Source organism: Macrotis lagotis, chromosome 3 (assembly GCF_037893015.1).
Source record: "Macrotis lagotis isolate mMagLag1 chromosome 3, bilby.v1.9.chrom.fasta, whole genome shotgun sequence".
NCBI lineage: Eukaryota > Metazoa > Chordata > Mammalia > Peramelemorphia > Peramelidae > Macrotis > Macrotis lagotis.
Window position 1 is genome coordinate 112,848,921 of NC_133660.1, and position 68,465 is coordinate 112,917,385.

A 68,465-nucleotide genomic window follows, 5' to 3' on the forward strand; every position below is an offset into this window, starting at 1 on the left:
CCCATTGATAAGGTCAGCAATTTGCTATGCTAAACATATGTAGCCATAGAAAACATTCCTATATTAGTCATATTGTGAAAGAAAGTACAAATAAAAAAAAGCTTTAAAAGTATGCTTTGACAGCATTCAGATGCCACCACTACTTTCCCTGGAGGCAGACAGTATTTTCTCATCACGAATCCTTTGGAATTGTCTTGGATCATTGTATTGTTGAAGTTAGCTAAAATATTCACAATTGATCATCGTATAATATTTTTCTTCTGGTTCTGCTCCCTTTACTTTGTAAGTTTATGTAAATCTTTTCAAGTTTTTTTCTGAAAGTATCCTGCTAGTGATTTCTTATAGCATAATAGTAAGCAAAGCAAATGTTAGTTCTTTTTTTAAAATATAATTACCGGTTAATGATATCAATTTCTGATGTAGACCTACTTAACAGTAGCTTGGACTTTGAAGGTGCAGTGAATCAAGTACTGGTCTTGAAATAAAAAAAAAACCTGTGTGACCCTGGGCTAGTCACTTAAATTCACTCAATCTCAGTATCTTTATAGAATGAGAATAATAATAGCACCTATCATTTTTCAGACTTTATCACCAGTCCTCAACTATGTTTTCCCACTCTCCTTTCTTCCATTATTGAGTTTTTCATGGAATTTCCATTTTAAGGAAAGAGCAAGACCAGCTATCCAGATGAACTATCCATGCCAGTAATCCTTCATTCTGCAGATTTTAGCCACTATACCTCAGCAACTTTTTCTCTTTACCTCATTCTACCATTGATAAATTCATCTCTAGAACTTCTATTTTGAGGAAGGAACCAGTCTAGCTATTCTTCCATTTCTGGACTTTTACCACATTGCCTTATATAAGTACTTCTCTCCACTCCTCTCTGCTTTGCAGGTCCCTTCTATATATTTTGTTTCTTTATAGAATATAAACTCTTTGAAGGTAGAAATTGTTTTTATTATTTTTTTGGCCTGAATTATAGAAAAGACTTAATGATTGGTGTGGTTGTAAGAATCAAATGATACATTGCATGGTAAAGTGTTTTATAAGCTTTAAAATGTTGCATAAATGTTAGTTATTATAATTATATAAATTCAGATGAAGAAAATAAAGCATTTGGAGAAGTCCAGGGTATTAGAGCTAGTAAAAACATCAGACTCAAGACCTGAACCAATAATCTTGCTTACTCTCAACCCAATGATCATTTCACTATAATACAAGAATGACTAATAAACTTCCAAGTGAATATAGTGTAAGAATCATAATATTATTAAGTCATTTGCATATTTCTAGAAGTTGTAGTTGGAAAAGCTCAGAAATTTACAATAAAAGTTGGGTGTGCACTAACAGATGATTTGGTTTACTGTTAACTTAGTATTTAACATTAGCCTACATTATTTTGGATATTCTTTGAACCTCTACTAACATGGTAGCAGCTTCCCTTTTATACGTCTTTCAAACTTAGAATGCAGTGCAAATTTACAATTTATTTCTTTGTATTATTCAAATGGTAAAAGAAAAATAGCCTTAAAGTTTAATGAAATGAGAGCCAGGTCATAAAGCCCGCCATCCTCATGGAACAAAATTTGTGTTGTTGTTGTTGTTGTTGTTGTTTTGAGGAGACTTTGGTAACTCTATAGTCCCTTCAATTTGGTCAATTCATTTGCTGATGGAGTTCCCATATGCCTTCTTATTCTTTTGCCATTCTTGTCCTTGTTTTCAGCCTATACAACATGATCAGGTTGTACTCTTCACAGTGAACTGGAGAATCAATGTGATTATCTCCATAGTTGAGTTAAAAGCTGTTTTCCAAAAAAACAAAAGAGTATGTGGTCTATTTCATATCAACTAATTTTCTGCATAGAACAAATCACTTGATAATTCTTTCTTAAGCTGAATTTCACATTCCTGTGCCTACCAGACAGAGCATACACTTCACAATGATGAAACTTAGAGCAAAGTATTTTTTACAAGGTCACAGACTTTGAAAATCTACAGCAGAAGCATTTTTGTATTGACAATGATCAGATCCTTCCATTGTGCTGAATCAGGACCTCTGGCTGTAAAACTACAGGACTATGCTCCTAAGTCAACAGGCATCATTGTTTGCCTATTGAGTTTCTTTGTTTACATGGTTTTGCTTATTTAACTCTTTTTGACCTATATAAAAGGAATTAGGAAAGGAAATATAAATATTTCCCCAGTATGAAAAGAGTGCTTTTCTTTACTGGCTGATTAAAACAAAGAGATAAATTTTAAGTTTATATGGCACTCTAAAACTAAAGAATTTTAAAAGATTCATGAAGGTTCAAAGATTGCATACCAAGAATATCTAAAGTGGACTGTTGTCAAATTCTAAGTTAACTCTGTTAAACAAACCATCTTAAAAGGAGAAGAGAATTCTGAGTGATATTGAATGAACCAACCAGATGTCTTTGAGTATAGATGAAACTCTTTAATTCAATCCAGTTCCATCAGAATAGGAGAGAGAGAAACAGTGAGAGAGTCAGAGAGATGGAGCCAGAGACTAAGACAGAAAGTAAGATAATGATTCTGAAGATCACCTGGCAGGAGAAGATACCAAACACTGGGGTCCTTTTTTTAGTTAAACTGCCTGGCATTCCAACATTACTTACAGAGAGTGCAACCATGATGAGCTAGACATGTTAGAATGCCAGCTGTATACTTGCACTAACAGATGATTTATTAATCACTTATTACATATATATATATATATATATATATATATATATATATATATATATATGAATTGTTAGAGACAGAAAAACAGAACCAAAGCCACTCCTTGCCCTCAGGGACCATGTTTAATTTTTTTGATTTTTTTGATATTATCAAGGTCCAATATCCAAACTGATACATAGTAGACACCTACTAAGTATTTATTGAATGAACAAATGAATGCAAGCATGAATGAAAATAATTCACATTCTATTTTATCCAGTGCTTCAAGAATCTTTGATCTTTTTTTAGTGAGCATTCCATTCACTGACACAGAATTCTCTTCATTATGGCAAATAGATTTAATTAGTTGCTATAGTTAAACAATTAATCAATCACTATTATGGCCAAACTGGTTATGATCCTATGCACAGTTTCCTGGGTTAGTCAGAACAACAAACAATTAGTTCCTCATGGTTCTTGGATGCAAAGACTTTTCAATGTTGGTAGGACCTGCTGTATTTTCTGCTGCCATAACTTTGGAGATGCCAAGGTCATTCCCATGCCATGGTGAGACTTTGAAGTAAGATTTTAGTGAAGGTAGGTTAGGAATATCTATAGGCAGAAGATGCAGTGTAGCATAATGGTTATAGAGAAGTGACCAGAAAGTCAGATAGAAGTGAGTTGAAGTCCCATCTGGCACCCCCTGGATAAGTCCTTCCATCTCTCAGTGGTATAAGCAGGTCTCTAAGAACTTATGTTTCAGAGAAGGTGATAACCATGTTGTAGAAGATTTTCTTCTCTGGGCAGTTTTCTATTGAAATTCAAGAGACCTGAAAAATGCAGTCAAAAAATGAAACTCAAGAAACAACAAATATGAAAAATTCAGAAAAGTATGAGAAGACATATGAATTGAAACAGGGCAAAACAACACAAAAAGTAAAACCAAAAGAACAATATATACAATGTGCCCAGGCTCACAGAGCTAATAAGAGTCTAAGGCATGATTTTGAACTCAGGAAGATTAGCCTTCTTAGCTCTTGGGCCAGCACTCTATCCACAATGCCACCTAACTTCCCGATATATCCACCACAATAGCATTAAGAAAAACAAGAAGAAAAGTCAGTCAAACCCATATTAGTTGCAAAAGTTAATCTTTGTCCTGAGAACAAATGATGAAACACACTTACCATTCCAGATTTGAGAAATAGAATGTTGACACCAATAAACCTGAAGAATAATTTTAAATGAAATGAAGCAATTATTAGTGTATTTCAAGTTAAAATCAAATATTGGGGACAAAGAAAGATCTTTGTGTGTACTGATTTTTCACTTTTGCTCTCTACATTTAATAGTTTGCAAAACTGTCAACTATGTCAACAATTTGACTGTGTCAAGTTGCTTTTAATGGAATTAAAGATAAATAGTAAAACTTCATTTAAAAGGCAGTCAGCTGATCTCTTAACAATACAGATAATCAATGTGGATAGAACATTTAACTAGCTACTAGAGTTTTTATTATAAAATTCTAAGTTATTATAAATATTAAGCAACTTTTTGTCCAGACCCACACTTTTTTCAGTATAAGAACTTGTAGTGGACAATATTCTGTCTCTAGTGCTGATTGGTAGTAGCCAAACATTATTATCTTAGAGAATTGTCTTGGATACTCTAAATGACCTAAATGACCAGCGCATATCCAAGTAGGATATGTACCCATGCCTTTCTATCTCCAAAGTCTGCTCTATAAACAAAGCACAAAGACACAAAGCTATAGTGTGCCATTTTGAATTTCATGATTATCTAAGCTATGATCTCCTATATTTATACATAGTATATAAAAGATAGAGGTGGGAAAAAATTACACAAATGAGACAAATCTTTTTATCAAAATTATTGATAGTCATTGTCAGAGCAAGGATCCAATTCTAGTTTCTGGTTTCTCAAACACTTTGTTAAATGCTTCTCATTTCCTTCGGTAGCTAATGTTGCTATGGCTACTTTCAATTTTGAAATTCTCATATTTTGGCTATTTAAATTCTCAGTTTTGATCTCGTACTATGATTGCATTAGTGTCCATTTTTATAACTTAAAATTTTTTTTCAATTCATTCGCTATCTGGGATATGAACTGGTCAACACACAAAATACTAAGCTGAAACATCTGCCAACATTCACAAATAAATGACAAAGTTTCCCGAAATCCCTGTAATCAATACTATCAGATGCCAAGTTTGCAGTCAACTTCAATGCATTTTATTCATCCTGGTCTGAAGTCACAGAGAAAAGAAAATTATTTTCTAATCTCCTTTGGATATTTCTCCTGCAACTGTTTAATAGCAGGACCATAAATTGAGATGAAGGGGGATTGTCTGTTTTGAGACACTGATACAATCTGGGGCGGGGGTTAATGAGTTTCTGCTTTTCCCAATATCTCTCTGAGCACAAGGTGTTCCTGTAGTAAGAGAGAGGGTAGAAGTGGGTCACAGGTTAAATTGGGTGACCAATATTTCCCATAAAGAACTTCTGAGTTGTGTGTCAAGGCATGCCAAAATAACAATACAGATGATCCTGAAAATGAATTGTGTCCTCACTTCTCTCTTCCCTCTTGGTGCTGTCCACACTGAGTACTGGGCATCTAACCAGCAATGTGGTTTCTATTTGGGGTGATGAGATTGTGTCCTATTTAGAGGAAAACCCTTACCATGGTTGCTTTGTTATTCAGAGACCTGTGGAAAACTAGGTCTTAAGGACCAATCTAGGCAAATAGCCTATGCTTCAATGTATGAATTACAATAATTCTTTCTCTACATAGGGATGATACAAATGCTCAAGCCATTCAAGATATATTAGAAAAATAGTACTTTAGAATGTAATTATTAAATTTTAGAATGAGAAGGGGTTGGACAGTTGATCAATAAGATTCCAGGAATACAGGAAACTAATTCAGTCACTTGGTTTTTATATGTGACAAATCCACAGATCAGCAAGGTAGGAAAAACTTGCTGGTGGTAACTAAATGTAAGACAATAGGATTATAATTTCAGACCTGGAAGAGACTTCAGAGGGCTATAGGCCAACTTTTTCCTTCATTTTACAGATGAAGAAATGGAAACCCAGAAAACTTAAGTAGCTAGCCCACAGTTTTAGAGGCAAAATCAGACATTCCAACTATACTTAATGTATTTTACTGCCTAGTGCTTAAGAATGAGGGGATAGAAGTAAAAGGGAAAACAAATTAATAAGGCTAAAGGTCACTTCATTTTAAACCTTAAGGAATAATTGATGCTATTAAGTATAACTTTTTTTTCAAATTTTCTTATGTAGAAAATTATATAATTCTTTTAAGTGACTCAAAGATACTTCCTAAAACAAGGTGTTCTCTCTCTCTCTCTCTCTGCTCTCTGTTTCTATGTCTGTCTCTTTTCCCTTCCCTCCTCTTTGTCTTTTGCCTCTCTCCTTCCCCCTTTTCTCTCTATCTCTGTCTTTTTCCTGTGTTACCATCTTGATTCTTGTCCTTCATTATCGAAGAAGACCAAAATGACATCACTATGTTTGAGACAAATTATAGTGTGTCCAACTGTGACTGATCAGACCAATATGAGCGGAATGCTCTATCACAGGTCAGACACAGATAGTCCATGTGAACACCTGGGGTAGGTATACTCAGCTTTCATATATCACGTTTTCCTTGAACTGCTTCAATTCTGCCTTCTTCATGGAGCGCAGCCTCCTCACTGATGAGGGCATGCCATGCTGGGAGGTCCTGGGCCAGTGTCTCCCATGTGACAGTCAATGAGACCTTCAGAGTATCCCAGTATTGCTTCTTCTGACCCCCTTATGAGTGCTTGCCCTGTGTGGAGTCTCCACAAAATAGTTTTTTTGGCAAGTGTATGTCTGGTATTCTAACAATGTGTCCAGCCCATCATAGTTGCATTCTCTATAGTAATTTTGGAGTGCTGGGCAGTTTAACTCAAGAAAGGACCCCAATGTCTGGTATCTTCTCCTGCCAGGTGATCTTCAGAATCACTCTCTTACTTTCTGTCTCAGTCTCTTTCTCCATCTCTCTGGCATTGTTGTTCTCTCTCCTCCTACTTTGTCCATACTGGTCATCTCAGATAAACTCTTCCTCATTGCTTTCTCATATAGTATAATTCTTTCCTATGTTTTAACATAAATTTTTCAGAGAACATCTACCCAATTACAATGCCATAATTACTTTTTTTTTGAATGTTATTTTATTTTATTTTTCCAATTACATGCAAAGCTAGTTTTCAACATTCATCTTTTTGTAAGTTCTTGAGTTTTTGTAAGCTATAATTACTTTTTGACAGGCATCATAGAGAGCAAATTGACCTTAGAGTCAAAATACTTGAATTTTATTTCTGCCTCTGACACGTACTGGCTGTATGACCCTGGACTAGTCACTTAATTTCAGCACTCTTAACAACCCTCTGAAGAAATAAGTTAGAGAGCAAGTACTAATATATATTTGAGAGAGGGAATTTTCTTACCAGGAATACCACTAAACAATAAATAAAAAGAATATGCCAAAACTATTCTTGGAATATTGACCTTTTTTTTAAAAAAAGATATTATGCTGTACATATATATATATATATACATATATATATATATATGATTGCAATTAATACACTTTTCCCCAGTCCCTAAATACTCAGTGACTTCATACTGCTGACCGAATAAAGTTCAAACACCATAGCCCAGTTTGGGAGGTCCTTTAAATCAGGGCTCCAAACAAGTTTTCCAGTTGTATCTTCTATTCTCCTTCATTTCCTCCGCACTGCAGTTACTTTTTCTTGAACATTTCATGACCTTTCTCACTTTTTCTATCATTCACTATTTCTGGAATTCCCTTCCTTTGCTTCTTCTGTTGAAATTTTAATCATTCTTCAAAACCCATCTTGAGTGCCACTTCCTCCAAGAGGTCTTCCTGGTCGAATTCGGGAAGAAATGAGGGGAAAAGATAATAGACTGCAAGTATGGAATATTGCACATATAGTCAGATTCAGTAGGCAGAGGTTGTGTGTTTGTGGTGGAAAGCATGCTGAATATGGAGTCAGAGGATCTGAGTTCAAATCCTAGCTCTGCTGTTTACTTGCAAATGTGACTTTGGGAAAATCACTCTGAGTTTCAGTGTCCTTATCTGTAATTTTATTTTTTAAATTTTTTAAATTTTTAAATTTTATTTTTTTTAGTTTTTGCAAGGCAATGGGGTTAAGTGGCTTGCCCAAGGCCACACAGCTAGGTAATTATTATGTGTCTGAGGCCAGATTTGAATTCAGGTACTCCTGACTCCAGGGCCGGTGCTCTATGCCACCTAGCCGCCCCCTTATCTGTAATTTTAAAGGAAATAAAAGATTATGTGAGCCAGGAGAGAGAGTATATTCCAGACAAAGAGAAAAGCCCTGAAGGATGGTTTGTAGCAGATAGAAGGGTCCTTTCTAAAGAATTCATCTAGAGAAGTAATGCTTATGGAGAACAATCAATTCCACCAACTGACACACAAGGAGTAGGAGGAGATCCAGCCCTGTTGAAGCATCATGGTACCCTGAGGGAGAGGCAGAAGGTATAAGATCAAATGAATCGAATTACTGCTAGTACTACTACATCCCCTCAGTACCTGATGGAAATAGTCTATATCCCTAAGCCCTCAAATCTTGGGAATAACAGTGTCCCTTTAACTACAAACCCCATTTCTTTCCCAGGTCTGCAACCGTCACTGAAGGAAACAATATCTGGGGAGAAGAGATCTGCCTTCTTTGCCACCACTGATGACAATGGGCAGCTTAATCCAAGAAACCTGAGAGTGGCAGCACCACCCAAGACTACCAGTCCTGTTTCCATCCTCGATCCTAAAGATATCCTAAAAAGCAACTTCTTCTACAGGTACTGAAGGCATAACTAGTAAAGACTTACAAAAAGGAAAATTTTTTTGGTATTGTCCCATGGTTTCATAGCAAAAGAACATATGATTTATCAGTAGAAATGACTTAAAGCAATACCATTATTTGTTTTGTATTTATACCTTAAGAATAGTACTTTTTCAACCAATTTGCATTTGAAACACTCCCTCCTTCCTTTTCTTTCTCCTTCTCCCTCCCTCCCCATCTCCCTCCCTCTTCTGCTCTCTTTCTCACCTCTTTTTCTCTGCATATATGCCCATTTATATACATATATGTGAATATGTTATCATTCTCATTAGAAGGTAAGCTCCTTGAGAATGACTACCTTACTTTCATATTTGTATCCTCGTCATTCAGCACATAGTTTTATGCAATGTAGATGCTAAATGAATTATTTTTGTTTGGTTATTAATAAGAGACCATGGACAAAAATTACACCAATGAGAAAGCATAGATTTGAATACCATTTAACTAGGACTTTTAGGACACTTATATGAAATCAATGCATAAAGGAGAGAACCTCAAGGTCAAGGATGATTTTTTTCTTTCTTTTCTTTTGTTTTGGGTTTTGTACACTTAGCTGCTTCTTTGATAACTCCCTCCACCCTTGCTGATAGCTACCTCTATTATTTAAGTATTAACTGAGTCTTGGAGAATTGTTTGAGGCTTGGGGGGGCAGTATTCAGTGACATGCTTAGGATCATAAACTACCATCAAAAGTAAGATTTGAATCTGTGGGGTGTTATGGTGATTAGAGTTCTTGACTTAGAATCAGCAGGATCTGAGTTTAAATCCTACTCATCTACTTGATCTGGAGGAGAGAGTGAGGCCGATGACTTTGCATGATCCTACCTCACTTACATCCAATTTACTCACAAAGCAAGACATCCTTCTGATGTCATGGAGTCCCTTTGAGAATGAAGGATAAACAACAAAAATCTGTGACCTTGGCCAAGTCAATTCACTTTTGTTTATCTTAGTTCCCTCATCTGTGCAATGGGGACAATCAGATAAGGCAATATATGTTTAAGGCAATCTGGGTTCACTCTCCAACCCATATTCAACCTGGAAGATTCAGTCCCCAGGGTATGGATGGTTACTTCTTCCCTCAGTGCTAAGGGGATGGGAGTTTCTTTCTAAGGCTATTGCTCATCAGTTTGTTTCTCCTTTGATTATCAGTTGATATCAATTATTTTACCCTACTTAATTAGCTTCTAGAAATGGACATTTATTGAGGCAAAGACAAATGGTACAAAACATCCTCTAAATCAAGGGACACATTTTTCAGAAGAAAATATAAAGTTCAGGCAGAAGTGGGCTCAGGCTTAGAGACTAGTGTAGAAAAAAGGAAAATCAAAGCTCTTGGTGAAGGCATTACTTTCTCTTCCTCTACCCCCATGGGGTTCTCCATGAAGTTCACCTAGAGAATGGTTTACTTATAGAATATAACTCCTAATAAATTCTGGAAATGCTTTTATTCAGCGTGCCTAGTTTGTCCCTGGCTCTTAATACACATGCCAGCAACTCTATATTGGGGATTTTGCTAAGATGGCAATGGGAAGTCCAGAATCTTCTGATCTTTTGAAATTCATAAAATCATCTTCTGGTCAAGGAGGTGGGGATTGAATCTTCCTCAGCTGAAGGAGCATCCACAAGGATGAAGCCTTGAATATTTTGAATTATTGAAGAACATTCAATGGAAAACATAGTTTGGTCAAAGGATATGAGGACCATTATTTCTGAAGAAAGGGGAAGCAGGGTACCTGATCTGGTTTCATAAAAAAGAACATTTCACTGGATTTTGGTTTTCATATTTGTTCAAAAGATGCATCCTGGTTATATTATATTCCTCTGTTCATTACTCAGTTTATAGGAATGTCCATCTACCTGTCTATAATTCACCCAGTTCCCAATACATTGAATACTTTAGGTGGTGACCTTAGGTACAGAGGAAGAAAAGGAGGAGGAGGAGGAGGAGGAGGAGAAAGAAGTGGTGATAGTAGTAGTAGCAGCAGCAACAGTTGAGGCAGTAATAGAGGAAGAGCATCTGGGTCAGAACTGAGACAGTTCAACAACAAACACAATTATGTGGATTGAAGAGAACAAATATTTTCTTAAGTATTAGATGTCACTACTGTGGTAAACGTTTTACACAACCCTGGGACATATGTGCTCTTATTATCTCCATTTTACAGATGGAAAAACTGAAACAGAGGTTAAATGACTTGCCCAGTATCACTTAGCTAGGAAGTATCTGAGGTCAAATTTGAACTCAGGTCTTCTTGACTTCAGGCCCAGTGCTTTGTCTACTTCACCACCCAGTTCTCTGAAACATGGACAATAAGCACACAAGGCTAAAAGATGTGAATAGACTAGAATCTTCACTAATGGAAAAGAAATCTTTATCCATGAGATCATGAATCTTCTGGAGTCCTAAAGTCATTATAATAACAAAATTTAAGTAATACTTATAACCATAATCCCTTGTGATCCTCAAAACAACTGCAAGAGGTAGGTAATCCAAATATTATAATATTTACAGATGAGTAAACTGAGACCCAGAGATATAAAGAAATTTAACAAAGTTTGTGTATCTAATAAAAGTGGCCAAGTCTAGATCTTTTGGCTCCAAGGATAGTGCCATTTTCCTATACTATGACTCCTCTTCTTTAATCACCACTGATGGTCTGTTTTAGTCAGCAAAGCTAATATCAAAAGTGGAGATTTGGGAAAGACTTGCAGGATTCTTGAAATGCAGCTCACTCTGCTGGATAATTTAGGCCTCAAGGTAGGGTTTACACTACCCAAATTTATGACTTAATTGACTTGTAGAGACCTGGTTGCTCTAGTTTTAATCCTCCAGATGAAAAGGCATGGGCATTTTCTCCACTTTTTCCATTTACAAAATCAGCTTCTGGGTAATGTTCGGCTCACTCTGTTCCAGGAATGACTGTTCTTCCCATTCTACCTTCCCCTCCTCCCCCACACCCCTTCCCCATGCCCCACCGCCACTTCAATGTTGGCCATAGAAGTGAATGTCTCCATTGCAGCAACTTATCGGAAGCAAACAAGTTTTGGAAAGTTAAGCAATGGCTTCTGAGGCACTAAGCTGCCAGGAGGAGAGGATACACAGTGCCTCTTGACCCTGCAAACACAGCAAAGTTAATCTTTTACTCAAACTTCTGAGGGGGACTTAAATGGGAAGAAGAAAGCTGTGTAAGCCATCCTTCCAACAGAAGTTCTTTGCCATTCATTTCAACCCCTGAGAAGATGCTCTCAGGGAGGATCTTCTGCCTGGTCCTGTGTGTACTGGGCACTGCCTGGGTATGGTTCTCTTTATTGGTTTTCTCCTATATTTCTATTCTCTCTTAGCTTAGCCAACAAAGACCACCATCAGGGGTCTGCAATGCTTGTAAGTTTAACCCATAAACTATTTATTCGCTTCATAAAATTTCCTGCTTCTGGTGTTTCATAGCTGGGTTCACTTGGACCTGCCTGAACACAGTTCCCTAGAAAAGCCTGGCATGTTCGTGGACAAAGGACTGGAGGGAGGACTGGAATGATTCATAAGGGATGAATGGGACTGGAAGGGGAATAGAAGGAAGGCATTGACTTTCTAGTTTGGTTCAAAGCAAGCCAGTCTTGCAAGAATGTTAGAAAGGTCGAGAAATCTCTGTCATGAGTAATACCATAACACTTGGAGTCATAATTTATATTCTCAGGCTTTAATGTTTAACTTCCTATTTTTTGTTACTTTGACAAGAAATATTGTTTTTATAATACTTTTTTAAACAAATTTTTCGTTACCTGTTTTTAAGGGAAATAAGTAATCTTTACAAATATATGTATCGCAGATAGAATATATAGACTGAGAATAACCTAGAATCTAAAGAGACCTAGATTTAAGACCTGATACACATATACCATGAAGTAGGCTTATTTAATTTATCTGAATCTTAATTTCTTCATTTGTAAAAAAAAGGGAAAAGATTGGATCTGTGATATCTCTTTTGAGAATCATCTTCCTTTATCAAATTAGATCTCTATCTTTTTGATAATTTACAGCCTTACAGACTTGCCTAGAGCACAGAAAGGTAATGCTTAGGATCATAAAGGATTTAAATCAATTCTTCCTGGCTCTCTATCCACCACAGAATACTATTTCTCATCCATAAAAATGAAGATAATAATGCTAACACTACTGGTTTATAGTGAGGGTTTGTAGTGAGGTTAGAGTTTTTCAAAACTAAAAGTGCCAGGTAAATGTGAATTATTGTTTTGTTAGAAGCATAGGGAGTTCGTAAGATAATGGTATTCCAGAAGTAATGATAATTTCATGAACTGACTATGCCTCCTGAAAATTGTTAATGTTTTCCTCTAGGAAATTGTCTAAATGCAGAAAAGTTTTATGTAGCAACGTTTCCAAAATCTCTCTCTCTTTCTTCTTTTTTTTAAAGTACTATGTGTTTATTGATGAGACACTCACCTCTCATTTATCCAAAGTCTGGTTTCTAATGTCTCTTTGTGTTAGGCAAATTCTCTGCTTTTGTTTAGGAGGTTGGAAATATCAACTCTGGAGAAAGAACATTAAGATCAGAGACAATTGAGTCAGTTAGGTTTACTGTTCAGTATCCGGATCTAGCAAAAGATAGAATATTGGATAAAAATGATATTATTTGCTAAAATGAGGCTTTGATCAGTGGAGAAATGGGAGAAGTGGGAGACTATGGGAACTGAATATTGAATATGCTGTCAGTTATCAGCTAGTTTTCTCTCTCTCTCTCTCTCTCTCTCTCTCTCTCTCTCTCTCTCTCTCTCTCTCTCTCTCTCTCTTTTCCAACCTTCTTTCAAGGGGGATTCTATGAAATGATGAAATCTTGTGAATGGGAAATGAATGCCAAGTTTATTTTAAGGCACTTAAATTTTTTTTAAAAAAAGTTATAAATATAATGAAGCTTTGGGTGATATATAGATTTCAGTTATTCTTGCTTTCTGGATCCCTCACTTAGAAAACAATATTTGACTTTGTCATCCTTGAATTACTTCAATTTGATGAGAATTTTAATTGTTTCTCTGTAACTATTGTATGCAACACACACACACAAAATTCATAATGGCTTGCAGCTCTTAACAAACTCTAGGGAGTTTCCATCTGATAGGTAGGAATCAGTCTTTCTCCTGGTCATATTAAAACATCTCAAGCAAAGTCCTCAAAAATTGAGTCTTAAAATAGAAATGGTGAAGCCACACTCTTAGCTGTTACCTTTCAAAATGGAAAATCATCATGTGAGAATTTTTCCTATCATGTTTTGAATCTGGGATTATAGATGTTATTTGTGAATCTGAATTTATAATTGAGCTATTCAAAATGGAATTCCATGAACTGGCTAGCTTTTTATTCAACTTTCATCATTCCAAAACAGAAAAGTTCAAATGAACATAAATATCAAAAGAAGATTTTGGAATATGAATGTCATGAAAATTACATCTGTGTCTCTGGCAATGATGAATTAGTAGACTTGTGACTATGAATAAGTCATTGACTTCTCTGAGTCTCAGTTTCCCCATCTGCAAAATCAAGATAATAATATGTTTAATACTTATCTCACAAAGTTGTAATTAAGCTTAAATGAGATAATGTATGCAAAGTGATTTTTAAACATCATAGAGCTTTATAAATGCCTTTGTCCATGTGGTTTGTTATTACAGGAGACTTTCTGGAGGAAGTGGGATTTGAAGGATAGAAAGAATTTGTATGAATCAAGAGGGAGTGGCAAGAACAAAATATTTTGAAATAAGAATAAGCATGGTATTGAAGAAAAGTGAAGAGGTTGATTTGTCTGAAGTGAAGGATGTGCATCCTGAAGTCTAGGACCTAGTGGTACTATAGATTAATGAGGTTGCTGGTACTTGGACCATATTTTTGAACTGGATGGTGTCTTTGGCAGAGGGTTTAGAAGGGCTTGACACACTCAACAGACTATCACTAGGATACTTCTGTAATCCAACTCCCAACCAAGCTAAAAACAAGTTTACCCTTCTGCCTTCCAAAGTCTATTTCTCTCTATGTGTTTCAAGTCAATCCACAAGAAAGTATAGAATCATTCATTCATTCAAGTTGTCTCAAAGTAGGAATGGAGACTATCTTTCTTCTCTAAAGCTCTGGCACAGAAACCTCATACAATTAATGAAGTATGGCAATTCCATTTTCCCGACCAATTGAAAACCAAGTTCTGCAAGTAACATGCAACAAAGGTCATACCTAATTATTAATATACATGGAAAAGTCCAAATGATTTTGTCAATAGCCCAAGCATTCTACTGCTCTTTAAAATAACAATATTAGCCTTTATTTTGTTTTTATTAATGAAATAAAATTAATTAATTGAAATAACAATAATTAGGTTTTGAAGTTTGCTAAAAACTTTGCAAATATTATCTTATTTAATTCTCCCCAAAATCTTGGTAGGCCACTTTAGAGATTAGGAAAGTAAGGCAGGCAGAGATTTAATTACTTGCTTGGAATCAAACAGCTGGTAAACATCTGGAGAAGGATTTGAAATCTCATCTTCTCAATTCCAGATCTATTGCTTTATGCAATACATCAACCAACTCCCTGACTTCAAATAAAGGGCCATTTACAGATTATATTTACTGGTGTAAATGTTTTCTCATTTAAAAATCCACTCTAATGCTACTTTTTATTTGTCTTTTGATTCTCTACAGGCAACTAAAGATGATGGAGGCTTTATAGCTCAAGGAGGAGGTGTTCGGGGCCCCAGGGTTGTGGAACATGAAACCTCCTGCAGAGAATCTAACTGGCCCTTCTGTTCTGATGAAGACTGGGTAAGGCAGCCTTTTTTTTTTCCTTTTTTACTTTTTGCAAGGCAATGGGGTTAAAGTGGCTTGCCCAAGGCCACACAGTTAGGTAATTATTAAGTTTCTGAGGCCAAATTTGAACTCAGGTACTCCTGACTCCAGGGCCGGTGCTCTATTCACTGCGCCACCTAGCCACCCCAAGGCAGCCTTTCTTAAATGATTGATGGCTAAAGGAGATGGCAACTCCCTCTGCAACTTAGCTTCTGATTTCCTAAAATTACTATGGCCAAAAAATTCCTCATCCTGTGGCCATTCCAGTGATGATCCTCCCCAATCTTAGGCTAGCCCTTGAATGGCAAAACCAGTTTATCTGCAGACTACACCTGGCACCAGCTTATTAGAATCCTACTGTGCTTGTACCCTGTTGGCCTGGGCTTTAAAGAGGCCACAGTCACCCCTGAACCATAATGAGGCTACAGAGGACTTTCATGGAAGGGGCAAGACAAGTAAATGCAGTCTAATACTTACACCTACACCTTACTAAGTCAAGGTTTTGAAATGCAGATGCATTAGACAACTATTTTGCTGCAATTAGCTAATTAGTGGCTCCTGGTCAAAAATGACCAAATAAGGGGCAGCTAGGTGGCAGAGGATAGAGCACTAGCCCTGGAGTCAGGAGGACCTGAGTTCAAATCCAGCCTCAGACAATAATTGCCTAGCTGTGTGACCCTGGGCAAATCACTTAAACCCACTGCCTTAAATAAATAATTTTTTAAAAAAATAGCCAAATAAAAAGGAGACAAGTCAGACAACCTCTCACTATAATAGCATCTAACTACCTTCCAGCAGAACATAATTAATAAGGGCTCACTAGCCAAAGGCATTTTGGCTTCAACTAAACTTTTCTAATGAAAAAATATTTCTAATGCAAAACTCATTTTCCTTGGGCTATGTGGATTTAAGATTGAGAGATTTTGGTCTGAACAAAACCTCAATGTTCTGCAGGGTAGCTAGGTGGTTCAGTGTTTAGAGCACTGGCCTTGGAGTCAGGAGACCTGAGTTCAAATCCAGCCTCAGACACTTAATAATTGCTTAGCTGTGTGATCTTGGGCAAGCCACTTAACCCCATTGCCTTAAATAAATAAAAAAAGTGAAAAAAATTCTTAACCTGGAGTCTGTGAACTTGTTTTAAAAATGTTTTAATAACCTTTTCAACATAATTGATTTATTTTTTCATCTTATGTGTTTTACTTTATGCATTTAAAAACATTATTTTGAGAAGAGGTCCATGACACAAAAGGACATTAAAGACCCATTAAATAGATAATATATAGGGCGATAATACTTTTGATCTCAAAGTTGTGGGGACTTTGAACTTTGTAGTTGTATATATCCTCTTTTTAGTGTTTCCAAGAGCACAAATCAAACCTCTGAACCACTTCTAAACCAAGAAAATACCAGATGGGTGGGGGAAGAGAAACAATGGGTGGTATGGCTCCTGAAGGGATAATATTTAACAATAGACAACATGAGGATTTTCTTTTCATTTTTCATTGATTGTAGTTTGGGAAATTTTCATCTTTGTCATTCTCAACACACTGCTTTCTTTAACATCAAATAATTCTGTTCCCCTTGCCTCCTTTTAGACATTTAAGTGCCCTTCTGGCTGCAGGATGAAGGGGCTGATTGATGAGACCAATGAAGACTTCAACAAAAGAATCAGCAAGATCAGAAACTTATTGTTTGATTATCAAAAGAACAACAAAGATTCTAGCTCAGTGACTAGGGAAATCATAGAGTTTCTGAGAGCAAACTCAAACAATGACTACAGTGAGTATTTGATACTTAGATTTGGCAGCAACAAATCCTTTCTATAAGGAAGCATTAACTTGGAATTCCACTTCCTTTTTATTTTTTTTAAATGGGCATTGGCAGATAATATCTCATATACCCACTTCCCTAATATTATTTCTGTCATGTAAAAGGGGACTTGCTGCTGCTACCTTTGTGATTTGCTTGTGGCTATCATTGTTAGTCACATGTTGGAGTAACAATCATAATTTAGATATGTAATTTTCCCATTGGATTATTCTAAAAAATTTTTGTCTCTCTTTCTCTCTCTCTCTCTCTCTCTCTCTCTCTCTCTGTCTATCATTATTTCTTCTATCAAACTTGTTATTTCATTGATGGTAGGAACTACCAATAAGAAAACTCCTTCTAAGGATTGATTGGTCAGCCTCCAATCACTACCTTAGAGTCTTTGAGAATTACTGGAGGACACCAAGAACTTAATTTATATACTCAGGATCACACAAATAATATACATAAGAGGAAGGAGCACACATTTATTAAACATCTATTATATGCTAGACACCTAAGCTGAATACTTTACAAAAATTATCTCATTTAATCTTCAAAATAATCTTGGGAACACAATTATTATCCTTTTACAGCTGAGGAAACTAAGACAGACAAAGGTTAAATAATTTGCTCAGAGTCACAGAGTAAGAACGTTTCTCAGACTAGATTTGAACTCAGGTCTTCTTGATTATAGGTCAGTGCTCTATCCACAGTACCACTTAGGTAGAATTTAAATCTGGGATATTCTAATTCTGAGGACATACCCCATCTACCATGTTGCCTTTTTGTAATTACCATTTAAAATACATATGGAAATTGTGATTATTTTTTCTGGCAAAACTAGTAGTTTTATCCTGCTGGGAATACACTTATACATAATGTAACCAGGTCACTCAATTGTGGCTTTGAGTTGCATTGCCCAGGAATGTTTTAATATGTGGTCTTTGAAAATTATTGTGCCCTGTGCCCAACATAGTGGAAGTTCCTCTCCAAATTTAGCAAGGCTTCTCTTCAGATAACAAACAATCTATCATTTGGCTTATACTTTCTAGTTAGGTAAACAGAACCTGGCAGATCTATAACTCTTCCAAACAGCCCGGGGCTACCTTTATAACATGATCAGAAACAAGAGGAGAATTCCAGTGGAAGTTAAACCATGTTACATTTCAAAAGTGATTAATTGGCATAGTACTTCAAGTTAAGTACAAATGGCAGATTTCAATTAAATATCTATGGGCTCCTCCCCCCCAACATAAAAACATATCTTTTTGACTCTGGTTGTTCTAAGCAAATCACTCAGCAAAGGCCATATTACTCATATCTCCTATTTCAGATAATGGTAATGCATTTAGTCAAGTGTCAGAAGATTTGAGGAAAAGAATTGAAATCTTGAAGCACAAAGTGACTGAACAAGTAAAAACAATTACTTCTCTGCAGAAAAACATCCGTAATCAGCTAGTGGAGATGAAGCGACTCGAGGTAGGTGACACATGAGCCTGGTTTTCCCTGTTTCCAAATATCAAATAAAGAAGAATGAGGAACAATCACATTCTGGACTCTTGCTCCCTATGACCCTCACTTCCTATGAATTTAGGTAGAACCTCAGTCTCTCATATGAATAGCTAATTTCATTGAGTCATGGGGTCATAAGATTTTGATTTGGAAGGGAAACTGGAAACCTTCTAATCCCTCCTCTCCCATGTTATAAAAAAGAATATAGACCCAGAGAAGTAAAATGACTTCCTTTAGGTCACATGGGTAGTAAATGACAGATAATCAGGATTTTTATCTTTTGACTCTAAATCCCATACTTACTACCAAACCACAAGATCACAAGATTTTGAGCTCAAAGGACCCTAGAAATTATCTAATCTAACCTCCTCACTTTAAAAAAGAGGTTGCTGAGGCTAAAGTAGATAAATGACTTGGCCAATGACAGAGGTAAAATTTGAACCCAGGAGCTTCCACCTCCATGTGCTGAGTGGTTGTTTTGTTTTTGTTTTTGTTTTTAATCTCATATTGTCAGAAAACTCTAGCTATTCTATTAAGGATTCTTTACTAGATAGAAATGTTGAGTTCTTGTTTTTATGCCATGCTATCTGGAAATCTTCCTAGATCTTTCATTAGATGGAAAATGGAGAATATTGGCTGGCATGTCCATAAATCAAGAAAATGAATAGTCACACGAAAACTAGTAAACCATCAAGGCCTTGACCAACATTGCTCATGACTCTCACCTTCCTTCTTTATTCTTCTCTTTCTCCTTCTCTCTAGGTGGACATTGACATCAAGATTCGATCCTGCAAAGGGTCATGCAGTAAGTCTTTAGAACGTGGACTCAACACAAAAAGCTATGAAGAAGACCAAAAGAAACTTGAGGAGGTGGCAGCCATTAACTTATACCCCAGCAGAGAGGTTCAATACTTGCCCAACTTAAAAATACAGACTGCGAAAGATCTAATTCCTGCAAAATTCAAAACCCAGCTTCAGGAATCTTCTCCAGAGTGGAAAGTATTAACTGAAATGAAACAGATAGAAATTACATTGGAAAAACCAGATAGAGATAGAAATTCTCCAGAAGGTTCCTCACCTTATGGACCAGGTTCCCAGCCTGGAAGCACCAGACCTGGAAACTATAGACCAGAAAGTCCTGGAAGTGGAAATTCTGGAACCCAGAATACTGGATCTTGGCACAGAGAGAACCCTGGATCTGGGAGCTCCAGGCCTGATAGCTCAGGACCCGGGAGCTTTGGACCTGGGAGTTACAGGCCCGATAGCTCAGGACCTGGGAGCTTTGGACCTGGGAGCTACAGGCCTGATAGCTCAGGGCCTGGGAGCTCTAGGCCTGTAAACCCAGACTGGGGTCATACAGATTGGAGCAAATATGAAGAGTCAGTAGATGGAAGCTCAAGTAGAGGTGATTTCCAGACTAGCAAACTTGTTTCTGGAGCAGATAAAGAGTTTGTAGTGAGTGGAGAAAAGGTCAGATCTGGTACTGTCACCACTCGCCATTCATGTTCTAAAACTATCACCAAGACTGTTGTGGGTCCTGATGGCAGAAAGGAAACAACCAAAGAAGTGGTCAAATCAGAAGATGGTTCTGATTGTGGCGATATACCAGGTTTTGATTTTGAGAACCATGGAAGCTCAATGACTTTCACCGGCATAGATAGCCTAGATGAATTCAAACGTCGACATTCTGAGTTCTTCAACACTGGAGAAACTGAGACAAAATTTCATAGTACAAGTCAACGAGGGGATTCAAGCTATGCCTCAGAGTCATCCCAAGGACCTGGCAGTAAAGTCTCAGGATCACATTTGGATGATGATGATCCTGATGACTTAAGCTCATTTCACTTTGAGGAACCTGACTTTTCCCCTCATGGTGAAGGGAGCTCTAGCTCGAGACACAAAACAGTAGTAACAAGTAGCAAGACTTTTAAAGGAAACAAGAGTTTGAAAATGTTGGATGAAGCTGATGGGGAGACCCAAAGAGAGGAAAGAACATTCTTCCAAGCCCGTAGTAGAAAAGGAGGTCATGGTAGAACTCGCAGTGCCAGAGGTACCCACAAATTCTTCTGAAACTTGATTTTGAGCTAGCCCTTTCAAATACTTACAATGCTAGCCCCATCAGATAGGTCTATCATTCAGAATACACAGTGGTGAGTGCCCCTTACCATGTCTCCCCCTCCCTTTTCACTGATTAGTCTGTTGCATATGTCTCAGTTGACATTTAGAACAGGTAATAGGGGAAGAAAAGCTACAAAACTGTCATATTAAATGATTTTTAAAATCATCATTGCTGGTTGCATACTACTTAACCATGATATTCAAATAAAGTTCTGGTTTTTCTCTGAGGAAAATCCCTTGTGAAATGTCCTTTTTTTTTTTTTTTGCATAGATTCTTACCTAATGTATATCCTGGGAGGCAGGGATCTGTTTTAATTCTATCTGGGCCCAGGCCTGACTTTAGAAACTTGACTGAACATAACTTCTGCCAACCAGCTCAAATTTTCTTTTTAGACTGTGATGATGTCCTGCAAATACACCCTTCAGGTGCCCCAAGTGGTCTTTTCAGTATCAAGCCAGCAGAATCCAGTAAGTTTGTTTCTGTTTACTGTGACCAAGAGACCAGTTTGGGAGGATGGCTTTTGATCCAGCAGAGAAGTAATGGATCACTGAATTTTAACCGGACATGGCAAGACTACAAGAGAGGTTTCGGCAAAGTCAATGGCAAAGGGGAAGGAGAATTCTGGCTAGGTAATGACTACCTCCACTTGCTCACTCAGAGGGAGTCAGTCCTCCGGGTAGAACTGGAAGACTGGGAAGGGAATGAAGTATATGCTGAGTATAACATCCAGGTTGGCTCCGAGGCAGAAGGGTATGTCCTAAGGATATCCTCCTATGAGGGAACAGCTGGAGATGCACTGATTGAAGGGTCTGTGGAGGAAGGGACCGAGTACACATCTCATGCCAACATGCAATTTAGCACCTTTGATCGGGACAGTGACCAGTGGGAGGAGAACTGTGCTGAAATGTATGGAGGTGGCTGGTGGTACAACAACTGTCAGGGAGCCAATCTAAATGGAATCTACTACCCTGGGGGGAATTATGACCCAAGGGACAACAGTCCTTATGAGATTGAAAATGGAGTGGTCTGGATCCCCTTCCGAGGGTCTGACTATTCCCTCAGGTCTGTTCGCATGAAAATCAGACCTCTAGAGACTCAGTGACCAGAGTAGGAAGAGAGAAGAAAATAGGCTATTTTGTTGGTCTGTTGGTTGGTGTTATGGACATGAAAAACTAGGAAGCAGAAGGAAGGAGGAGTTAAGGGGAAATGGGTCTTTATGAGTCCCAACAAATCCCAGGTGCTATCTGATTTCCCTTTGTACTGTAGCTAAATGCAACTGAGGTATATTTGTATTTCCAAAAATAAAGTTCTATGATATTTTTCATCTCTAAAATAATTTTCAGAGTTTTTTTTTAAATTCTATCTTAAGCATGTTTAAGCAAAGTGACAAACCAATTTCTTCCCCTATTCCTCAATCCTAGGTGGCTAGGGCATAGTGTCAGTTATCTCCTGTAGGAAGAGATAGAGGGAATGATAATGATGATGATGATGATGATGATGATGATGATACTTAGCTTTTACAGAGTATTTTAAGATTTACAAAGTTCTATCTTTACAACAAACCCAGGAGGTAGATGATATTATTATTCACATTTTATAGATGAAGAAACTGAGGCTGAGTGACTTACCCAAGATCACAAAATTAGTAAGTATCTGAGGCAACATTGACTCAAGTCTTCCTGAGTTATCTCAGGTTAGATCTATGGTCAAAGAGGTCTATTATTTGATCAACCTCTTTCTCCCTCCTAAATATGGGACTAGAAGTGAGCAAAGCAGATAGCTATTAGAGAAAAAAGAGAACAGGATTGAATATATATTAGGAGACATTTTTAATATTAGGGATAGGGAGTGGATTATTTTAGTGATAGGCAGATAAATGGCACAGTAAACAGTGTTGGATGTGGAGTTTGGAAGACTTGAGTTTGAATCTACTTGCAGACACACACTAGGTGTGTGGTCCTCAAAAAGTCACCCAACTCCTAAAGTTGTCATGAGGATTCAGTGATAAAACATAAGTAAACTTTTGCAACCCTTGAAGAACTATATATATATATGCTTGCTATTATATGGGAAGGGCAGCTTGGATGGACACTTCATAAGCTGTCTGATCTTGGGCAAGTCACTTAATTCTGTTGTGTTCATTTCCTCATCTGTAAAATGAGCTGGAGAAAAAAATGGCAAATCATTCCAGTATCTTTGTCAAGAAAACCTCATATGGGTCACAAAGAGTTGGACATGACTAAAACTGATATTATTTAGGGAACTTTCTCTACCAATACAGATCAGTACATAAACTAGTAACCTTAGGAAGCTTCCTAGAATACTGCAAGAATAAGAAAATTGACTTATGGTTAACAAGTCCAGGATGTTTCCAAGGCAGAACTTCATCTCAAATCTTTCTTTCTCTAAGGCAAGCTCCATATCCATGTTGCCATGTAACATATTTTAAAATATGATATTAAGATATTAAAAATAAATGGACCCATTTATGCCAGAACATCTTGGTTTCCAGGGTATACAAGTATTTATTCAGTGAAAAGTCAAATTACATATGTTTTGAAGGGATGGGGAATCAAGAATGAGTTCATCTGACATAATTTAAAGAGGTGCTCTTGGTTACAAATGGCTATAGTTTTTATCAATAACTATTTCCCAAATTCTAATGTGTAGTGTATGAGGACTCTAATGCAGCACAAATCATAATCCCAAGTCAACATGGACACCCCAAAATAACCTCATTAACTGCTAAGAAAACAGAAAAGGAGAAAGGTCCAACTTTGGATTCCTTCCAGCCTCAACATTCTTCCCTGTATCTCTCCCAACAAACACTTTTTCATCACTATGTAGAAAACTCCAAATAAAGGCGTGTGTATGTGTGTGTGTGTGTGTGTGTGTGTGTGTGTGTGTGTGTATTTTCTGGAGACAGTTCAGAGGTGACCCTGACTGGATAAGGATAACACCTGAGAACAGTGGGGAAGGCTTCGACAGTTAGAAGATTGTATTGGGGGAAAAGAAAGCCCTGGGGAGAAATCAGGTGAGGGAGATAGCAGGCTGAGGAAGTATACTTCTCCCTGCTTTTCCCCAGGACAGTGGCACCCTTGCAGAATGTCCTGATTTGCCCTATTCTGGCTACATCTCTTTCCCTTTCCTAACAAAGCAACATTTATGGTCTTGTCTTCTACTCCCTGTGTGCTCCCTTTTTCATATGATGCTAACAATGGGTCATTATGAAAGAGGAAAGGTTTCACTGCATAATGATACACAGAGGATGCAATTCTCAAACTCAGAAATGGAGATAGAGGAAAGGAACATTTAAAAATCTTGTGTAAGGCTTCAAATACCATGCCCTAGCATTGTTAATTAGGAGTTTCTTTAACTAAATTGGAAATATTAACATCCAAGTAAATACACCACAGTTTGGGTTGGGAGATCACTGAAGTGAAGAAATATAGGGTAATTTCACTTTTATTTCTGACAAGCAATAAGCACTTACTCTATGCTAGGGTCTGTGTTAGACACCGGAAATTCAAAGATAGAGATGACCCGGGCCCTATTGAAGAAGACTGACTCTTACAGGGATAGTAGAAAGGAGAAGAGTCAATGACAGACAACTATGACATAAAAGCCACTCACATAAAATGAAATAGAGGAGTTCAGGCAAAGTGCTCCTACATATTTGGGGAATTCACTTTGGATTAGGGGTGGGGAGCACAGTTCATGGTGAGTGTGGTATCAGAGAAGAGGAAGCAAGAACTCATCACTTTTTTTTTTTTTTGCAAGGCAATAGGGCTAAGTGGCTTGCCCAAGGCCCCACAGCTAGGTGATTATTAAGTGTCTGACACCAGATTTGAACTCAGGTACTCCTGACTCCAGGGCCGGTGCTCTATCCACTGCACCACCTAGCCATCCCCTAACTTATCACTTTTTAAGCAAACCCATTCCTGAACTATTATTGGAGGATGGGATTGTAAACAGTCTGTAATCAATGCAAGTGCCTTACACAGCTTTTTCCACAATGCATTCCTAGATCTAATAATTCTCTTAGTCATAAAATTCTGGTTCTTTTCTAACATGGAAAAATATTCAAAAAGATTTTAAAATCATGTATATATATATATTTATATGATATAATATTTGTTATTGTTCAGTTGTTTCTTGCCTGGCTCTTTCTTTTTGTGACTCCATTTTAAGGTAGTCTTGGCAAAGATACTAGAGTGGTTTGCCATTTCCTTCTCTAATTCATTTTCACATGAGAAAACTGAGGCTAACTGTGTCAAGTGATATGCCCAGGGGTCACACAGCTAGAAAGTGTGTGAGACTGGATTTGAATTCATGAAAATGAATCTTTCTGATTCCAAGCCCAGTGCTCTATCCATTGTGCCATCTAAATGGAAAGGTTTTATTGCTCTTTTTATGTCAAATTTTTGCTGATAGTTTTGACTTTCATCACTTTCGTTATGAGGCAAGTAGTAATGGATAAATGGATATACCTGAAGTCAGAAAGACCTGAGTTTATATCCAGTCACAGACATTTTCTATCTGTGCAATGCTGGACAAGCCACTTAACCTACATCTGCCTCAGTTTCTGCATCTGTAAAATGTGGATAATATTACCTATCTCTTAGGGTTACTGTGAGAATTAAACGAGCTAATTTTTGTAAAGAGCTTAGCAAATGTTAAAGCAAGTTGTTATTGTGATCATTCTTAATTATAGCAGCTCCTCTAAATTCTAAGAAGTGGCTTAGTCATATCTAAAAGCAAGGAATAAAAAAGATGACCAATAACAAACAACAACAATAACCAGTCCTTCAGAAGTAACATAAAAAAAAGCCCCATGACTTATTATCTGTAGTATTCCATAACCTTACTCACTATCCTCTGCATAGAAAGGAGAGAGAGATATCTCTTCTTTGGGATCAAGTTTTGTCCATAGAATTTCATAGAATTTAGTTTGAATGTTTTATTGGCATTATTTCTATTTATATTGTTGTAGTCATTTTTGTCTATTATTTTCCAGGACTGCCTTTGCATTAGCCAATATAAGTGTTCCCATGCTTCTCTATGTTTTTCATATTCAGCATTTCTTATAGCACAATAATTTCATTCAGTCATGTAGCCATTTACAAATTGATTGGCATCTACTTTGTTTCCAATTCTTTGGTACTACAAAAAATGATGCTGTAAATATTTTGATTTATGTTATGTTTCTTTTTGTCATTCTTCTTTGGAATATTTAATTAGAAGTGGAATCTCTTGGTCAAATGGTATGGACATGTTAATAATTTTTTTTGAATTCATGGAAAGTGTTCTTTTTTTTGGTTGGGAGGAAGGAGGTATATGGTCTTTTTTGACAAGGCAACATTTCTCCCAGCATAAATGATGATTTCCTTTTTCTAGCAATTAACAGCGATTTTTATATAACACTAGTCATTTAGGAAAATAAAAATTTGTAACAAAATAAATAAATTTTTGTTCTAGGGAGTTTTTTTGAGAAATGAAAAAGAAAATGAACAGATGCTTTAGATATATAGGAATATCACCTCATTAAGGCAAGTAATTACTTAAAGGAATTCAGCATTTATATTTCTAAACTTTTAAATCAATAAAATGGAGAAAGAGTAGATCAATTAATTGGGCATGCAACTAAAACAGCTAGAAAAGAACAAATTAAAAATCCCCAATTAAACACCAAATTGGAAATTCTGAAATTGAAAGGTGAGATTAATAAAACTGAAAGTAAGAAAACTATTGAGCTCATAAATAAAACTATTTGCTGGTGTTTTTTTTTTGGGGGGGGGAGTCAATTAGATAAGCCATTGGTTAATTTCCTTTTAAAAAAGGAAAGAAAACCACATTACTAGTATCAAAAATGGAAAGGGTGGAAGTGGAAATTAGAGCAATTATTAGGAAATATTTTGCCCAATCATATATCAATAAATCTTACAACCTTAGTGAAATTGGTGAATACTCACAAAAATAGAGATTGCCCAGTAGAAATATAAAACTTAAGTAACCCCATCTTAGAAAAAGAAACTGAACAAGCCATCAATGAACTCTCTAAGAAAAAAATCCCTAGAACCAGATGGCTTCACAAATGAATTCTAACAAATATCTAAAGAACAATTAATTATATAAAAAATTATATCAATTATATAAACACATAATTATAATAACTGTTAAAAATAGATAAAGAAGTCCTACCAAGTTTCTTTTCTGTCACAAATATGATATTGATACCTCAGCAATAACTAAGGCAGAGAAAGAAAGCTATAGACCAATTTCCCTAATGAATGTAGAAGCAAAAAATTTTAAATATTAGCAAAGATATTATAGCAATATATATAACAAAGATCATACATTATGATCAATGGAATTTATAACAGGAATGCAGGACTAGTTCAATATTAAGAAGGCTATCAACTTAAAACATCAATAACAAGACCAGTTGAAATTATGTGATCTCCATAGATGCAGAAAGAACTTTTGACAAAATCAAGCACCCATTCCTATTTAAAACACTGGAAAGCATAGAAATAAGTGGCACTTTCCTTAAAATAAAAAATTAATATCTATCCAAAATCATCAACAAGCATTATCTGAATTGGGGATAAGGTAAGTCTTCCCAATAAGATCAGGAATGAAACAAACATTTTATTACTATATTTTAATATTGTGATAGAAATGTTAACTGGGCAGCTAGGTGGTGTGGTGGATAGAGCACTGACCTTGGAGCCTGGAGCATAGGAGATCAAATCCAGCCTCAGACACTTGACTAGTATTAGCTGCTTGACCTTGGGCAAGTCATTTAACCCTGATTGCCTCAAATCTAGGGCCATCTCCAGTTGTCCTGATCCATATCTGGCCACTGGACCCATCTGACTCTGGAGGAGAAAATAAGGCTTCATATGTTTGTCACAGCATCACCTTCCTTGTGTCAGGGCCTTCTTTGTGAAAGAAGGACAAATATCATAAATGCTATCTATAGCAATAAGAGAAGAAAAAGAAATGGAAAGAATTAGAAAAGACAAGGGGGGAAAAACTCTCACTCTTTTCAGATGATATGATGATATTCTTTAAGAATCCTAGAAAATCATCTAAAAAAACTACCTGAAATAATTAACAACTTAAACAAAGTTGCAGGATATAAAATAAACTCACGTAAATAATCAGCATATATATATATGTATACATACATATATATATATACATACTATATATATATATATATATATATATACATACTATATATATATATATCCAACAAAGCCCAGCAGTAAGAAATGGAAAGAGAAATTCCACTTAAAATAACTATAGATAATATAAAATACTTAGGAGTCTACCTGCCAAGACAAATACAAATAAAAACACTTTTCATTTAAATAGTTACATTTATAGAATTAAAAAATATCAATTTCTTCTGGGTAGGCTGAGCCAATATAACAAAAATGACAATTTTAACTAAATTAATTTACTTATTCAATGCCATATCAAACAAACTACCAAAAATGATTTTTGGAGCTATTAAAAATAACAAAATTTATCTGGAAGGACAAAAGGTCAAGAATTATCAAAGGAATTTATTTTTAAAAAAGAAAAGAAAGGTAGTCTAGCCATATTAAATCTCACTCTATTATAAAGTAGTAATCACCGAAACTATCTGGTACTGTCTAAGAAATAGAGAGATGGATCATGGAATATATTAGCTACAGAAAACACAGTAACCTAGTGTTTGATATACCCAGCTTCTAAAATAGGAACTCACTATTTGACAAAAACTGCTGAGAAAACTGGAAAATAGTGAATCTTATGCTAGATAAGGTCAAAATGGGTACATGATTTAGACATAAAGGGTGATACCAATAATAAAGAAGCAAGTAATAATTTACTTGTCAGATCTATGGAGAAGGGACAAAGAAAAGATATTACATTATGAGATGAATTAAGATATTTAACATGGGCAACTTTGATTATATTAAATTAAAAAGGTTTTGCATAAACAAAACCAATGCAACTAAGATCAGAAGAAAAGTAGAAAGCTGGGAACCATAAAGGTTTTATTTCTCAAATATATAGAAAGCTGAGTCAAATTTATGAGAAAACAAGTCATTTCCCAATTGAAAATAATTGTCAAAAGATACAGTCAGTTTCAAGATGAAGAAATCAAGGTTATCTATAATCATATGAAAAAATGATTTAAATTGCTCTTTTGAGAAATGCAAATTAAAATTCTGAGATACTAGCTCACACTTATCAGATTAGCTAATATGACAAAAAATGAAAATAATTCGAGAGGATGTGGGAAAATGCATTGTTGGTGGAATGTGGACTGATCCAACTATTTTGAAGAGAAATTTAGAACTATGCCAGAGGTTATAAAGCTGAACTATAAAACTTTGACCCAGCAATATCAATGCTATTTCTGTATTGCAAAGAGATTTTTAAGAAAGAAAAGGACTTCTATGAAATATATTTATAGCTCTCTTGGTTTGGCAAAGAATTGGAAATTGAGGGGATGCCTATCAAGTGGGGAATGACTGAACAAGTTGTGGTATATGATTATTATGCAATACTATTGTGCTATAAGAATTGATGAAGATGCTTTCAGAAAAATCTGAGACTTACATGAAATGAAGCTAATTAAAGGGAGCAGACCTAGAAGTATATTGTATTCATTGTGTGACAATCAACAATTGATTCTCTTGATATCTCTTGATAGCTATTGATATATTGATAACTATTGACAACCTTTCTCAGCAATTCAGTGATCCAAGACAATTCCAAAGGACTCATGATGGAAAATGCTTTGTGGAGAGAATGAACTGATGGAGTCTGAATGCAGATTGAAGCATATTATTTTCACTTTTTTCTCAGTTCTTTCATTTTTTTCTTCTGTCTGTTTATTCTTTCACAGTATGATTAATATGGAAATAATAATGTTTCTCCTTCATCCTAGAAAACCAGAACATCAGGGAGGTGATACCATGACAAGCACACAAATTGGTTTTGGGTAAGGGGGTGCTGTGCTAAGTCACCAGCCTCACTTTCTTCTCCAGAACCATCTAGGTCCAGTGACCAGATGTGAATCAGGATGACTAGAGATGGCCCTAGATGCCAGGCAACAGGGTTAAATGACTTGACTAAGGTTACACAGCTAGTAAGTGTCAGAGACTGGATTTGAACTCCTTTCCTTCTGATTCCAAGGCCAATGCTCTATCCATTGCACCATCTAGCTACCCCACAGAGTGAAGAATATTTTTTCACTTTATTTTTCTTGAAATTTCTCTTTTTTTGTGAAGAGGAGAGTTTATGTTTACTTTTACAACATGACTAGACATTTTAAAGCTACATCAACTAACTTGCTTTCTCAATGAGGGGCAGTGGAATGGGAGGAAGGGAAAGAATTTGGAACTCAAGATTTTGAAGATGAATGTTGAAACTTGTTTTTGCATGTAACTGGGGGGGTTATAAAATAAAATATAAAAGAGAATCATGGTTTACATGATTGCACATATATAACCTATATTAAATTGCTTACTGTCTTAGGGATAAGGGAGGGAAGGAAGGGAGAAAATTTGGAAATCAAAATTTTTAAAAATTGTCTTTACATATAATTGGAAAAGTTGAAAAGTAATTTAAAAAAAGGAATTCAATCAAGTAAGCAACACAGAAAAAAATGAATGATACTAACATTCATATAAACTTGCTATATACCAGGCATTGTGCTAATGCTTTACAAATATTATCTCATTTGATCCTCATGACAACTGTGGAAGTTATTATTATTATTTATTATTATCATCCCTATTTTACATATAAGGAAGAAGAGACAGACAGTGGGAAAATGACTTCCCTAGGTGCAGGGGTCCAGCCTTGAGTCTTCTTGCTGCAACTGTGTCAAACAGCTTAGAGACCCTGGTTCCCAACACCTAGGATCACACCACCAGTAAGGGTCAGAGAACAGATTTAAATTTAGATCTTCCAGGATTCAGTGCTCTGCTCCTTGCACCAACTAGATAAACAACATTGGCATCTGGGTGGATAACCCATTGAGGCAGTCAATAAGCATATCCTTCTTAGCACTCCACACTCCACTCCTTTGTTGCAACATTATCCATACCATACCTACTAACCATGGGTGAGAAACAAGGCTCTTGCCTGGGAGGGCTATTCTTTTTTTCTCTGCACTCTCACTTGGTTACCTCATCAGCATCCATAGAAATAATTATCATTTCTATGCAGATAACTGCTAAACCTTTCTCTCTGTCTCTGTGATTCTCCAAATCTCTTTCTTTTCTCTCTCTCTCTCTCTCTCTCTCTCTCTCTCTCTCTCTCTCTCTCCATATACACACATGTACACATTTTAATCTCTTGTGTTCCTGTTCCAAATAGAGGTCACATAGGTGTCTCAAATTCAACATATTCAAAATAAAACTTATTAGTGTTTTCCCTAAATCCTTTCTTCTTTTGAATGTCCTTCCTGCGAAGAATGCCACAATTGATAAACTCTACTGACTTCATATTGCCTCAAAGATCAAATCCCTACTCCTCCATTTTGCATTCCAAATCCTTGCGACAAGATTTTGGCTAATCTCTCTTGGTTTATCTCTCTTCCATACCTTATACCCCTATATACTTTCTATATTGCAGCTGAAATGGTTTTCTTGTCTTATTCCCACCCTGACCTTATTTAGAAGAGTTATGCATTCATTAAATTTTAAAAATTAAATTCCCACTAAGCATTATATTATAATTCTCAGCAAGGGAATTATTGTATCTCCCTTCTTTTGAGAGTGTTTTATAATTTAGAAGGCTTTTTAGTGGATTTTTCAAGGTAGTTCTTGGCTATTTTTCTGGTGTGGACAATCAGGAGACCTGGATTCTAATCTTTTGTCAGATACTAACTTACAGTATCTTTTTTTAGAAAAGTCATTTTAAGCATTTTATCATTAAGTATAGTTGAGACTTTTCTTTTTTTTTTTTTTGCAAGGCAAATGGGGTTAAGTGGCTTGCCCAAGGCCACATAGCTAGGTAATTATTAAGTGTCTGAGACCGGATTTGAATAGTTGAGGCTTTTCTTACAATCACAGACCATAGAACACTTTAAACAGTCACCTCATAGATCTAAATCCTATTTCTACAAAACAGATAGGTTTCACTGATCAGTATTTGTGAAACAGAAAGAGAGTTTATGCAAGGTCTTTTAGCAATAAATGCTCAGAAGAGTGCTCTAGGAGTGTGCTTCTTAGAAGACACACAAATTACTTTGAAGAATTTGAGTTAGAATCAATTCAATATCAACCTAAGAGAAAATTTCCTAAATTATTGAAATTTGAGAATGCAGATAGTAGGAGTGTTGGAAATTTTAAAACAAGAAAATTAGACAGTAATTCCTACTAAAATACAATATATATAACTTGGAGGTAGAAAGATTTTGTTGAATTTTGCTTGAGATACTCATTAGCTCTGCAACTAAATAAACTATCCTCACCCTCTAGATCCTCATCCATAAAATGGGGATAGATAGGCACCCCACCTTACATGGGTTGTTGGGAAGATCTGGTGAAATACATCTAAGCATTTGGGTAACTTTTAAGTGCTCACTATATGTTAGTCATTATAAGACAACCTTTAAAAATTGCCTTTGGAAATTCTCTGTAATTTTGTTCCACATTTTGTAAATCTTTTTCAGACTAATTCTTACTAAGGTTCGGAAAGTTAGCTACAGAGAACAAGGGAAAAAAACACCCACAAAATGTCTCATACAATTAAACCTCAAGTAAGCTATTACATCTGCTGTTGTCCTTCAAATAGAGAGATAAGGAAGTTTATTGACCACCATGGAGTCAGGCTCAGGGAATTGTTTTTCTAACCTCATTTAGTTATCTGAATTCATTTGCTCAGGCTCTCATATCCAAGGACATCATCCCTTTGTGAAACACTAGGCCTGGGTTAAGAGTGCTCTCTGCTTCTGTAGAACAGGATTTATTTTCCTTTTTGGGAAACTTAATGTTTCATTTATGGATTAAGCTTGCATTATTGGTGATATTGGCACCTGACCTGTATTTGAACCAGAGGAAATAACCAGGTTGTTTTTCCTAGGAAAGTAATGTCTTTCTCATGTGAAGATGACACTAAGGAGTGTCCCACATGTTTTGAATTATTATACTAATACTGTTGATGAATATGTGAGGGAAATTCAATTTTCCTCATGAACAACAGACTGCATTTACCAATTGAAGCTGAGGTTGGAAAGGGGCAAAGCTATAACCATGAACTCATTTAGTATAGTGATTTAATCAACAAATGGTTTAACCAGTTCTAGAGTAGAGATACAATTCAGTCTTATACTAATTATAATTTCTGTATTAATATGTCCCTAGGAGTAGAAATATTTCATATTTATAAAGTACTTTCTATACATCATCTCATTTGAACTTTATACCATTATATAGCAAATTGGACACATTATTTTCATTACTATTATAGTAATTTTCTTCTACTAAGAGTTTATTCCAATATCAATTATAATGTAGTATAATAGTTTTTAAAATATTCTTTAAGCTGAAAAGGTTTTGAGTATTTTTAACTTGAAACTCAAAAAAAGACCAAGTTGGAAGTTCTGACTATAATAGGGAGCACTGATACCTCCTCCAATTAAGGGAAGGGATGAATGCAATTCAGTCATCCTAACTCATCTAAGAGTAAGGGTTGGGAACCTCCTATTGAGATGGATGAATCTGAAAATCTCGATGGCATCTACAATATCATAGATAGAGAATAGTCATCTGTCATAGTAGGAAGAGCACTAGACATAGAGACAGGAGAACTGTCTCCTAAGACAAGACTCATTAGCTGTGGGACTTGAGCAAGTCACAAAATCATCAAATGTATGAATTAGAAGGAACTCTAAAGACTATCTAGTCTAATCCATACCTGAAATGTATCTGTTCTACAACATGACTATCAAGAGTAATCCATTCTTTCCCTGAAGACCCAAAGTTCCAATGACCTAGAATGTACACTATCTCCTGAGACAGCCAGTAGCCCATTTCTACTTTGGGATATTTCTAATTGTCGACAGTGTTTTTTACATTGATTATAAATCATTACATTTCTAGCCAATTCGTTCTCCCAGGACCCAGAAGAACATCTATTCCTTCTTCTACATGAAAACCTTCAAATATTGGAAGATAGCTATTATATTCCCCTTAAGCCTTTTCTAGAATAGTAAGATATTCCTAGTACTTTTAAGCAGTTTCCGTAGAGTATGATAATGAGACTCCTTTACCACTCTGGTTACTCTTCTCTTGGTACTGTCCAGATTGTCAATGTTCTTACTAAAATGTGTTATTCAATGTGGAACACAATTCTTTATATGTAATTTGAGACAGGAAGATTAGATGATTTGCTTAATACAGATTAAGATCATATTATTTTATTTTGATTATAAATTGCATAACAATTTATGACATTGTTGAACTGTCTAAACTCTCTCATCCTCAGTTTTCTTGTGTTTTAAATGTGTGTGTATGTGTGATAATAATCCCTTTATTTCAGCTTCTGCTGCTTCTATGTGTTGGCTAATATAGTTGGGCCCACCAACTGCAGTTATAGATGATGTAAGGGTGATCAATAAATTACTAAACTCTGGAGCATGGGTTCAACTGGTCTTTGGTTTGCAAATTTGTACTATCTGGAGTGCCTAATTCAATGACCATGGTGCTCTTGGTCATAAGACTGGTAAGTTACTTTTGTGTCCCATACTTGGGCTCCAAGGATAGGTAGAACAAATAAATTTCTGTGGGATTGAGAGTTAGAAAAGAGTCTAATAGCTAAAATCTAGGAGCTTAAATAAAGGAGATATAACTTACGGTAATGAGTGAGTGGGGATAAAAGGTGGAGAACAGGAAGAGGAAAATTATGAAAGCAAAATACAAAAAGAAGGAAAAATTTTTACTTAACTATATTGCCTAAAGTTAAACTCAAATGGATTACCTCCAAAACACAGGTCCAGTAAAGTTCTAGCCAAGCAATCGCTGTTCTATCTCCTTTGGAATGTATAAAAATGATAAGCTTCATCCAAAATTCCTCTGATATCCTAAAACTCCCCCCCACCTCCTCCCCCAAGCAAATGCAAAGAAACAATTTTCAGTGTACTAAAAATAGTAATATTTTATTTTCAAAAGTTTAATGCTAAATAACTTATTCTTTGAAGTTTTGAATGCTTCTCCTTTCTTGAATAAACTAAGTCTTGGTGATTAAACTTAGGGAGACAGCAATGTAGTACAATGGGAAGGATATTGGATTCAAAGAATCTAGGTTAGAAATGTGATTCTGTCAATTATTAGATGTGTGACCTTAAGTCAATGTATTTGACCTCTATGGACTTCAGTTTACTCATCTACAAAATGAGTGTTGGGTTATATGACCTCTGAGATAACTTCCAAATCTAAATCCATGATTCTATGTGCTAAGAAATTATTTATTTTATTTTTTAGGTTTTTGCAAGGCAGTGGGGTTAAGTAGCTTGCCCAAGGCCACACAACTAGGTAATTATTAAGTGTCTGAGGTCGGATTTGAACTCAGGTACTCCAGATGCCAGGGCCGGTGCTCTATCCACTGCACCACCTAGCTGCCCCTGTGTTCTAAGAAATAAGAACACATTTATTTATTGCAGTATAAGGTATTTAATGACCACATCTTTGGAAAAAAATTCTCTCACAGAACTTTGTGTAAATAAATACAGTCTATAAAGTAGAATTTTTAAACATCAGCTTTTAGTTTGCCTCATAGGTTTTTAACAATTGAATAACATTTCTCCACCTTTTTAAATGTTTTTCATGACCAGATGGAATAAAAATTTATAAATGACTCTATTTCTCTAATTTTCCTTTTAGTAGCTTCTTGACAAAAAATTAGCAACAAAAGTATAAAATAAAGTTATATAGTATTTAATGACTTTTATCCTGAATAGCTTTCTCAATTTATGTTATGCCTATAAACTTTGGGAGATTTGCTTCCAATGTATGAAGAAAAATTCTAATAACAATGTATAAAAAAATTGTCCCATATGGAAAGACGAAAAAAAATCTGTTAGGTTTTGGAACTATTGTTGTGGAAAGAATGGTCTGATCTTCATAGACATCCCCTTCAATGAATACCATGACCCCTTCCAGTTCATCCACACTACTCCATCATCTGTGCCATGTTTTGCCATATCCCAGCTATAATGGCCACCCCAATAGTATCTGCCATTTGGGTTGGCTGAATGGCATCTGTTGTACCACCATCCACCACCATCTTCCTTAGAACACTGTTTGCTTGAGTCTGAAGTTGTCCTGAAAAGAGAAATATTAAGTAGTTAATATGTAATATATTATAATAATGACATACATTAAAAAGAAATCATATGGAAGAAGGAAATATTGTGTTTTTGCCGAGTCTAAAAGTAATCATTAATATGTCAGAAATTCTAGATATAAAATTATTTTTCATTTCAAGAAGTATAATTCCAGCAGTTTCCTCCCCCCCCCCCCCCCAGTTTTTTAGTAATGATAAAGAAGGATCTGATTTTGAGGCATGTTCTGCAAATTCTTTCTTAGACCACTAGACTGTGGTAAAATCATGATCTAGAATCTTATTAATGACTTCTCCAGGTTTGGTGACTTCCTGGAATGAACTGAGATGTCTGCGGAGACAGAGGGAACAAGATTTACAGCAACTCAAGCTAAAAGGAGCATAATGTTGGCACCTGGATGGAACAAACTTCATAAACCACAACAGAGCAAAGCAACACAAAGTGTGCCCTAAGTCAACTTTTAAGATAAATTTATTGGGGGAAGGGGTGGAGAGAAGTTGGCACATGAGGTCCTCTGGGTGAAAGATCCAGGACACTGTGAGGCTACTGTTGGAGAACCATTAGAGCCAGATCAGTCAGGGAGAATCTAACTTCCTATTTTTTTAATTATTTATTCTTGCTTTGGGCTAAGATAAATTAATTTGTACACAAGATTTGTAAATGCTTTCTACCCCCTAGAGATTTCTTTGCTCTGGGGTAAAGCCCAACTCACTCCACCCCTAGTTATGACTTAGCTAGCAACCTCAAATAGCTTCCCTTAAGCTGATGTTAAAATATTCCACAAAGAGTATAGTAATGATAAGCAAGATTCTACTTTTGATTTGCCTTCTTTCCTCCCAGCTGGCTTCTTGATCAGCAACACAGGCAAAGAAGCTGCCTACGAAACTTGCAGAATAATTGTCTCTACAGGGAAGTTACTTAATTCTGCTCTTCTGCCCAGCTATATCTACCTCCAGAGAATAGAGAGACTCATAGAGTAATATCTCAGAAGCATGTGTGAGACTTTTTCTTTTCTCCAGTTTCTACATTGAGAAACCAGAGTTCTTTTATATTTCATAATAAGATGGGGAGTGAATTGCACTGATGAAGTAAATAATATAAGTTCAATAAGGGAGTAGCAACCTCATCACTTTTTAAAAGAATAATAAACTGTAGGTTATTAAAGAACTACTTAGGTTACTAAAAAACTGATTTATAGATGGAATGCCTTTATTGGGCTATCAGAGATACTGGAATTTTTCTAAACATTTAATCATCAAGGGAACATTTTCTTAAAGTATTAGAGATGTGAGTATATGATGGACCATCTGTAGCCTGAAAACGAATATTCACTGTTAATGATTCAGAGTGGCATGATTAGTGTATTTCAAAGGAGAAATGAAATATAGACATACCATCCATCATTATCTCTGTCATATGTACTGAACAACATGCCATTGTGAATGGTCATAGTCCTGTTCTCTCCCACAAGTTGTGATGCTCCATCCATAAGGGCATTGCCAGCAGTTCCTTTGTATTTATTGACAGAGATCTGGTACTTGTTGCCTTCATTCTGTACTGTGAATCCTCCATAATGAGCCTTCACCTTATCACCTTTCCAGTCTTCCATTTCAATCAAAAGTTCAGTGGGTCCCATTTTTGTAAGTTGGCTAATTTTATCATTTCCAAGCCAATATTCACCTAAAAATTAAAATAATACAAACTTCCATGAAAATTAAAATATTTGAAAACTATCAATATTCCTGCTCTAGCTGATTGTAATTTTTCTACTTCCTTGATAATTTAATTTTTCTAACACTGATAAGCTCACAGTAAATATCTGAGAATTGGGATGCATTCTGAAAGGCCAGTATAATGGACTAGAGAAAATGATATTTAAGTAATATTCAATGGTAGATGATAAGTAGTAAAAAATGTTGACAACCACATATATACTTTAAAATGAAAAAACAGAAACTTTTTGAAAAAGTTTTTTGAGGGGCGGCTAGGTGGTGTAGTGGATAAAGCACCAGTCCTGGAGTCAGGAGTGCCTGGGTTCAAATCTGGTCTCAGACACTTAATAATTACCTAGCTGTGTGGCCTTGGGTAAGCCACTTAACCCCATTTGCCTTGCAAAAAAAAGCCTAAAAAAAGAAAAAGTTGTTTGAATTTTGATAATAATTTTACCTGGTAAACCACAGTATTTCTTTGCTTCTGCATTGGTTGCAATATTTCCAAACCCTTTTTTGTATGCATCCCATTTTCTGCCAAAGTCAACACTACCATCTTGACGGTTCTGGATTACTGTCCATCCTTGTGATGAGAAAGAAACCAGGATTGTTTTCATTAACCAATAAAAAATTTTCTTCACAATTTGTATCCTTTTACAATTATTAGTAAGTGCTCAAAAATCATTTAAAATTATTTAAAAGGGGGGTAGCTAGGTGGTGCAGTGGATAGAGTACCAGCCGTGGAGTCAGGAAGACCTGAATTCAAATCTGACCTCAGACACTTAATAATTACCTAGCTGTGTGACCTTTGGCAAGTCACTTAACCCAACATTGCCTTGTAAAAACAAAATAATAATAATAATGATGATGATGATGATTTAAAACTTATACTTAAAATAAAACAAAATACACCCCTAAAAACCAAGCTCAAATCTTTGTAAAACAGCAGTAATATAACTGGATTCAGAGGCACAAAAATAATCAAAGATATTCTATATCTTGGGGAGATTGATGTAAACCAAACCAAAGTATTAAAATACTGAAGTTTTGGCAAAAATCTTTGTCCTTATAAGAAAATCTTTTATAAGCAAAAAAAATCATTTTAATGATTTCTTTATAAACATATTCAAAGTAGTAGATTACAAAATTTGGGGATAAAAGGATAAACATAAAGACAAAATTATGTAGCATTCAAATGATTTCTGGGATAATAGTAGTTGAGACAATATGAAATAGTGAATAAAATTCTGAGTGTGGAGTTAAGAAATTCTGAATTCAAATTCTATCTCCGACCTTTACCAACTATGTAACCCAAGCAAATCATTTAATCTTTACAGATCCCTTAGGTAGATAAGCATAATTCTATACGGTTAAATCCCCATTGGAGAAATTTCAGATCCTTTGGGTATGATAATGCCAATAAATATTAAAAGTCAGTTCCAGAGTAACATATAAAGAAAAAAAAATTTTATGGTCTTTGGTAAAAGTTAACTATAGTATCTCACTAATAATATTGTCATACCAAAATTGTACTTAAGATTCTTTGAAATTGAATAGTTTGCAATATCATAATTATTTAACATATCAACACTTTGACAAGTACTTATCAAAACTTCTACAATTCTTAAACTCTGGTCTCATAAACATTAACATCATATTATTGACCTAAATACATTTTACACTATGATTACATCATAAAAATTTACAGAACCATGTAGTTACCTCCATTTTCCGTCTTCATATCACAATAAACTCTATATGGTTTGGCAAAACCATCAGGCTGAATGAGATACATTTCAGATGTATCACCTCCTTTCCTAATAATTTCTTCACACTCTGAAAATATATAATGTCACAGATCATTTATGCAAGAAACTTTACTATCTTAAGAAAATGTATAATCTTTCTATGTCTTGCCTACAGATTATTATATAATTATTATATAATCTTAAAAAATTAAGAAAGAAAGTTATTGGCTTGGTTTCACAATAGTTTAATTTAAAAGTCATTATCAATAAACATAAAAAAGGAAAATAAGTTCCCTTGGGCAACTCATTTAATCTCCTTTAGTCTTAGTTTCTTCTTTCTATAATGAGGGAAGTTGCTAGGTGGTTTTTAAGGTAACTTTTACCTCTAAATCTATAATGCTATAATTATACATCTAAAAGAACAAGTGGCTATTATTAAAAAGTGGATATTTGTAAGTAGATCATTGCAACAAATCAATTGTATGTCTATCTCCATGGTTTTGATAATGTAATAAGATAAACTGGCTTATAATACTGGTAATTGAGATACTTTCACTGTTGCTATATAAGAACAAACTAGGCATGCTGTCACATATCTGTAATCAGTACTAGGGGAAAGCTTGAGAGTAGTTGACTACTTAAGTTCTGAACTATGATAGGATTAAAACCAATCAGTGTTCTTCTTGAAGCCTGGGATCAATTATAGTAAGTCTCCAGGAAAGGAAGGTCACTAGGCTTTATGAGGACCAACTGGCCCAGGTTAGAAAAATGGAGCAGGTTAAAGCTCCTCAAGCTGATTGATATGAAGAATGAGCCCTGACAGGCTATTGCACTTTCACCTTGGGTAAAAGGAGGGAATTCAGTTTCAAATACATATACCTTTATATATAAATGTACACATATACGTATGTGTAAACACAGTAACTAAACTTAGAATTTGAAAATCAAAGCTTTTAAATCTTTTTCAGTCTATAACTTACCTTTAAGTTTGCCACCACCATACAATAGCACATAAAACAGAGGAATTTCATATCTCTTGATCTCATCAAGCATTACTCATCCAACCATTCTCTCAATCCTTCTGCAAACCCCACTTTCCAACATACATCCAGCATACTCTCTTTGTTTCACATTATTGCTGCTACCTTCATACCCTATCTGCCTCAAACCCCCTTTCCCATCAGAAAATGGGTAGCTAGAGAGGAAAAAACTTCAAGTGGTCTAATAACAACATGGAGATCATGTGTTAAAATGCCACTGTGAAACTGAGAAAAATTGAGGTTTCCGAAGTTCCTTTCCAGTCTTCTATTGTAAGGCAACATAAGCTTTTGCCAGTGTTTTAAGGTACTGTGCTTATTAATATACCTTTGCCTGAAACCACTGGGATATTGCAACTGACAGTACATGGGGTGCGGCAGTAGTCCATTTGGGTTGAAATATCGCTTTCTAATTTCTGTATTTTGCTTCTTAGGTTTTCTAGAATTGCACGAAGCACTTGGATGTTTTTGGGGATATGAGAGTCCACGACCTCCTGGATATAAATCAGATGCTTCTCCAGTTCAGAAGAAAATCCATTTACTGCATTTTCATTGACTAAAAAAAAAAAAAAGAAGGAAAGAAAATGGAAAGAAAGGTCATGATTTTCCCTTCATTTTAAATGTAATTCCACCAGCACTTATTAAATACATTTAATTGCAAAAGACACTGTTAGGGGCAGCTAGGTGGCTCAATGGATAGAGAACTAGTCCTGGAGTCAGGGCACCCTGAATTCATATCTGGCCTCAGACACTTAATAATTATCCAGCAGTGTGACCTTGGGTAAGTCACTTAACCTCATTGCCTTGGGGGAGAAGAGACACTGTGTTAAACACTGAATACTGAAATCTTGTAAAAGATGGATATGAGATATGATTAAAGTCTGCCCATTAATTTATCCTATTAACCAGATGTTGAAATGTTGAATGGGTAAAGGGGAGAAATACAATTATACAAATCCATGTAATAATGAGCTATTATAACAGAATCATTAGTACTGTCTGAATAAAAATTATGACTAGAATTAGAATTTACTGGATTGTCTTTTATTAGTAATATTGGAAAATGGAAATTCCCATGTTTTCTATTTTTGATTTTCAATCTTCTGCAGACTAAAAAACTTGCTGTATTTCCCCTTCTAAGAAGATATATATATATATGTATATAAATACATATATATGTATATATATATAAATCTTCTGAGTTATAATGGAAATACATGTTGATTAGGGAATAAAAGTAGCAGGGAATCAGACATCTTTACAGAAAATACTAATGCTGGCCTCAAATGAGATGATTCATCACAAATTGTGGGATGATGTTTATTACTTAGGACATTTTAACAATAACAGCACTGATGAAATGAAATTTTCTTGCTACTAAATTTTAAAGTTACTAGATTTTACTAATTTTTAAAGTATTATAATAGTATATAAACAAACCATTAGCTAAAGTTTTAATGGGGATCAACTCAAAAATTACCCAAGAACATAAATGAATAGATCTGAGAAGGAAATGAGATAATATTAACTGGACACAGTTGATGTAAACCTGTCTAGTTCTGTAAAATGACCAAGAATTACTAACCACAAGAAATTGAAAAAGAATAGGAAAAATCAGAGGCTATACTAGCTTCAGGCCAATTGGTTCTTAGGGTTAGGTGGACTTGGAGTCACTGGGTCTAATCTGAATCATGGCTTTGCTAAATATTTGCAATATATGACCTTGGGCAACTCACTCTCTTGACCTCTCTGAGTTCCAGTTTTCTCATCTGTAAAATAAGTGAGCAGGAGTGGATGATATCAAGGTCCTTTCCAGCTCTCTGTCTATTACCCTAGGAATCACTTTTAGGGTGAACTCTTTTTATATCTTAGTCATTAATGCCCAATAAATGAGTCTGGGTCTAAGCAGATTGAGACATTACAGTTGAAGAATCAGAATTTCATTAAGAGAAGAACAAGACTTGTCTATACATAGAGTATGTGCTAAGCTGTGTCCAGGATATAGATAAAAAATGGTTCAGAGATGACAGCAATATACCAGACAAATTTAGAGATTAAAATAAAGGAGGGGTTCCACCCTCATCCTATGTCAAAATCTTGCAATGTCAAGCATTTTTTTCCTTCACTGCTGAGTAAAGCCTTTAAAGAAATATGATCTTATCTTAGTTGAATTAAAGGAAAGAGGGGTGGCTAGGTGGTACAGTGGATAAGAGCACTTGGCCTTGGAGTCAGGAGTACCTGTGTTCAAATCTGGTCTCAGAACACTTAATAATTACCTAGCTGTGTGGCATTGGGCAAGCCACTTAACCTCATTGCCTTGAAAAATCTAAAAATAAAATTAAAGGAAAGAGATTTTTGCTAATATTTTCCTTGGGAAGTCTAGGGGATGACATCACTCAGGGTTTTGAGGGAGACTGGTAGTAGCATGAAAGACAGAAGAAAACCTTTGGGATAGTACTAATAGATTTAGCAGAAGCTGTTCTTTTCTGAGGGGTCTTTTTTTCCATCCCTTAATGATTATTTAATCCAGTCCCCTGATTTTGTTGATGAGAAAATTGAGCCCAGAGAGACCAAGTTATTGGCCTAAAGTCACAGAGTGATAGAATCAAGATTTGCCTCTAAGATATCTCACCTACAAACATTCCCAAACACAACTATCCCCAACTTTCATTTTTTTTTAGCGTGAGATGAAAACAAAATGATAGCTACTTTTTACTTGTTGCTCTCTTTGGTTCCATAAGTTCTTTAGGATTTCCATCTGCTGGAAGCTGGTAGTAGTCCTATGAGAAAATGATTCCACTTCAGCCCCTAGCTCTTTAACATTGCCTTTCACAGTTCTTTCTTGTTTCACTAAGGTGTCTTGCAGCACACATCCTGTTGGACACAAGGTTCCCTAAAAGCAAAGCAAAAGACAAGGAGTAAGAAATCCATTGCATGCATTTAGAAGAGTTGAAGATAAGTCCTTTTAGCAAACAGCATGGATGGAGAGCTCAGTTTTAACCCATTTAGCATGTTGGTTGTTAATTTAATGTTTAATTAAAAATGAAAAGCTCAAAAACAATATTACCTCACCTGGATTTAATGTAAATGTAATGTAAAACCATCACTGCCATTATAGTCTACTCTTTTTTTGTCTCCAAAGGAGTGTATAGTTTGGAAATGCCATAAATAAAAATAGTCTTGTCATCAAAGCCAATTTTAGGCACTTTCTAAGAGAGTGGCAGCTTTTTGCCTCTTGGATTACCAAGTCAGGAAGTTAGTTTTAAATTAAGAAGAAATCTTTAGAATTTGCTTATTATAAGTTTTCCTAAATATTAATAAAAGAGATGTACATTTTCTATCTATTGCTTACTAAGGAATTGCTATAATTGTTCGATGTGCACATGGAGACAGAGTCCTCTGTCTTTACATTTACCTAACTGCTTTCACATATGGCACAGTTAGGTTACAGGCTTAAAAATATGATCACTATTTGTAAGTCTAAGTTCTTTGATTTAGAGATTGTATAAAATGAACATGCTGTAATGCTCTATGCTTCACCTCAATAATAATGGAGAATCTGACTAGTTTCCTCTTCAAAGGGATCTCTTAGAAAGTACCCGGGAGTCAAGTATTGCAAATAGTAGTTATATAAGTATTCCTTATGTTTTAGCCATAAGATGTGGTAGCCCAATCCTCTCCTGAAGACAGACACTGAGAGAAAGGGAGAAAGTGAGAGAGCGAGAGTGAGACAGAGAGAGAGAGAGAGAGAGAGAGAGAGAGAGAGAGAGAGAGAGAGAGAGAGAGAATGAGAGCAAGTACCTCCTACCTCTCAAAGAAGAAAGCCTAGCTAGCCTTGGAGAACTCAAATTGAAGAAGTTTGTCACTTTAAACCTAAATTCCTCTCTTGGTCTTCTGAAGATGTTTGTCCTTCATTCTTGAAGATGACCATGACATCAGGAAGGTGATGTCATGACAAGCACATGAATTGGATTTGAGGGAAGAATGCTTTGCTAAGTCACCAGCCTCACTCTCTCCTCCAGAGCCATCTGGGTCCAGTAGCTAGATATGAATCAGGGTGATTGGAGATGGCCCAGGATGTGAGGCCATCAGGGTTAAATGTCTTACCCAAGATCACACAGTTAGTAAAAGTCAGATGTCTGAGGCTGGATTTGAACTCCCATCTCCTGACTCTAAGGCCAGTGTTCTATCCACTGTACCAACTAGTTGCCCCTCTTGGTCTTCTACCTATTCCTGGGAGTTGTGTCCTCTAAGGCCAATCCTTCTACCACATGAATACTCTTAAATGTGTGAAGATAAAGACCGTGGTCCCTTTGGTCTCTCTTATCCAGGGCTCTCCATTTTTTATTTCAACTCCTTCAACTGCTCCTACTATGACTACTACTATCCTACTAAAATCAAGAACAAAGCTAATTTCATATCATATTAAGTTGTGATAGTAAATGGTGCACAGGTATTAAAGACTAGGTTAAGAGAATAAAAACCTTTTAATACATTACAACAGGGGAAGAAACTGTAGGTTTCTTTCTACTTGCTTTTAAACTTTTTTCTTTTTATTATGAATTAGACAAATCAACATTTCCATATATAAGGAACAGAAGAGGACTATATGTGAAACTGTGAACTTGTATAATGTATAGTTTTCTTAACCTGGTCACAATAAAACTGCTCTCCTGCTCCTTTCTGTGTATTCTAAAAAATGTTTTACTTACTCTTTTCTCCTCCTCTTACTAATTCTCCTCTTCCCATTGAATAGTCAGCTGAATATTTTGCTCAAATGTGGCAAAACCAGGAAATCTTTAGGACCAAATTTCTGAGTTCCTGCTGTGCTGTATCACTCAATTGTCATTCCTATAAGAATGAAATCCTGACCAGAAGCAGGAACACTTCTAGCATTGGTTAGTAAAACCAAAGAAAATGAAGCAAAATCCTTAATAAATACATTTCAGTAATTCTGAGCCCTTTTCCAGGACTGATTCTCTTCATTTGCCTTGACCAATTTTTGCCAGAGATTTTAATGCACTTACCATATCAGCATCAGCATGAAGACAGCCTCCAGCATCAGGGGCTTTTCTTTCCAGTTTTTTCTGTTCAGCAGACTGAGGTTGGGCTGGACGAGCTCTGTACCCTCCCCCGCTGATGGGAGGTGGAGCTGGTCTCAGAGAAGGAGCTGATTCCCTTCTCTTATCTAATGGTCGATGACTCCGAATATTCTGTTCAGGCTTCATGAAAAAAGAGAAAAAGATTTGTAGTCATAACATTCTTTCTTTTAGATTTTTGCAAGGCAAATGGGGCTAAGTGGCTTGCCCAAGGCCACACAGCTAGGTAATTATTAAGTGTCTGAGACCAGATTTGAACCCAGGTACTCTTGACTCCAGGGCTGGTGCTTTATCCACTGCTCCACCTAGCCACCCCAAGTCAAAACATTTTAAAGTTGGTGGGGACCTTTGAAGATCAGCTGATCTAGAAATTTGTAACTTTTGTTGTGGTCAGGGACTCCTTTTGACAATCTGTTAAAATTTATGACCCTCTTCTCAGAATGTCTTTAATTGCACAAAATAAAATACATGATTATGGAAGGAAACCAATTATGCTGAAATATAGTTATCTATCTATATAAATATATATATATACATATTCATATATTTAAAACTAGTCTAGTCTAAATCCTTTTTTAAAACCCCTCCCAAAACTCTTCCCTTAATTCTGTAACATGCTTAAACTAACATTCAATTTCTCTTTCAGTCCCTGACTTTATCTCTCTCCTATCTCTTTACTATGCAGTTGGAAAAGAACTATCTATACTGCTTCTACTTATTCTCTATCCAATTTCAATTCAAATCTTTGCAACTTGGCTCTTGTCCCCAACTGTCCTGAAACAATTCTTTTCAAATTCCCTACTGACTTCTTTAATGCTAAATCCAGTGACCTTTATTCTGTCCACATTCTCCTCTACCTCTTTGTGCAATTCAACATTAACAACCACTCCTTCCTCTTTTCCTAAGGCTTCTGTGACACTATTCTTGTTTGTTATCCTTCTACCTCATTGATTACTCTTTCTCTGTGTCTTTTTGTTTGCTGGCTCCTCAATTTCTTCTTGCCTCTTAAATATGAGTATTTCTCAAGGTTCTGTTCCTGGTCTTTTCTCAGTTGAATTTACCCATTCTTGTTGTTTCAAAATCTACCTCTATACTCATGACTTCAAAAACTCTATTTTTCCAATCCTACTAATCATCTTGCAGTTTCAGTTCTTACATCTGTGTATTAGATAACTTCACTTGATTGTCCCACTAGGTCCACAAATTCAACATGTTCAAAACTGAACTTAACTTTTCTCTCAGATTTGTGCTTCCCTCTAACTTTTCTATTTCCGTTCAAAAGCACTACTGAGATCAACATCCTCATTTATCATTTATCTTTGACTCTTGCCTTTTTTTTCCAAATGGTTTTCATGGTTCCAGACCATCTTTTCATACCAATGATTATGCTATTTCTCCAAAGCACTACTTGTTATCTAAGCTCAGTATATACCAACTCTATCAAGAAAATAATTTTTTTATTGAGGGGAAAGCTTATTAACATATGGATGCCATAATACGTAATAAGATTTGAAGAGAAATAGTACACTGAATGTTGCTAATAGTAGCTCCTATAATTCTTAATAACTGATTTCTTGAATCTTTTAGTATATTATCAAAATGTTTTCCCTAAGTAATTCCTATGGCAACCTAATCTGCTGCCTCTTGGTTACTTTCTTTGAATGAAAGACAATGATTTTTTCCTTGTTTAAAAGCAACTCTGAATTTATATTGCACTTGAAAATATTTGCTAACTTTAAAAGATAATTGCTTCTCACAGTAACAAGAAAGAAGAAAAATAGAGGAAATAGTTTTAAAAATGTTAAAACATAAAAGATTCATAAAGCTTTATCAGGTGCTTCAATTATAAACTTATTGTATTTTGATCCAGAAGTCACTGAATAACCAGTTCTGCAAATCTCATTCATGCATTTATTCCACATGTATTTTTAAACACTTAATTCATACAACAAATTGTAGTAGGTACTGTATGGCAAAAAATGGGGCATGGTCTCAGCCATTAAAGAAATCAAGAATCTTATAGAAATCTCATTTCCTTGTTCATAGGAATGTGGTGAAATTTATCAGTTTACAGTGGACAGATTTTGAATAAGAATTATTTTATGCTTTTAAGTTAAAAGTTGCCTTAATATAGGCTGGTGAGATTGAGGCAATTATAGCACCGATTAATTTAACTAAATAATTCAAGAAAAAATTTACTTTGAGGTCTGACCTCCAGATAAGCTGTCTCTAAGAATCAAATTAACTAGAAAAAATGCCTTTTTGTAGAATGACAGAAAAACTCAGTTGTCCTTCAGTTTCTAATGCTAACTCTTTTTTTTTTTTTAGATTTTTCAAGGCAATAGGGTTAAGTGGCTTGCCCAAGGCCACATGGCTAGGTAATTATTAAGTGTCTGAGGTCAGATTTGAACCCAGGTACTCCTGACTCTAAGGACAGTGCTCTATCCACTGCTAACTCTTAAAGAGGTCACTTTTCCCTATTGACTACTGATTATCCTCATCTATGAAATAAGAATCATAAAACTGTCTTTGAATTTCTCTCAAGTCAAAAATGTTATTTTGACTTTATAAATTCCCTTTAATCTGTCCTTAAATTTTTACTGAATAAGTGACTTAAAATATAATACCTGAATGAAATATATTTTTATAAATAGATGAATTAGACTGGGCTATTTGCTTTATAATATTCTTTATACTTACAGGAAACACAATAAGAATTACAGTATTCATTTTCTAATGCTACAGTCTGTTTTCTTAGATTACTATTGATTATTAAAATTACCTCTTTTTTTCAATTGCTAAATATTGCTATTCTTCATTGACAGGTAAACTTAATAACAATTACTCACATTTTGCTTGTTTCTTATACTCAAGTTTTCTGGCTTCTATTCTTTAACATTTTCATAATTTTTTCTTATCTGTTAATATTAACATAATAAAATCTTAACATGCAGTTGAAAAATTAAATGACAAAAGCATATCTTACCTTAGGTAATGCTTCATCCTAAAGAAAAGAGAGATCAAGAGTCAGAAAAGATAATAAAACAGTAAGAAAACAATCTTTCATTTACATAAACAAATAAACCACATTTTCCATGAAAACTCTTAAAGTACTTACTGAAATTATTTCAATTTCATTTTTAAAATTTTCTATCATGAATTAATTTTAGCTTTCAAAAAATAATAATGCATATATAATTACATAAAATTAATATAACTATCATGAATTTTTTATAGTAACCACCTCATCATAATCAGTGCTGGATTTAACTATGGAAATACAGAGCAGGAGCAGCAAAAGACGCTTCATGGTAGAAGATTTTGGGAAAACCCAAGCAATCATTCTTTGCTGATGAATCTGAGAGTGAGATCTTCATTCCTATATATACACACTATGCAGTTTGGTAGGCCTGATTTTAGAACTAGCCAGTTTCCAGTTAATATCTAATCTTGTTGGCTAAACCATTTTAAACACTTGAGCAACATCTTCCCAGCAAGTCGTATTTTTCTTGTCATGCAACCCTTTTGCTACTGATGACCTATTTTAGATGCCACACAAAATGTTCTGCAAATCCTCCAGTTTGGAAAGATTAAGGGAAACCAAGAATTTCTTGAAAATAATGGGTATCACATTCCAGTCACCAAAATATAGATTCAGGCACACACACACACACACACACACACACACACACACACACACACGTATGTGTATATATATATATATATATATATATATATATATATGTGAATATGCTAATAAAATTTTTCAACTATTTTTCTCAAAATGTGGAAAATTTCAAAAGATCAATCCAAAAAAGTTTAAGCTATTTGCAAGGTAGTGATTTAAACTGTAAATACATTATTTATATCCATAAATCTTTCTTTTTCAGGGGCTACCACTTAAGTTTTTAAATATCCATAGTGAGAAACAGAACTAAATAGGATTTAAGAGTTCACAGTTCATGCCCTTCCCTCTAGTTTTACAAATGAATAAACCCATGCTAGAGAGGAGTTGATTCAACAATACAGGGAAGGACTAGAATATACAATTTTGAGTATCACATTTTTAACCACTAGTAATCACAATTACTATGATTCTTTCGCAGCTAAAAGTCTTCTACAAAGAAACCACAGTTCTTAATATTCTTTAGCAAATATTAAGGAAGAAAAAGATTAAGAGAATTCTGTTTTTCTTAGGAAATTTATTTTGTCCTTTCTTGAAGCAAATAAAAATGTTCAATATAAAAGCTCAAAGATTAATAAAAATGTATCATGATGAAAATAGTTGACAATTGGTGTCTCAAGATATTGATTGGATATATGGATAGATGGAAATATATGGAAATAATAAATGGATGGAATATATGATACAATACTTCTGGAATAGATGTTTGCATTGAGAGGAGTCTGTTCTTTATTTTTTTTTAGCTTGCATCATCATGAGTTTTTGTACATACAGCCTATCAATATTTTCACATACTAAAAATGATCATTACCTTTATCATTTTCAATCAGTCATATCTTCTTTGTTGTTATTTTAATTAGTTTGATCTGAATAAATAGGCACTTGGAGTTAGAGACATCTGAGTTTGAATTCAACCTCAGACAACGCAAACCTGGGCAAATCATTAAACCCTTCTCTGATTTAGTTTTCCAATTTCTAAAATGGGAATAATTGCACATGCCTCATAAGTTTATTGTGAGGCTCAATGGGACAACATATGTAAAGTGCTTACAAACCTTAAAGCACTCTATTAAATGCTAGCTATTATTTTAAACTCACACACAGGTCAATGAAAAATTAAAATATAGAAAAGTTGAATGAGGAACTCTTTATGAAATGTATATACAGAATTTAATTTGTGGTAGAAGAAAAATATCCATTAGGACAAAATTAGTTTGCTTTTTTTTTTTACATTGAGTTGTGACCTTTAAAAACTAAGCTTCAAAAAAGATAATCTAATAATGATATCAGAAAAATACTGGTGCCTCTTCTCTCTATATTTTATTATGTATCTCCTAGTCTTATAAACTAATGTCCAATGAATCAAAAACAGTCAGTTTTGAAACCTGTGAAATTTTTCTCAACCTATAGTTTACTTATTAGTTTTCCACAATTATTGCATTAAAATATGATTTTGTGTTATTATGCTTACATATTTAATTAGTAGAGTAACTGAAAAGTAAGACTATGTTTGATAAGATGGAAAAGCATTACTTTTAAAAGAAAATGAACCCACTCTAGATATGAATTATTAACTGAATACAGATTCTTATTGATAAAAGAAACTGGGGTAAAGACTAAAATGAAATTCTCTTTTTTTTCATAATATTATCTGATATTATTACATTTTCAAGAATCTACATTAGGATTAGTATATTTCTGTGATAATTATTATAACAGAATTAATTGTATATTTTAATTGGTTGCATGAACTCTGATTTCTTAGCTACCAGGTAGGAATGGAGAACATCATTTAATTTCCAAAAATTTTTCATTTCACTGTTTTTTTCTCTAGGGCATTAAAAATTATTTTCATCACTGAAATATAAATTCTTACATGTTTTCAACTTGCATATTATTCATATTGTGAGGAAGGAAAAATAGAATACAAAGGGTAAATGTATCTTGGCGATAGCAAAAAATATGACCACACTAAACAACAAAATTTGGAGTTAGAGAAGCTTTAACAAGTGCTTCATTCCTTAGTTCAAGGTTCCTCTCAAACTTTCACACATAAGCATGTGAGTAAATGTGGTTGGCTTATCACATATTAAAAAACATTAAAGAGAGTGAAGGAGTATAAGATCCTAGGATTTATTTAGAAAGGGTCTTAGGAATCATTCAGACTAATCTCCTATATTTTTGAAGATCATTTGTGAATGTTTCTTGTTTCAAGTTCCTGTTTTTTGGTAGTAGTTAGTTTGTCTACTGAGTTGGTATTTTAACTCAATTGGTCTGTCTGTTGCAATTACAATCCAATATGTTTAACATGATCGCAAAAAAAGATAAAGTAACTTATTTTGTTTTCAAACAGAAATGGAGGAATGAAATTACATTTACAGAAAGTTAACTAAAAAGGATGTTCTCTTAGGGAGAAATGGGAGTACTGTTTGTTTTGCTGTGTTTCTGATCAATAGGGCAATAGTGCAGTGTATGCATTACACAAGTCAAGGGTAGTAAATCAGTGACAAAGAAAACAAAGATAAATCTTCCAAGAATGATAATTTCTGTGGGAGGAGTGAGAATTCCTGAGGTCAAAGCATCTCAGGGGCAGGGCTGGGAATCACAAGGGCCAAGATGGTGCCACGGGAATAGAGATTTTTTTTTTTAGTTTTTGCAAGGCAGTGTAGTTAAATGGCTTGTCCAAGGCCACACAGCTAGGTAATTATTAAGTGTCTGAGGCCGAATTTGAACTCAGGAACTCCTGACTCCAGGGCTGGTGCTCTATCCATTGCGCCACCTAGTGGCCCCCGGGAATAGAGATTATTATAGCAGTCCTTGGCACTCTGTTTTCTTCTCTTTGAAAGAGGGAAGTGTGTCACCAAATGTTTCCTTTCTTGGTTACTAAGTAACCCAATAGCCCTGCAAGTGATGGACAATGTATACATATGTGGCAAGGTATACTACATATAGAAGTGTCAATGTGTGTACTCATACACACATTTAAGTACCTGTATATAATCTATACAAGTCTATGTCTATATGTACGCACATTGTACAAACGTGCACATATATGTAATTTAATTTTTGCAAAGATGAAATATTTTTCCTACTGCTTTACACCCACTTTGGAAAGAAAAAAATCAAAATCCTTACGTTGATATGCAGAGTGAAGCAGAACAAATTCCCATATTGGCCATGCCAAGGAAGATACAGGCCTCATTTTTCACAATGTGTGCTTCGTCTCTCTGTTAGGCAATGGATAGCATGTTTCATTATCTATTCTGATCATGGTTACTCATTGCATGAATCACAGTCTGTATGTCTTTCAATTGTCTTTTTCTTATTATTGTAGAAATTATTCTCATACTTCTGCTCACTTTATTCTGTATGAGTCACAAAAAAATTTCCTTGAAAATTTCCCTTTCAGGGTCAGCTAGGAGTACCTGAGTTCAAATCAGACCTCAGACATTTAATAATTATCTAGCTGTGTGCCCTTGGGCAAGCCACTTAACCCCACCCATTGCCTTGCAAAAACCTTAAAAAAGAAAAAGAAAAGAAAAGAAATGAAAATCTCCCTTTCAGGTCTTCCTTGTCATAACATTTCTCATTTAATTGGGTGTAAAAGAGATGAATTGGTACAAAGGCAAAGAAAATAATAGGCTTTTTTCCCCCTGCCTCCTCCTAAGTTGGGGGGGGATCAAGTACTATATTTCATATGTTCAGCTGATATAAACTGTATCATGGCAAAAGGAACTGTATTCTCAAATCTCAATATATTGAAAACTCTTTCTGCAGCTCTCCTAGCTTGCAACAGGGTGCATATTTCAGAGATATTATTAATAGTAGAGGTCTGGAAGAGTTCTATTTTATCTTTGTAGCATTTTCAGTGGCATGTATCTAAAAATATTTCCTTTATAATCTTTCCCATTTCCAAAATGTTGTTGATCCCAAACTTGGGGTCAATCTTGGCACCTCACTTTCATTCTCCCACATATGCAATCTACCGCCAAAATTTGGTGCTTCCACATTCATATCTTTTAAAATAAGTTTTTTCTCCATTAGCATAGTCACCCACTTAGTATGGGGTACAAGTATATACCTATCTTTTCTAGATTATTACAATAACCTTCCAATATATCTGGATGCCCTAAATCCCTTCCCAATCCAAGTTATTTTTCACTCAGTTGCCAAAGTGATTTTTTTTTTAGGTTTTTTGCAAGGCAAACGGGGTTAAGTGGTTTGCCCAAGGCCACACAGCTAGGTAATTATTAAGTGTCTGAGACCAGATTTGAACCCAGGTACTCCTGACTCCAAGTCCAGTGCTTTATCCACTACGCTACCTAGCTGCCCTCTCAAAGTGATTTTTTTAAAGTGCAGGTTTGATATGTCACCCTCTGCCCTCTCTCCTCTCCTCCCACTTAACTCTAGTGGATTCCGATTGCCTCCAGGATCAGATATAAGCTGATTGATTGGTATTTAACCCTCTGTATTACCTGCCCCTTTATTCCTTTCTAATTTTCTTACCTTTTATGCTTACCCACCCCTAATCTAACTATATTGGTTCACTTGCTGTTCTTCAGACAAGACTCTTCTGTTCCCAAGCTTTTGCATTGTCTGTTTCCTGGTTTTTTGGATAATCTATATTTATCCCATAATATTTTGTTTTTATATAGTTCTTTTCATGTTGCCTTCCCTTTTAGACTATGAGCTCCATGAGAGCAGACTTTTATTTTTTAAAATATTATTTATTTTATTCTAAACTTAAGATATAAAGCAAGCATTTTCATAACATAGAAAAAATATTGTACATGAAACTGCAAATGTTTCATGTACAACCTGCTGTTTTTAAATTTAAATTTATTTATTATTCCAACTACATGCAAAGATAATTTTCAACATTTTACTATTCCTTTTAAATATATATTCGTTATCATGTAACTTTCTTCCCCTACTTTTTTCCTTCTCTCTCCCCTGCCCCCCCCACCCTAGAGATGGCTACCATTAGGTGTGTGTGTGTGTGTGTGTGTGTGTGTGTGTGTGTGTGTGTGTGCAAAACCATTTTCTATATCTATCAGTTCTTTCTCTTCCTTCATATGCCCTTTGTATTTAATATGGAAATTTTTTTTTTAGGTTTTTTTGCAAGGCAAATGGGGTTAAGTGGCTTGCCCAAGGCCATACAGCTAGGTAATTATTAAGTGTCTGAGACCAGATTTGAACCCAGATACTCCTGACTCCAAGGCTGGTGCTTTATCCACTCCACCACCTAGCCGCCCCTTAATATGGGAATTTTTAATAGTCAAAATGACTTTTTTTTGCTTAAAATAATACCACTATTATTGTATACAACATTCTTTTTCCCCCATTTCTTGCATACCCAATACTTAGCACAATGTCTTGCACATAGCAGGAGCTTTAAAAATCGACTGGTAAGCCTGCCCTCCTCACTGCTGCCTCTTAGCTTCCTCTGGTTTCCTTCAAAATTGAAATTCTATCCAACTTTTTACAAAAAGCCTTCCCTGGTCTGTAGGCTTCTGCTCTTCTGAGATCATCTCTTTGCTCTGTAAATATCCTGTATATATCTTGTGATTTATTTGTTGTCTCCCCCATTAGAATAGTTCCTTGAGGACTGTATTTGTCTTTCTTTTCATCTTCAGTGATTAGTATCATAGTAAGTTCTGCATAAATACAAAAGTGGCTTAAAATGAATTAGAGTTTTATTTTTAGAAGGTCCTTAAAATAAAGCAAAGATATTTTCTCTTAAACATCAATGTCAGCTTATCTTGATTATGAGAGCTTTTTTTGCTTTATTTTAAAAATTAGTGTTCAGCATTTTTGAGAATACTTTTTAATATACAGAATTTATCTTGAAATACTTGTTTTTTTCAAAAAATAGCAATATGGCCTTTTAATATACTTTTATGATGATTTTAAAAGTAAGAAATATGTCCTCTCTTAAGTAACCTTCCCTAATAATCCTCAGGATAAGTTGAAGATCTCATTAGTGATTGTCAAAATACTAAGGATTCATTTTTCATACTTCAACAAGACTAGCAATCTTAGAAAGATGAATTATGAATTATGCTAATACTCTAATGATTTTAAACACCTGGAAAAACCATATTATATGAGAAAACTATTACATACAATAGATTGTCACAGTGATCTACCCTTAGAAAATTATTTAATTATTTTTTGAATATCCTTTTCTCAATACAGTTTATCATAATTCAATCCCATGACATTTTGTAGGAAAATACTTACATTTTCTTTTTTGAAATAGCTTCACATGAAAGGTAAGATCTGGGGGAAAATTTAAATGCTATAATTTTATTATTTGCAGAATTATTGAGCTATAAGAAACCTTTAAGGTCATATTGTCTGACTTTTATTGACAGGTCAAAAGTCTGAGGCCATATGGCCATGGTTATTTGGCTACTAAGTGGCTACAATGGGTGTCCAACTCATTCTTCTAGGCCCCATCACCTATCTAAAAACATAAATTCAAAATACTCCACAGAACTGAGGAGCAAAACAATTTTGGAATAAAGGGGAAAAACAGAGGAACATATAAAAGCACAATTTGATTATAATACAAACACAGGTAGTAATATGGGCTGAGAAGAGAAAGCTAGACTGTGGGATCATGGAAGACATAAATGCCAGGGTAAGGAATTTATAGTTTCTACCATTAGCTATCCTGTATCAATAACAACTTCAGGGCAGGAATTTCTGACAGTAAGTAAGTAGATAGGATGAAACATTATGCTAACTAAATTTGCAAAGCAATATGAAGTATAATAGTCAAAGGTTATGTTAAACCAGATTCTGAAGCTATTTTGTCTTACGGATCCTTTTGGCAATCTGGTGAAAATTACAGATCCTTCCTCAGAATAATGATCCAATTTTTAAAAAATCAATAATTGAATTAAATGCTAAATCTTAGTTAAAAGTGAAAGCTTTAGTGAAAATAAAGATGTGACTTTTCCCCTCAAAGTTGCTTGGTTACCTTTCCTAAACCCTGAATTAAAACTGAATAAAATAGCAAGACCCAAGGGGATAAGAGACAGCATTCTCATGATATGAGCTGATTTTATGACTGGTCTAAAGGGATGTTAGAGAACATTAAATTCCTCCTTCAACAGCTGAGAAACTTGAGGTTCATAGAAGTGACCCGACATCCTGAAGGTTGCACAAAGGACCACTGGAAAAGATAAGAACTAGAGCCCTAGGATCCTATCAAGTGTTCTTTTCATTAGATTCTGTGACTTTGAGTACAAGAATATTGACTCCCAAAGATTCACAGAGAGTCCAGTTTGGGGCGCAAACAACAAATCATATTAGTTTAAGATGGGCTTCATCCTTGACACATCAGTGAATATGGAAAATTTAGCAATTCAATAAGTCAAATTCAGGGGGCCCCTTAAAACAACTGGAAGCTCCACATAGAAAAGAAAAAAATTCCTTGAGGAAATCCTGAAGGAAATAGCACTGAAACAAATATTCAGGTAGTTTTCTGTCACTATCACTGCCTAAAATCAAAATATCACAGGAATTTTTGAGAATAAAGGGAAATTTAACAGAGGTTTTTTTTTTTTATTTGTTTGTTTGGTTTTTTCTTTTGCAAGGCAATAGGGTTAGGTAACTTGCCAAAGGTCACACAGCTAGGTAATTATTAAATGTCTGAGGCTGAATTTGAACTCACATCCTTCTTACTTCAGGGCCAGATTTCTAATCATTGCACCACCTAGCTTCCCCCTAGAGGTTTAACAATAATAATTTACAGGTTCACTCAGAGAATTTCCTCTAAAATCTAGTCTAAAGTCTGGTTGTCTCTTTTGTAAACATCCCCTCTTGCCCATGGTTATCTGAATAAAACATTGATCATACTAGACTTTAGAGGAAATTCTCTGAGTGAGTTTGTGAATAGTAACAGTGACACCCACTGGTCAAACTTGAAAACAGAGACCTATAGCTATAAGGAAAAAAAGGGATTGGGGATACCAGAATATCAGACTGGGACAGCAAAGGTCAATTATTTTCAACCTATACCTGGGGAATCAAGAATTCCTTTTACAAAATACTCCAAGGAAGGATTGTGGGAAATCTGGGACACTATTACACTGTTGGTGGAGCTGTGAACTCATCCAACCTTTCTGGAGAGAAATTTGGAACTACACCCAAAGGGCAACAAAAATGAACATACCCTTTGATCCAGCAATATCACTACTGAAGAAATGATGAAAACGGGTAAAAACATCACTTGTACAAAATTATTAATAGCAGCCCTGTTTGTGGTGGCAAAGAACTGGAAATCAAGTAAATGTCCTTCAATTGGGGAATGGCTTAGCAAACTGTGGTATATCTATGTCATGGAACACTATTAGAAACCAGGAGGGATGGGAATTCAGGGAAGCCTGGAGGGATTTGCATGAACTGATGCTGAGTGAGATGAGCAGAAGTAGAAAAACACTGTACACCCTAACATGGGGGTGATGTTCAACCTTGCTTGTTCCATCAGTGCAACAACCAGGGAAAATTTTGGGCTGTCTACAATGGAGAATACCATCTGTAACCACAGAAACAACTGTGAAGTTTGAACAAATTTCAAGGACTATTCCCTTTAATTTAGAAAAAAATCCCAGATATCTTATTTTCTGATCTTGTTATCTCTTATATTTTTTTGTTTCTTCCTTAAGGATGTGATTTCTCTCTCATCACACTCAATTTGGATCAATGTACAACATGGAAACAAAATAAAGCTGACAGATTGCTTTCCGTGGCAGGGGAAGAGTGAGATTAGGAGAAAAATTTTGTAAAACGCAAAACTCAAATAAAATCTTAAAAAAATACTCCAAGGGTAGTCATCTACCTTTTGCATAAAAATGCAGTAAGGGAGAACCTATCACCTTAGAAGGTGGCCCATTCCACTTTCTAAAAGAATTAGTTTGTTAAGAAGATTCTTTTTAATTTTTTTGTTTTTTGTTTTTAAAGCCTAAATTTGTCTTTTTTGAAACCTCCCTTTAACACTACTACTAACTTTATCTTGTGCAGTCAAGCAGAACAAATCTAATCCCTCTTCTGCAAGGACAAACCTTCAAATACTTTTGGATGGTTGTCTTGTTCCTCTCAAATTTTCTTTCATCAAAGCAAACATATTCTATTCAATAGTATCTCATATGACAAGAATTCAAAGCCATTTTTGCCTATCCTTCTCTTCTTATAAGCTGAAAAGTACTCATAGAAGGGCAGACAAAAATATGCCATTGGGCCTACCTGAAATAAGGCAACCAGGATTGTACATAATTCTGTAGAAATGGGATTCACTGGAAAAATGTAGATTAAGACTATCAACTCCTTATTCTTGAGCATTATGCCTTGCTTAGTTCAAGCTAAGATCATGTTCACTTTCTTGGTTGTCATTTCATATTTTTTACTTGTATTAAGCTTGAAAGTCCACTAAAACTCTCAGATCTTTTTCAGATATATTATCAAATCTGCCTTTCTAATGCTTATGAAGCTGACTTTTTGAACCTGTGGAAGATTTATTTCTCTTATCTCAATTTTTTTCATTATATTTAATCCAATGTTTTAGACTACTAAGACCTTTCTGAATTTTAAGTCTGTCATTCAGTGTCTAAGCTATTTCTCCTAGTTTTGTGTTATCTATAAATTTGGTAAATATTGCCATTTCTGTTTTTATCCATGTCAATGATAAAAATGTTAAATACCAGGACCAAACATTGATCCCTGTGGCCTTCCACTGAAATACCTCCTGAAGCAATGATTATGCTTCAGTTCTGGTGGTTTAGCTGATTCCAGATGCACCTAATATTGATATTGTCTAGTATCTCCATCTTTTCCACAAGAATGACATTAATGTTGGTCAAATTCTTTTTAAAAATCTAGTTGTAATGGGCAGTTAGTTGGCACAGTAGATAGAGCACCAGCCCTGGACTCTAGAGGACCTGAGTACAAATTTGGTCTCAGTCACTTAGTAATCACCTAGCTATGTGACCTTGGGCAAGTCACTTAATCCCATTACTTTGGCCAAAAAAATCTATTTGTTTTATCTACAGCATTTTTTGATCTGTTAATTTAGTAATCTTGTTAAAAATTAAAAGACTTCCATCTGTCATGACCTCTTTTTTGATGAGGTTGCTGTTTGTGATTACTATGTAATTGCAACCATCCCTTAATGTTCTGGAATGTTGACAGGAATCAAAATCAGACTTGTTTTACAGATTATTTTCTACCTGAAATCCAAGATGTCAACAATCAAGAGAAAAATATTCCAAAATACTAAAAATTAGTAAAATGCAAATTAAAGCAACTTTGATGTCTTATCTCCTGTCCATTAGATTAAGCAAAGATGACAAAAAGGGAAAATGACAAATATTGGAAAGGCTATGAAAAAAAAACCCAGTAAACTGATAGTTCAAAGAGCTTTGAATTTCTCCAGCTATTATGCAAAGCAATTAGAAATATATTAAAAAAGTTATTTAACTATGTATAACCTTTGTATACCCTTTGACCCATATTAGGCATCAACAGCTATGAGTTTCCTTTTGCCATATGTATTCTCTAAATGAGCTTAAAGAATTTGTACTTTGTATGCAATTGTTTGGGGGGGAGGGTATGCCCCCTGTTTGATGTTTTATGCCAACTGTTCTTTCTATAAAAGCTTAGTAAATACTCATTTCTAAAAGCTAATTAAGTCTGGCTAGCTAATTGTTATCAATTTACAATCATTGGTGGCAATGTACTGTTGGCATCCATGAGCACATACTTCAAGGCTAACCCTACCTAGGGTCTTAGGGAAGACAAGTAGTTAGTTAAGTTATTATTAGTATCCAATTCACTAGTGATATTGGGTGTTAGGAGAGTAATCCAAGACTCGATGCTCTATATACACTTACATATATTCCATTAGAGCTAGGTGACTTTATCATAGCTAGGTTTTTGCCCTTGCCAGATGCTTCCTTATCTTTGCAACCAATTTCCAAAACGTCTTTTTTATCTTTTCCCCTCCAAAGATTATTCATCATAGAGGAAACAGAAGCAAAACAAGCATTAAACAGCTCTATTATAGTTTGTCTTATCTTGCTTTTCCTAAGTAACATTTCTATCCCTTTTTTGGTTCTCTCTCTTTGCTCCAATAAAATTCCCCAAAACTTTTTATTTATCTTTCCTTACCAGACTTTAGCTCCATTCTGAGCATTAGAACTCCTGGAAGTTTTTAGAATATTAAACCATGATTCATGTTCTATTTATTATCTCCCTTATTTCCATATTGTCTATTTCATATATATTTTAAGATACACACACACACAGTATTGGTTATATGTACCAACCAACTCAGATTTTACATATATAGTTATTATGATATAATATTATAGATAACTATACATAAAATCTATAGGGGTTGGCCCTCATCCCTTTTTTGCCTGGACTAATATAGTAACCTATTTTTCCTTCTTTTTTTCAACTCCAATCCATTCTTGACTGTCAAGATAATTTTTCTAAACCATAAATAAATCCTACTCCCACCTCTTTCTCAGTAAACTCCAGTAGTTCCCTGTTACTTCCAGGATAAAAAATGTATAGCATTTAAAGCTCTTTATAATCAGGCCCCTTCCTACCTTTCCAAAAATTCTAGATTTTACTCCCCTCCACATGCTCCACATACTCCCCTCCACATACTCCATTGGCCCACTTATGTATCCTTTTATGAGACCTTTCATTCATCTCTTCTCTCCCTGTTTTTGGAATTACTGACTCCTCATAACTGGGACATTCTCCCTACTTTCCATCTCTGTGTTTGTCTGATTCTTTAAGACTTAACCAAATCCTACCTCTGCAGGAAGGATCCCTCAGTTGCCAGTATCTTTTTTTCCTTTCAAATTTTTTATGTCTTGTATGTGACTCATTATTTACAAATTTACATTTCTGTTGCAATGGAATGCACTTTCCTTGAGAGTAGTGACATTTTCTCTGTTTTTCTGGTATCCCCAGTATGCCTGGGACATAGCAAGTGTTTAAGAAATATTGAATAGCTTTCAAGGTTTTGTTCCTTTTTCTAAATTCCTCATCTAGGTTTTCTTTCTATCCAAGTGGTTTGTGGTATATTCCAAAAACAATATTACTCTATTTCTGCTTACACTAATTTTTACCAAAATGTTCTCTACCATGCTTCTCTTCTCTGATGTTTTGGTTTCCTAACAGTCACATTTTTTAATTAATTGATTTTATTTTATATGTCCTTGTTTATTTATGTTCAAACAAGTTTTAACATTCATTTTTAAAACTTTAATTTCTGAATTCTCTCCCTTCTTCCCACATTCTCATTTTTATACAATTCTATTCTAATTCTACTTTCTTGACTTTACATAAGCTAGTTCTTTTGAATGCAAAAGAGCCCTTTCCAATCATAGAAGTTTCAGTGATTCCTAAGAAATCATATTTACTTCCTTTCATTAAAGACCTCTAGTCTACCTCACTTCTTTACAGTTATCTTGAATATAGATATCTAAGGTCATTTAAAAATATTAATTTTTCTTTATGATAAATCTTATGAACTTCTGGATATCTCTATTGCTATTCTTCCTCTCCAAAGATACTCTCCAAGGTAACTAACTATATTGCTTGCTATTTATGAGCAGTTTTTCCTTTATTTCACCCCTCTTCCTATTCAGTATAAATTCCTTTTGATTAGATTTACAAGACTTTGGGAAAATACCTTATTATGTTATTATTAAGATGAATACACAAAGTACAAATTTTTCAGGTGACTGTCATACTTCTAAGTTCAAGACAGGATTCATTTCCTTGATTTTAGGTTTCTAATTACAGTTTCCTAGATAGATTTTTTTTAGTTTCATGGCTAAATTTTGTTAGGTTTCTACTTGACTTTGTAGGTTCCTTATTAGATTCTGGCTTTGTACCTTTTTTCTTAGGTTTTCATGGCATTCCTTGTCTGATTGCTTCTTCTAAGTCTCCTTTCCTGGATCTTCCTCAAGGTCTTGCCCACTAATTTGAGTCCTGTTCTGATCCCTTTTCTTATTCTATGCTATCTTGCTTGGTTATTTCATTGGGGTTCAGTAATCATTTCTATGATAATCATGCACAGATTTAGCCCTGATTTCTCTTCCAATTCCTCAGCAACTCTGAGATATCTTGAGTTTCTAATCTTTTTACAACTTACTCCTCTCTGCACTTTACAATTTCACTAAAACTGAATTCATCTTTGTTTCTAACTGGCCTCCTCTTTCAAATTGACCTAATTTTTTTTCTGAAGACATCACTATTTTTCCATTAATTTCAGTGTTAACCTCAATTCCTTATTCTCCCCCATCCCACAAATCCCATTACTCACTGAATCTTGTTTGCTGTTTCTAAATCACAATGCCTCTCACATTTGACTTATTTTTCTACATTTGCAAAGCTACCACTCAAACATCCATTATCCTAAGAAAATCCCTCCTTCTCTACTCTGCCTCAGTCTTTTGCTTTTAGAAGGAGCTCAGATACTATCTTCTGCATGAGTCTTTCTTGATCCTTAGTGGTCCCTCCTCTCCCAGAGTACTTTTCATCTAACTGCTTTAATGTGTGCATATTTGTGTGTGTGCATAGACACATGTATTTATATGCTTGTTTTATGTGTGCAATATAGATGTTTTTGTGTTCTATCTTTAAATTTATGCTGTATACATTTTATAGGTACTTGTAGTTTCCTTCATTGTAAGTTCATTGCAAGTTAGGATTGTTTCATGCTTGGTAATTGTATTCTCAGGATTTAGGACATAGTAGGAACTTAATACTTCATTGATTGATTAACTACCACATTGGCCTACCTGAAGTTTCTTGAACACAACACTATGTTTCTCTCATTTATATATTTGCACTGGCTGTCCTCCATAGCTAGGCTGGAATGTTCTTCTGTCTCAATGTGAATTCATAGATACCATGTTTTTTCTTCAGGACTCAGCTCAGATCCTACCAAATAAAGGAGGTCCTTCTCATTCTTTTTTTTATTACTATTCCTTTCACTCTTACATTACCCTCCATATACTCTATTATATCTTGTATGTACAAAATTATTCATATCTTTTCCTTCCTTAATATAATGTGAAGTCCTTGAGAACAAGACAATGTTTTTTCTATTTTTTTTTTTTTTGGTATCTTCAGTGTTCAGCAAAATGTCTTGCTACATAGCAAACTCTTAATGCTTATTGATTAGCTTAATTTCTAGTTTCTTGATTTTTTTTTTTGTTTAATTGGATTTAGTGCTTTTTAGATTTCCCAGTGTGTCACAATGCAAAGCTCCTTGGATATGAAATCAGAAGACCTAGCTTTTAACTGTGGAGCTGCTGTTTATTACCTGGGTAATCTTAGGTCAATCACTTGACTTCTCTGGATCCCAGATTCCTTACAAGTAAAATGAAAGGCCTGGATCAGATGATATCTAAGTGTTCTTTCTAGCTTTAAATCTTATGATTTTTTTTAAAGGGTAGTACTTCATTTAAAAAAAAATTGTTGTTACTTTGTAAGTTCTGAACTGTCTTCCTCCCTCCTTTCCCTCCCACTCTCATCTCTATCTGGAGATGGTCACCATTTGTCATAAATATGTGTAAAGCCATGCTATGCAGACTTCTTTTTTTTTTTTTATCATTTCTTTCTCTTCCTTTATAGGTCTTTTGTAGTTGCTTTGACAGAATAACTTAATCTGTTGACAACTGATTTTTGAACAATATTGCTGTACTCTTACAATGTTCTTTTGGTTCAGTAAGTCTTTCCATGTTTTTCTTTTCTTTTTTTTAAATTTATTTTTATTAAAGATATTATTTGAGTTTTACAATTCCCCCCCATCTTACTCCCCCCCCCCCCCCCCACGGAAAGCAATCTGTCAGTCTTTACTTTGTTTCCATGTTGTACCTTGATCCAAATTGAGTGTGATGAGAGAGAAATCACATCCTTAAGAAACAAAAAATATAAGAGATAACAAGATCAGACAATAAGATATCTGTTTTTTTTTTTTAAATTAAAGGGAACAGTCCTCGAAATTTGTTCAAATTCCACATCTCCTTATCTGGATACAGATGGCACTCTCCTTTGCAGACAGCCCAAAATTGTTCCCGATTGTTGTATTGATAGAATGAGCAAGTCCTTCAAGGTTGATCATCACTCCCATGTTGCTGTTAGGGTGTACAGTGTTTTTCTGGTTCTGCTTATCTCACTCAGTATTAGTTCATGCAAATCCCTCCAGGCTTCCCTGAAATCCCATCCCTCCTGGTTTCTAATAGAACAATAGTGTTCCATGACATACATATACCACAGCTTGCTAAGTGATTCCCCAACTGAAGGACATTTACTTGATTTCCAATTCTTTGCCACCACAAACAGGGCTGCTATAAATATTTTTGTACAAGTGATGTTTTTATCCTTTTTCATCATCTCTTCAGGATATAGACCCAGTAGTCTTTCCATGTTTTTCTAAAATCAATAGGCTCATCATCTCTTAGCCCACAGTAGTTCCCCCTCACAATCATATACCACAACTAGTTTAGCCATTCCCTAATTGATGGACATTCACTCAATTTCCAGTTTCCAATTTCTTTGTCTCCAAAAAAGAGAACTGAAATATTTTAGTATATATATATGTATATATATATATATATATATATATATATATATATGTATATATAGATGGGTGACTAGGTGGTGCAGTGGATAAAGCACTGGCCCAGGAGTACCTGGGTTCAAATCTGGTCTCAGACACTTAATAATTACCTAGCTGTGTGGCCTTGGGCAAGCCACTTCACCCCATTTGCCTTACAAAAACCTAAAAAAATTTTATATATATATATATATATATATATATATATATATATAATATATATTCTTTAGAGCATTTGAAATGCACTCATGAGCCCATAACCAACCATAATCAATTAATATTGGTTTGAAGATTAAAAATCTTCTGAGAAGGGACAACTACTATATTAACTAATGTATATCGTCACATTTATATTTTTATCTACAGATATAGGATCATACATTTAGAGGTAAAAGGCATCTCAGAGGTCATCTTGCGTAATCCAGGGTCAGATACAAGAATGAGACAGTATTTGTACTCAAAAGCTTCTGACTTAATTTAACATTCTTTCCACTGTTTCATGTGGCCTCTAGTTAAATGTTATCAGATTGCTTTCTTCACAATCCTGCCAGTTTAATTGTGCAAGTATTAATATTCTTATTTACTGATGATGAAGCTAAGGCTCAAATAGGTGGGTATTTGGGAAAAAAAATCACAAAACTAGTAAATTTATAACTAATGTCACAACCTGAATTCATGAATTTCAGGCAGGGGGAGACCAGTGAAAATACCTAGAGAAGAGAGATAGAATGTCTTAGAGGACAAAAAGCAAGGAAGTCAGCACCACTGTCTAGAAGAGTATATAGAGGGGAGCAGATCATAAGAAGACTGAAAAGATAGTAGTGAGATTATGAAAGGCTTAAGTCAGAATGCCATGTCATAGGCCCAGTTTTTATACCTGGTAACTATGGGACCTTGGCCATGAGTTTCCTCTGCTAAAATAAAACAACAAAAAAAGGGAGGGGGCCAGAATCAGACATTGAGCAATAATAGTTGGAAGAAGGCAGACCCATACTGAGCACCAAGAATGTAAAGCCCTGAGTTCCTACATAGAAGGAGACAGTAGCTCAGATCCCATATTCAATAAGAGGTTTTTTTCCCCTCGTCTCCACCATCTAATGTTAGTACTTTCCCTTCGAGACTACCTTCCATTTACATTATATATCTGTTCTGTGTTTAAAGTTCTTCATTAGACTGGAAGCTCCTTTAAGTCAGGTTGTATTCTTTTTTATTCTAAGAATGTAGCACAATGTCTGGTAAAGGCTTAATAAATGATTACTGAGACACAAAGGGATCTATGAGTGTGCTGTAGCAAAGTTGAATCTTGAAGAATGTAGAGTTCCTCAGAATCATTAAAATCATAGAGGTAAAAGTGACTTGGACTTTTATTTAGTCAAGGGGTACAGGTTTTCTTGTTGATATTCCATTTCCATCTTTATCTCACTTGTCTTTCTTGACTACTTCCTCCTTCCTTTCTCTTTCCCTCCTTTCATTCTTATGGTTTATAAATAGAAAGAGAAGCTATAAGGATCCTCTAAAAATCCCTTGGAAGGGTATACAAAAATAGAACTAAAAAAGGTTCCACTCTGAATTTGAAAAAAGTGCAAAGAGTGTAATGAATGAATGAATGAAGTGCAGACACAGAAGAGGCAGACAGTCATTATGCCACTTTTCTCTATAAAGTCTTGTTCCTCCTTATCACTTTTATATCAAGATAGCCAAGAAGGCAGGAAAAGAGAGGACTTGGAAGAAAAGGGCATAGAGGTATATAAATGAGGTAGAATCAAAGTAGGGAAATGGAAAATGGAGAAATGAGAGTGATTCAAGAGAATAGTTACTATAAACCAAACGCCTCTGTTAAAATCAAACCCTAATATTTTAAAGATCTATTTTATCTGCATACTCCTACTATCCATGCAGAATGCAAATTTTTAAAATAAGTTCCCTGTAGCAAAGACTATGCAAACAAAAGTATCATCAGATGGTCAAACATTTGATAAATTGTTGGTTCTAAGTTTAAAAACACAGTTCATCTCTGGCCCATAGTAGAAGCTTTACAAGTCTGTTAGAACCTGCTAGTATTTGTGATGCCTGGAAATGACTTCAGGGGCTTAAAGGTTGGGTTCCTTTGGGGTGAAAAATTCATCATTCTAAATCAGGAAAGAAATAAAGGCTTAACTTTTCATTCAAAGGTTGCACAATCGCTTTACAATTTACTGCAAAAAGCCCAAAGATTAGGTTCTTTGAAGAAATAGCAAAATAGGGCGGCTAGGTGGCGCAGTGGATAGAGCACCTGCTCTGGAGTCAGCAGTACCTGGGTTCAAATCTGGTCTCAGACACTTAATAATGACCTAGCTGTATGGCCTTGGGCAAACCACTTAACCCCATTGCCTTGCAAAAACCTAAAAAAAAATTAGCAAAATAGTGAGTTTCAATACAAGTAAAGACTTCTGGTGGAGGAGTTACAGGGATATCTCTTGCCCAGGGCAGGCTGTCCTCTAAAGGAAGGTGAAATAGTAATGTAGGCAAGAGATATTTTGAAGGAGATACCTTCCAAAGGTAGAGGAGTGGCTCAACTGAGGAGTGAATTGAACTTTTAAGGAGGAGGGAAAGATAGATGGATGAGGGGCAGTAGCTCAGAGAGCAAAGTTGAGGTAATGAGAGGTAAGGAGATGAAGGATGGTGGGTCAAAGACAATCCTTTGAGGCTAACATTATGGGTGTTTGGACTATGGAGAAGGGAGAGACACACGGTCAGCTCAAGATGATAGAGATTAATGACTGTAAAACATTTCTGGCCAATATTTCCCCTATTTGGGCTTTTCTGGCATGGATTTTGAGCAAAAACTCTGCCTCGTGATGGCTCTGATCCATACTATCATTTATCTGTTTCCACCTCAAGTCTCTTTATTTCTGAAAGGTGGGAAATCAGACTAATTGATATCTTAGATTTCTTTCACTTCCTACATGATCCTATGATGTCAATAAAAAGGAACATTTCATGAATCACTTTTTTTTTAAATTGGGCTTTTTTCCACCTCAGTCTATTTCTGAAAGGTGGGAATCAGACTAATTGATATCTTAGATTTCTTTCACTTCCTACATGATCCTATGATGTCAATAAAAAGGAACATTTCATGAATCACTTTTTTTTTAATTAGGCTTTTTTTCCACCTCAGTCTATTTCTGAAAGGTGGGAATCAGACTAATTGATATCTTAGATTTCTTTCACTTCCTACATGATCCTATGATGTCAATAAAAAGGAACATTTCATGAA

General features: G+C 35.1%; 3 protein-coding genes across 3 annotated transcripts; 2 read left to right on the forward strand and 1 right to left on the reverse strand.

Moving 5' to 3' along the window:
- The first annotated feature begins 11,822 nt into the window (after positions 1-11,822).
- On the forward strand, positions 11,823-21,195 carry FGA (fibrinogen alpha chain). Its single transcript, XM_074229097.1, has 5 exons — positions 11,823-11,932; positions 15,335-15,454; positions 17,074-17,257; positions 18,621-18,766; positions 19,562-21,195. The coding sequence occupies exons 1-5, from the start codon at positions 11,879-11,881 to the stop codon at positions 20,867-20,869; spliced, it is 1,812 nt and encodes a 603-aa protein (XP_074085198.1). The 5' UTR covers positions 11,823-11,878; the 3' UTR covers positions 20,870-21,195.
- Positions 21,145-22,254, forward strand: LOC141517766 (fibrinogen alpha chain-like; the record flags this gene model as incomplete). The annotated part of the gene is made up of 1 exon (XM_074229098.1): positions 21,145-22,254. A coding segment is annotated over one exon (876 nt), but the record flags the coding sequence as incomplete, so codon positions are not given.
- A 12,809-nt stretch (positions 22,255-35,063) lies between these two features.
- Positions 35,064-49,243, reverse strand: FGB (fibrinogen beta chain). The gene is made up of 9 exons (XM_074229099.1): positions 49,114-49,243; positions 48,856-48,873; positions 45,798-45,992; positions 43,480-43,663; positions 41,099-41,326; positions 39,708-39,821; positions 38,443-38,568; positions 37,671-37,956; positions 35,064-36,256 (listed from the first exon to the last, which is right to left on the reverse strand). The coding sequence occupies exons 1-9, from the start codon at positions 49,210-49,212 to the stop codon at positions 36,025-36,027; spliced, it is 1,482 nt and encodes a 493-aa protein (XP_074085200.1). The 5' UTR covers positions 49,213-49,243; the 3' UTR covers positions 35,064-36,024.
- Between the last annotated feature and the right edge of the window lie 19,222 nt (positions 49,244-68,465).

Excerpts from the sequence above, each read along its gene's own strand:
- FGA (XM_074229097.1), top strand. The coding sequence starts at position 11,879 with ATGCTCTCAGGGAGGATCTTCTGCCTGGTCCTGTGTGTACTGGGCACT. Across the intron at positions 11,933-15,334 it reads GTGTACTGGGCACTGCCTGG|GCAACTAAAGATGATGGAGG; the intron begins GTATGGTTCTCT and ends GATTCTCTACAG. Across the intron at positions 17,258-18,620 it reads AAACTCAAACAATGACTACA|ATAATGGTAATGCATTTAGT; the intron begins GTGAGTATTTGA and ends CTCCTATTTCAG.
- FGB (XM_074229099.1), bottom strand. The coding sequence starts at position 49,212 with ATGATTGCTTGGGTTTTCCCAAAATCTTCTACCATGAAGCGTCTTTTG. Across the intron at positions 39,822-41,098 it reads CCCAGTGGTTTCAGGCAAAG|AGTGTGAAGAAATTATTAGG; the intron begins GTATATTAATAA and ends ATATATTTTCAG. Across the intron at positions 38,569-39,707 it reads TATGAAGACGGAAAATGGAG|GATGGACAGTAATCCAGAAC; the intron begins GTAACTACATGG and ends TCTCATCACAAG.